This window comes from Clupea harengus, chromosome 1 (genome assembly GCF_900700415.2).
Source record: "Clupea harengus chromosome 1, Ch_v2.0.2, whole genome shotgun sequence".
NCBI lineage: Eukaryota > Metazoa > Chordata > Actinopteri > Clupeiformes > Clupeidae > Clupea > Clupea harengus.
The window spans coordinates 18,578,670-18,650,466 of NC_045152.1; the positions used below are offsets into that span (position 1 = coordinate 18,578,670).

General features: G+C 41.9%; 4 protein-coding genes across 6 annotated transcripts; 2 read left to right on the forward strand and 2 right to left on the reverse strand.

Annotated features, from left to right (window-relative positions):
* The first annotated feature begins 1,950 nt into the window (after positions 1-1,950).
* LOC105891909 (ferritin, middle subunit) lies at positions 1,951-3,396 on the forward strand. Its single transcript, XM_012818113.3, has 4 exons — positions 1,951-2,256; positions 2,524-2,670; positions 2,781-2,906; positions 3,069-3,396. Exons 1-4 carry the CDS (start codon positions 2,152-2,154, stop codon positions 3,222-3,224), a joined length of 534 nt encoding a protein of 177 aa, XP_012673567.1. The 5' UTR covers positions 1,951-2,151; the 3' UTR covers positions 3,225-3,396.
* Positions 3,397-5,832: 2,436 nt separating this feature from the next.
* syt5a (synaptotagmin Va) lies at positions 5,833-16,506 on the forward strand. Of its 2 annotated transcripts, XM_031569748.2 has the most exons (10): positions 5,833-5,945; positions 8,170-8,328; positions 10,723-10,737; positions 11,073-11,251; positions 11,347-11,433; positions 11,770-11,937; positions 12,154-12,321; positions 14,838-14,955; positions 15,234-15,367; positions 15,507-16,506. In XM_031569748.2, exons 2-10 carry the CDS (start codon positions 8,178-8,180, stop codon positions 15,714-15,716), a joined length of 1,230 nt encoding a protein of 409 aa, XP_031425608.1. In that variant the 5' UTR covers positions 5,833-5,945; positions 8,170-8,177; the 3' UTR covers positions 15,717-16,506. The 2 variants fall into 2 exon arrangements, with proteins under 2 accessions (XP_031425608.1, XP_031425616.1); XM_031569756.2 differs by lacking the exon at positions 10,723-10,737 and having other exon boundaries at positions 5,834-5,945.
* A 5,015-nt stretch (positions 16,507-21,521) lies between these two features.
* Positions 21,522-31,136, reverse strand: tnnt1 (troponin T type 1 (skeletal, slow)). Of its 2 annotated transcripts, XM_031569770.2 has the most exons (15): positions 31,082-31,136; positions 28,776-28,809; positions 28,658-28,671; positions 28,106-28,162; positions 27,922-27,951; positions 25,912-25,932; positions 25,518-25,539; positions 25,364-25,424; positions 25,016-25,132; positions 23,354-23,431; positions 22,973-23,086; positions 22,676-22,785; positions 22,414-22,504; positions 21,852-21,892; positions 21,522-21,718 (listed from the first exon to the last, which is right to left on the reverse strand). In XM_031569770.2, the coding sequence occupies exons 2-15, from the start codon at positions 28,799-28,801 to the stop codon at positions 21,670-21,672; spliced, it is 831 nt and encodes a 276-aa protein (XP_031425630.1). In that variant the 5' UTR covers positions 28,802-28,809; positions 31,082-31,136; the 3' UTR covers positions 21,522-21,669. The 2 variants fall into 2 exon arrangements, with proteins under 2 accessions (XP_031425630.1, XP_012673417.2); XM_012817963.3 differs by lacking the exon at positions 31,082-31,136 and having other exon boundaries at positions 28,776-28,816.
* A 9,151-nt stretch (positions 31,137-40,287) lies between these two features.
* Positions 40,288-53,517, reverse strand: pih1d1 (PIH1 domain containing 1). Its single transcript, XM_031569785.2, has 11 exons — positions 53,179-53,517; positions 52,958-53,043; positions 52,248-52,308; positions 48,915-49,103; positions 48,367-48,428; positions 47,484-47,565; positions 43,300-43,396; positions 43,019-43,051; positions 42,835-42,913; positions 41,198-41,341; positions 40,288-40,379 (listed from the first exon to the last, which is right to left on the reverse strand). Exons 2-11 carry the CDS (start codon positions 53,036-53,038, stop codon positions 40,347-40,349), a joined length of 861 nt encoding a protein of 286 aa, XP_031425645.1. The 5' UTR covers positions 53,039-53,043; positions 53,179-53,517; the 3' UTR covers positions 40,288-40,346.
* Between the last annotated feature and the right edge of the window lie 18,280 nt (positions 53,518-71,797).

Below are 71,797 nucleotides of genomic sequence, written 5' to 3' on the forward strand. Positions count from 1 at the left end.
GACGTAAATCTCAACTACTTCACACATTTTATTTAATGTTTGGAGTGTCCTGAACATATTCCACCCCCCTTTCATTGAGACACAATCTTTAGTTTCATCAGCAAAGAGTGATACATGTCACATGGCAATATCCTGCCATTGAAGATAATGCATTTTCGCCTGTGTGATCTGTGTGTCAAGTGTTTTTTCACAGTGAATGACCAGAATAATGACTGCTAAACATATTTTACCCTTTCTTTACAGTGTTCTGAACATGTTCAACCAACTTTATTGAAGACATAATCCTTTTATCAGCAGATTGTTGTGTGTTTTACTGTTTCTTACTACAATATTTACAATGATGCCTGTTTAGTCAGTGTTCCCTATATTTAAACAAGAAAATCATACTTTTGTAACATCAGTGAATCGTTTTTAACCCATTTTGATGTTACTATGAAAGTAATATTAATTGTCAATTTTCAGCTACATCCTAGTCATTATCAAAGTATCCTGTAAGCTTAAAATTAACTCACTATATCTTACCTTGTTTTAAAGCAAGTTAATATAATGCACAGTTAACAAAATACCATTATAAAGTCTGATCTAGCGAGTAGACAGATTAGGACTTTATAATGACAAATAGGCTACTATAACTTTCAAACACGCTTTTAACTATTTTCCCGATCATTAGGACAAATGGAACAATAAAACTCGTTGCATATAAAAGGTTTTTATATTACCCAGTCGATTAACAGGGTTGTTTGTTGTAAAAACCTTTCATTTGATACAACAAACTCATTTTACTTCCTCGTTTCGTTTTACTTCCTGGGGTTATTGTGGGTTATCGTTGCTAGCAGAACGGAACTGTCTTTTCCCCCCTGCTCAGATAAGGAAATGACATGGGAGCGGCACAGTGCTTAGTCACAATGACGCAGCAATTTCAGACCACTTTGAGTCAGCACTGTCATGAACTGCTAACACTATTCAAAAAAGCTGAAATAGCATTGAGTTGTATCCGGCAGACAAAATGCAAAGTCACTATTCTTAAACAATTATCCCTGGCTCCCGATGACAAACAGGAACTGGTACGAAAGAAAAACGTCCAGTCTTCATACTGCTGAGCACAAAGGCTATCATAGCAGTGCTGAATGATCATAATATTAGTGTATAATGGGGTCAAAGTGCTAACTAGATGCCACGTTATCTTTTTGGAACAAGTTCATGTGCGTGTACTGCTTCCTACTGACCTATGTGCTCATATCGTATGCCAATATTTGGGACTTAAACACAAGAAACCGGTTATGTCTCTACGAATTGTGGTTAGAGCATGTATATTGTGAGCAAAGCTTCAAGACAATGCTTAGAAAAAAATAGACAGTCCCTCACTGGCAACAGATTTGTAATCGCGATTTTTTTGTTCAGTACATGCATACTGTATGTATCAACACTAAGTGGGAAAAGGGAGGCTTTTACTTAAATACCTAGTACCTAAGAACACATTTTGACCTTAGTTAACTCCCTCCTGTCATAATGCTGTCATACGGGGTCTTGCAATAGAACAGAGAATTGAAGCTCACTGTTAAGTGCCAGCAAATTTGAAAATGATACGAAAAATGCAATCATATTACTGGAGTTTATTGCACATGCCTGACTTCAATATGTAGTAAGCAACCTTTTCATTACTATATGTTGGAAGAAAAGAAAAACGGATACGTATTTGAAACTATGAGGGAAAGCTACACCTATACATAAATAGGCTACATCTCATAAAAACGTAATCACATAAATTATATCTGTTACTGGTCTTTTTATGATGCCAGATTTTGCAGATTCATCATGTCATGTGAGCAATCCATTACAGTTGGACTTTCTACGACTTCTGCCCATCTCTTGCTTCACTGGTATGGCTGTTCTTGATTGGCTCACTCTGTTGCCGTCGTTTCCAGTGACGCAGCTTATTTGGAACAATAAATAAGCAGGACTGCCACTGCCATTTTATCTTTGTGGAGAAGACGCTAGAGGAGGTTCTTGCTTCAACAGTGCTTGAACGGAACTTCTTTCCTTCGTCTGAGACTTCGTTACATTCCTTGTTTTGCTTAGGATTTGAGTCATACTTTAAATTATATTTTTCTATTTCATTTTGATAATAAAACCCGGAAAATTATCGCCGAAATGGAGACTTCTCAGATTCGCCAGAACTATCACCGTGACTGCGAGGCAGCCATCAACCGCATGATCAATATGGAGCTGTTTGCCTCATACACCTACACCTCGATGGTAAGTTTTCGCGAAAGATGTAACGTTCTGTTTATTTATGAAAATTACTCCATTGAAGGATTCATATATTCAGCAAAATGTTTCATGTTGGCCTAAAACATACGGTGTGACGTTGCCCAATGGTTGCGTCGTAAACAAAGCCGTGTGGTAACTTAATTCACTAATTAGGAAAGAATGCAGGACTGATTAGTTGCATTGTTCAGATACCAAAATCTCCCTACACTTAACCTGTGATGGTAACTATGTGTGTTCCCTGTGAACGTTCAGGCGTATTATTTTGACCGTGACGACGTCGCCCTTCCTGGATTTTCTCACTTCTTCAAAGAGAACAGCGATGAGGAACGGGAGCATGCGGATAAATTGATGGCCTTCCAGAACAAAAGGGGCGGGCGCATCTTCCTCCAGGATGTGAAGGTCAGGGTTGTTTTCATAAAACTTGGTGTAATGTTATTTGTTATCTCTTGCGGTTTTCTGTTAATGATAGTCCAGTGTTTGACCTCATGTTTACTCTTTGACCACTCTAGAAGCCAGAGCGAGATGAGTGGGGTAGTGGGCTGGAGGCCATGGTGTGCGCTCTGCAGTTGGAGAAGAACGTCAACCAGGCCCTGCTGGACCTACACAAGATCGCCAATGAGAAAGTGGATCCTCATGTAAGTAACAGTACTTCCACGCTGAAGCTTCAGATCTCATTGACTATTGAAACAAACTGCATGTGATCAGAATGTAATTCATTGGATATGATTCGTCCTTACACATGAAACATGGCAGGACTTGCCCATACTCACTGGATTCATTTTCTGTCCATTCATTAGCTCTGTGACTTCCTGGAGTCCCATTACCTGACTGAGCAGGTGGATGCCATCAAGAAGCTGGGCGACATCGTCACCAACCTCACAAAGATGGATGCCGCCAACAATAAGATGGCAGAGTATTTGTTTGACAAGCATACTCTGGGAAGCAAAAGCTAAATTAAGGGCTCAGCCTATGTTCTCAGTCTCTGCTTGGCTACTCCATTAATTTGCCATTTCCTTAATTTGTCTTATGGCAGCCACTCCAAATGCTGTCGCAAAGGTTAAGGCTGTTTTTCAGACTGATTTTAAACCGCAGTTGTCAATCTGATGAATAAACATTTTGAGCAGATTCTGTGTGGCAGTTTTGTTTATAATTGGTTGTGTTTTTGTCCTTGGGTTAGTGGTTAGACCATAGTGAACTTACTCCCTGATCACCCTTCACCTTGGGATTCTCTTGCTTGTTTTCTGTGTGGATCTGTTGGGGTTGTCACTGGAAGCATTTCAAAATTAAACCTAAAAAAAATTTAGTCCATAAATGGCACGCTTGCTTTCAGTGTAAAATGACTAACATTTAGTTACTAAGACCTTACAACATACAATTGTGGGTCATCAAAATATGTTAAGTCATGAACATTACAGTACAATAACTAGGCACAAAGAAAGGTTAGATACATGTGTCAAGATGGCTGAGAATTGAGTGAACCTTGAAAGAGTCCTTAAATGTATGAGGATGTAGTTGATGCACCACAACAGCCTGAAGGAAGTGAACTGGGTTGTTTGCAGAACACTGAATTATGGCACATTTCAATCTGGTCAGGTTCTGTTGAGTGGATATGAGGTGTGCACTGTAGAGCAAAATTGACCCCAGAAGGGGGATGCAACTTTATGACTTAAGGAGACTTTCACAAAAATATCCAATCCAGGGGTGTATTTGTCAGGCTGTTGAACTCAAATATCAAAAAACCTTTTTGCCAGGATCGAGGACTGGACCTAAAAAATGGAAAACTGTCTAAAAATGGACTTTGGACAAGGGGAGGAGTGACTTGTAATTAAATAACAGGTTGGGATTACATTTAGTGGCCCTATTACTAAACTTATGACATGTGGAATGGGTCAAAGCCCCACAGTGATTCATTAATCCACTGCAATCCTTGACGACGGGTATTTGATACAGGAGGGGCTGTCTTTGCTGACTAATTCATGAAGTTTCATTTCTTGAGTTGCATTAGGCTAACCAAGGCTCATTTATCTCTGAATGTGGGACGCTGTACATTTCTGCTGTCCTGTCCCCAAAAGACAGCCTAGTCTTCAGAATAACATGTCTTTTGAGATTACAGGCAACATGGTTACTAGGTCAACTGGGCCAGGACATTCAGTCACATTGACCACTTCTGCAAAAAAGAAAAACATGTTCTTATTCAGCAGTTTCACAGGATGAATGTGAAGCTCGCTGGAATGTTTCCGCTGCTACTGATGTCACAGCACAGGATATTCTGCCCTTATGATGGCACCGGTGTGACTAGGGGGGACTGGTCTAGTGCCTGTTAAACAATGGAATGCCATACAAAGTTGAAAGTACCTTGTCATGTTAACATTTCAATCATCAAAAAACCTCATAAAAAATTATTGAGTTTACAAGCCAAAACTTTTAAGGACAGGAGTGGAATCTCTCCTTATCTCTAACAGAAACTAACCTCAAGCCCCCCCAAAAAGGAAAGGAAGCGTTAACAAAACACATGGCACCCAGCCTCCTTCAGATGGCTTCCAAATGTACTAAATAAATTACTTCAATTAATATCAATAAAGTTAAGGATATGACAAAATAAGCACAACCACCAGAAACCTAAGTCAGACACACACTGGTGGGAGATTTAGTGAAACAGAGCAACAAGGACAGGCTCCTTCACAACAATACACAGCCTTTAAACACCAGCTGTCTGGAGAAGGAGAAAGGATTTCACTTCCTCCTCTGCTCCCATCAGAGGCAGGAAGGACTGCCCAACTAGCACACCTGCTCCCCTGCCCAGTGATAAGGGCAGGGGGAGGAGGTAGGGTAACTGAGATAGAAACACAACACAACCATATGTTCCAATCATATCACAAACAATGCTTAGTGCATACATAGATGAAATTACTATCACTGACAAGTAACAAAACTGGTTAAACAAATACATCTTTCCACATAACACATACCATGAGAGAAAAGGCTAGGGTGGGGTGCACTGTTACTGTCCTGTTCAGCAGCACAGGTCATACAGTGTGTCCACGTTTAAAAAGGCGCCAAAATTCCATTATTGGAGGGCTTGACACTGATGAACCATTTCCGATGCTGCCCATATACAGAACGCATAAAACAATCCGATTAGTCGATTGAGATTGGGATAGGTCTACAAGCCGTATGAAATCCTATATGGGAAATTATGGCGCGTGAATTACATTGGGATGTAGGCCTACAACAAAATCAGATTAGCGATAGAAAGTATAAAACCACTTTAAAATGAAAAGATTAGGTCCGGTGAAAAGATTAAGGGGCATATGGTTTGAACGTCAGCGGTTATCTCATAGCCTATATGCTTTCCATACCCAAAACTTAGTTTAAAAAAAAAAAAGTGAATTCTGGATAGAATGACGATAGAACCGATCATATAAACTACGCCTGCAACAGGAGGGAGAATTAATCCAAGCGATGCTTTGGACATTCAAATGCGATTTGCGCTCCAGAGGAAGAGAGGGTGGAGATAAAGATGGCACATTGGGATAGCGGAGATTAAGGGAGAAAGAGAGAGGGTGGGGGCAAGCGAGCGAGGAGGGAGGGAGAGGGATGGTGCGCAACAGTCATACCCTAAAGGTGTCAGGAGAGCATCCATAAAAGTGAAGAGAGAGAGACGTTTTTTTCGGGTAAGTCTTGTTTGACAGATATGGAATTGAAAGACAAAAAATAAATAGTAGTTTGATTTTGTCAATTATGTAGACCTATTAAAAGAATAGTGTAGTCTTAACTGTTATGGTGAAATCGGTGTATAATGAAATAATACCGCATGGATAATCTACCCGATCACAAAAAAGCTTTTTAAATTGCAGCGGCATGTTTTCATCATGTTTGGATGAGGTGGTTTGTTAATTTAAATTATTATGCAGTTTGACACAATGCAGGGATGTAGGCTAGTGTACGACGACGTTAAAAGATCAAGAAGTATAAATGTTGAAGTCATAATCAAAACGGCATTTCGCACATGAATTTCAATGTGAATTTGATATGCAGGCTTACAGTAGCCCACTTTCAACTTTTTATTTATAGTTTTGAGGGAACATGTTTCGTGCCTTAGAGTCATGGCAGTTGAGTAATCCTAGGATTCTGTGGTTTTCATCTGTTGAGTAGAAAAAAGCGTGATGAGGACAAAATCAATCCGTCCTGCTGTCACTGCGTAGCCCAGCTTAAGCTGCACATGTGAGACCGGCGTTTATTCGTGTCCAAGCCAAGCATACAATTGCATCATTCTTAATGTTACCCGTACTTAAATGTGTTAAGGGATACTTTCTGTTTTTAGTTTTAGTCTACACTCGTTGCAAATCAGTGGACAGTTGTTTAGGATTGCAGCTTTTAGCTGGTAGGCTATTTGTCCGCTGAGGGCAAGCTGTTGACCTTCTATATGCTCGAGGAAGAAAAGATAAGCCCCTCTCAGAAGTCCACAGGCATCAGCTGTCAACAGTCACGCCAGTAAAACTCATTAGTCTCATCATTTGATGCTGTATCATCCAAAAGCATGAGGAAAGAAGAGGGGATATCTATAGTGCTCTGGTGTCTCCATGGTGCATCAGACTGACCTCTTACCTTTATTTATCAATTTATTAATTGTTATTTATCATTATTTAGCTGTGGCAGTTAATGTCCACAGCAACTTAAGTTTTTAGCTGTCTGTTGCTGCCTCTACTGTCTCGTTGTTTTTGTGACAATGACAAATCAAGTACTTTGAACTTTGAACTTTAAACACAAGTGTTCAAGGCGGTGAAGTGACTAAAAGTTGATCAAAAGTAGTCCAATAGCTTGCCACACCCTTTCTCAGTTTTATGTGTTTTTTTTTTTTTATTAAGTAAAAGAGGTTAATACAAAAAGTAATTGGAAAGCTATAGAACTCCTGCCACAATATAGTGGCTTCAACAACACAATTTTTTGGTTCTGTTGTTTGTTGTTGTGAAGCAAAAACCAAGCCAATTTCAGTTTGCGGAAAGTAGGTTCAAGTCCACCATCTTGGCCAAACGTCCGGATAATGCAGATGGCCAAACATGGGTGGCCAGGGTGAACCACCACTCACAGCCCAGCCTTCTCTTCTGTAACCTTGACTGCTGACAGTCCAAGCCTATTAACCTGCACGTAATCTCTCACGTCTGTGGCTTGGTTCATGCACTCACACGCCCTGAACCTGGCACAACTACCACCGCCCCCCATCCCCCACCAGGGGGCATCCTCATGGCTGAGGGCTTAGTGGGAAAATAGAAGGAGTAGGGGCTGCTGACAGATACTTAAGACATGGATTACCTTTACCAATTAATCTCATTACATGCCTCTGGGGAGTACAGCACTGGCCTGCCTGTGTGTGTGTGTGTGTGTGTGTGTGTGTGTGTGTGTGTGTGTCTTTAAATGTCTTTAAGCTGTAGGACTGTTTCCAAAAATATATGTATGTGCGTGGTGTGTCATTGTGTGTGAATTCAACATGCAATGCAAATTGGCCTGTACCTTATAAATGTATGACATGGGAAGTTAAATGTGAATATGAGTGTGAAAGAGTGGACTGGTGTGTGTGTGTGTGTTTAGAAGCTATTTTGGTGAAAGATTAGTGAGATCTCTTCACATGTCATCATTGTCATACAAGGACGAAAGGAGGGAAAGTAAACTAGGAGAGAACTGTTGGCAGAGGATCAAAGAACAAAGAGGTTTACGGAGCCATTTGCCATTTACGGAGCCATTTGTTGAAACCTCAAAACCTCCGATCAGTTTGCCCCTGTGTGCGGCCATCAGATCATATTTTCCAAAGCAGAAATGTAACCTTAATTTGAATAAGTGACGACACATAACGAAGACAAGCTCTGGATGTGAATTCTTCTTCTGGTGTGTCCCCTCCAGCTGCCACGATGCGATTGGTCAGCCTGCAGCAGCGGCTGCGGCGTGCGGCGGAGCCAGAGGAGAAGGCTCCGCCCCCTCCGCCCCCACCGCCGGCCGTCCACAACCACAACTTCATGAACATGAAGAACAAGTTCTTCAATGAACTGGACCACCTCCCCAGTGAGTACACGCCTCTCTGTCACACACACACACACACACACCTCCCCAGAGTGAGTACACGCCTCTCTGTCACACACACACACACACACACACACACACACACACACACACACACACACACACACACACACACACACACACCTCCCCAGAGTGAGTACACGCCTCTCTGTCACACACACACACACACACACACACACACACACACACACACACACACACACACACACACACACACACACACACACACACACACACACACACACACCTCCCCAGAGTGAGTACACCCCTCTCTGTCACACACACACACACACACACACACACACACACACACACACACACACACACACACACACACACACACACACACACACACACACACACACACACACCTCTCCAGTGAGTACACGCCTCTCTGTCACACACACACACGAGTACACCCCTCTCTGTCACACACACACACACACACACACACACACCTCCCCAGTGAGTACACCCCTCTCTGTCACACACACACACACACCTCCCCAGTGAGTACACCCCTCTCTGTCACACTGACACACACACACCTCCCCAGTAAGTACACCCCTCTCTGTCACACACACACACACACCTCCCTAGTGAGTACACGCCTCTCTGTCACACTGTCACACACACACACACACACCTCCCTAGTGAGTACACCCCTCTCTGTCACACACACACACACACACACCTCCCTAGTGAGTACACGCCTCTCTGTCACACACACACACGCACACACGCACACACACACACACACACACACACACACACACACACACACACACCTCCTCAGTGAGTACACGCCTATCTGTCACACACACACACACACACACCTCCCCAGTGAGTACACCCCTCTCTGTCACACACACACACACACACACACACACACCTCCCCAGTGAGTACACGCCTCTCTGTCACACACACACGAGTACACCCCTCTCTGTCACACACACACACACACACACACACACACACACACACACACACACACACCTCCCCAGTGAGTACACGCCTCTCTGTCACACACACACGAGTACACCCCTCTCTGTCACACACACACACACACACACACACACACACACCTCCCCAGAGTGAGTACACCCCTCTCTGTCACACACACACACCTCCCCAGTGAGTACACCCCTCTCTGTCACACACACACGCCTCCCCAGTGAGTACACCCCTCTCTGTCACACACACACACACACACCTCCCCAGTGAGTACACCCCTTTCTGTCACACACACACACACACACACACACACACACACACACACACACACCTCCCCAGAGTGAGTACACGCCTCTCTGTCACACACACACACCTCCCCAGTGAGTACACTCCTCTCTGTCACACACACACACACACCTCCCCAGAGTGAGTACACTCCTCTCTGTCACACACACACACACCTCCCCAGAGTGAGTACACCCCTCTCTGTCACACACACACACACACACCTCCCCAGAGTGAGTACACGCCTCTCTGTCACACACACACACCTCCCCAGTGAGTACACCCCTCTCTGTCACACACACACACCTCCCCAGAGTGAGTACACTCCTCTCTGTCACACACACACACACACACACGCCTCCCCAGTGAGTACACCCCTCTCTGTCACACACACACACCTCCCCAGAGTGAGTACACTCCTCTCTGTCACACACACACACCTCCCCAGAGTGAGTACACTCCTCTCTGTCACACACACACACACACACACACCTCCCTAGTGAGTACATGCCTCTCTGTCACACACACACACACACACACACACACACACCTCCCCAGAGTGAGTACACCCCTCTCTGTCACACACACACACACCTCCCCAGAGTGAGTACACCCATCAAACACCCTTCAAACATTTTTCTTCAGCTACATGAACTCTCTCTGTCATACACACACACACACACACACACACACACACACACACACACACACACACACACACACACACACACACACACACACACACACACACACACACACACACAGTAATAAGGCAGGACCAGCAACTACAAGACATGATAGTGTGACCCTCAGGCATACTCTAACAAATCCAACTCAACCCAAGAAAAGTAACTTCTCCATAAGCACACCACTCAGTGACCTGACAGTCACACACACACACACGGAGATTGGATACCTAATTAGATCCCTGCAGGATTATCAACCAACTGACAACCTCTCTACCAGTGCTCTCAGTCAGTCTGACCAGTTGTTTTTAGGTTGTGTCAGAGATATCCTTACAAGAATGACAATTTGTTTGTAAGCTATTTTGTTTATTTTCAGTTGTTAGTGTTCAATTTAACACTATGAAACATTTTTTCTGTCCCATTCCATCTCAACCTTCCATCTCATGACAGACCATAAGCTCAACAGTAAGTATATCAATCATTTCTGTCAACAAATCCACCCACTTATGCGTCCATCCACCCATACCTATCCACCCTCTCAGCTAGTGCTCAACACTCTAGTCATTTCCAGCAGTAGACTGTTGTTTAGTGTAGGCTCGAGCTGAAGGAAGCTTCTGGCTAGTAACTGTTCATAAACTACTGAATTCTCTGGAAATGTGTTTGATGATTTGTCTCTGTCCCAACCCACTCTCTCTCTCTCTCTCTCTCTCTCTCTATTTCCCTCTCTCTCTCTCTCTCTCTCTTTATCTCTCTCTCTCTCTTTATCTCTCTCTCTCTATCTATCTCTCTCTCTTTCTCAGTGCCTATGTGGGCCATCGGGGCAATAGTGGTGGTGGTTCTGGCCCTGGTGGGCTGCTTTGCCTTCTGCATCTATAAGAAGTGCTTGGGAGGGAAGAAGAAAGGGAAGAAAGTCCGCGAGAGAAAGGGTGGCGGTGGTCGCAGAAGGAGAAAGAAGGATGGTGAAGGCGAGGGGGGTGAGGTAAGGGGGGTCAAGAAAAAAGAAAACGACATGGAACCTAGGAACGAGAGAGAAAGGGAGTTCTGATAATAATATATGAAAAATCTGTTCTTCAGGAGGAGAAGAAGGAGGGAGAGGATAAGGAACAGGAGTTCTATGGCAAGCTTGAGTACACACTTGACTACAACTTCAATGACAATGAGGTATGGGAACCAGCGTGTTTAGATGTGTGCTTACATGTGTTTGTATAAGTCTCTGTGTGAAAACGAGTGGGTGTGGGTGCAGTGGCTCCATTTACATATACATATTTAGCAGACGCTTTTATCCAAAGCGACTTACAATGCGACTTACAATGTATACACATTTTACATTTACACTGATGGCACACTGCACATCAGGAGCAATTAGAGGTTTAGTGTCTTGCTCAAGGACACTTCGACAGGGAATCGAACTATCAACCTTCTGATTACTAAACGACTTCTCTACCTCCTGTACCAATGTCTCCATGACACTGACTTCTGTCTGTTCTCTGTGGGTAGCTCGTTGTGGGGATCCTGCAAGCTCAGGACCTGCCTGCCATGGACATGGGCGGTACCTCAGACCCTTACATCAAAGTGTACATGCTCCCTGACAAGAAGAAGAAGTTTGAGACCAAAGTCCAGCGCAAGAACCTGTCCCCCGTCTTCAACGAGACCTTCAAATTCAAGGTGTGTGTCATTTCCTCGTACTCCCTCCTCAGCTCTCCCCTTCCCTTCTTCACCTCCCCAGTCTCTCTTATCTGTGTGTGTTTCCTCCTCTGCTCATCACTCTCCATTTCACCCCTTCCTGGTTTAGCATTTTTTTCAATCTCTACTTCACCTCGTCTGTTGCTCAGAGAATGTTATTTGTCAGAGATCTTTAAACTCATGCTCTGCTTCCAACAGATCCTCTTTAATGACCTGGCTGGCCAGTCCCTGGTGCTGCAGGCCTTTGACTTTGACCGCTTTGGCAAACATGATGTGATTGGACAGATCACCATCGCCATGAACAGCATTGACCTGGCTCAGCCCATTCACGAGTGGAAGGATTTGGTTGGAGGAGAGAAAGAGGAGGTAGGCTTTGCACCTCACCTTTATACAGTGGTGTATAAAGCACCCATACTTGAGTAAAAGTAAAGATACCTTCCTGGAAAATGACTCAAGTAAAAGTAAAAGTAACCTTTTAGAATACTACTTGAGTAAAAGTCTTAAAGTATCTGATCTTTACTGTACTTAAGTATCAAAAGTAATTTTCTGATATTAAATGTACTTAAGTATTGAAAGTAAAAGTACAAGTAAATGCTGTTAATAAAAAAGCAAAGGGTCCGAATTTTGAGAATTATGAAGTTTATTCCGACTAGAATGAGCATACTTATAAACTGGGCCTTATTTGAACACAATTTAACACAATAGGCAATACTAAAGCAGCACCGAAAGTAACAACCCAGTCATTACTTGAAACTGAAAAATGTTTTGTTCATCTTCAAAAAAAAACGTCCCAAAAAGCCATTATGAATTTTTAAAATTTGAATCTTTGTAACATTTTGTGAATGGGCTCCTGAGTATCCCAAGGTATGCATTAGGCACAACCTGAGAGCAATAACCTGTCGATCTGATACAAAGCCATAGCATTACATCAGGATCATCAGTTTTTCAAACAAGTTATCTGTACAGTGACTGTGAAATACTTTCAGCAACATGCACACACATCCCTTGAACAATAATGTACTAGCCGCTATCTTGCTCCACACTGCTACGTTACTGTAGTGTAGATTGACACCATCCTAGCTAACTAGCTAGATACTTCGCCAGAATGGAATAAAGAATAAGAATAAATAATCTTTGTAGGTTATTAGCTAGCTTGAAATATTATATACAGATCTTACCCAGCGGTGAAAGAACATGACTAGTCTACAAGGTTGTGCTGGTGGCATTTAATGAAGAGGTTGTGGGGTTTCTAATTTTTTGATTGAGACCTGTGTGCTTTTGCTTCGATTATTGTTGTGTCCCCTTCGTTGCTGATCTTAATGTTTTGGATATATCCTTCCACTGCATATTGCAGTCCATTTTGCCTTGATCTGGAGCAGTGGCGATTTTAGCCTGAAATTTCTGGTGGGGCAATTTTGTATGACTTCATGTCACCGTCAAAAAACTAGAGGTAGCTGATTATTATAAGCAGTAGACCAGTAGGATATGTTATGGGCTGCATTTTGAGTGCCGGCAGGGAGCAGAAATCCTATTTCAAATAAATGTCACATGTTGCCTATAATACAGCATTAAAGTAAAATGATTGCAACAAAGTAAAAATATTAGACAGACACATAGCTCAAATAACTTGACAGATTTATTAAGCTTGTGGCACACGTGTGGCATACAATATGAAGCGAAAGGCACACCTTAAACAAATAACAGCAACAAAACATGCTGCTAAATGAACAAAACTTTGTAAAAAGACGATGTCCTTGCAGATTGCATTGATACATCCATAAGCTCCAAAAAAAAAAGGTTTGACTCACCAATGCAGATCACTTAAATAGGAAGTTGGCGCGGTGGTTCTTTGCTTGAGTAAACCTCTCGATGACTTTGCTGTTAAAATCCACTAGTCCATGAACAAACGGGTTTTCAATGGTAAGCATGGAGAGTGCGTTCAGTCTCTGCTGTCCCATCGTGTTTCTTGTGAATGTCTTAATCCTTTTGTGTGGCGCCAAACGTTTCATTTCTAATTTATCTTCCAACGACAATGTACTAAATTGCACCCTCAACAACTAGTCTACATTATTCATTGTAGGCTGAATTAAAACACTTCCCAAATACTCGAAAACTACCGATAGCTAACTAGCAGTAACGTTACTGGCATTGATCTGTCTGATTTTGATCTGACTGTATGTTTTTTTTCTCTTAGTCACGGGGTACAGGTCTCGCGGTTTTCGCATTATTCCAGTCTAGTTGCCAGGCAGATTTCGTGGGGCACATCTGAAAGTGCCCCACCGCTCAATGTTAACTTTGGCCTGTGTGGTTCACCATATGTCTATGTGGTTCACGCTCATTGGTGGTTCCATGGTAACGGTCAATAACGCATTAACGTGCGCTAGGACCACTGATTCGCCAAACCTGCTTGCAGTTCTACCACAGTGACGTTGGTTTCGTCACTCTCATGATTTTTTTTTCTTCTAAAGATGATTTGATTTTGTAACGAGTAACGAAGGTTTCAGGGGAAATGTATCGGAGTAAAAGTATCCGTTTTCTTTGCAAAATGTAGCGAAGTAAAAGTAAAAGTAAACAGAAATATAAGTAGTAAAGTAAAGTACAGATATCCAAAAAAACGACTTAAGTACAGTAACGAAGTATTTCTACTTCGTTACTATACAACACTGCCTTTATATATATATATATACACAATGGAAATGTTTATATATATATATATATATATATATATATATATATATATATATATACATATACACACACACACACACACACACACACACACACACGCATACATTCATATACTATTTATTTCAGATTTACACGTGTGTGACTACAGTTTATTTGAATCAATTAATAAATCATCTTCTGGTTATTTGTAACAGGAAGAGAAGCTGGGTGACATCTGTATCTCACTGCGTTATGTGCCTACATCTGGTAAACTGACTATCTGTGTGATGGAAGCCAAGAACCTGAAGAAGATGGACGTCGGTGGCTTGTCAGGTACCCCAATCCTCTCGCACACCAACCTTCAGCGGTCTCACATGTCGCATGATGGGCTCTGATGGTCTTCATTCCCTCACTGGAAATCACTGAGATATACATTCTGACAGTTGGAATCCTGACAACCGATGACACTAATTAGTCATGGTCACATTGTGGGTTACAAGTTGTTTAGAATGGCCACTCATGTCAGTTTAGTGTTACTACTATAAATACATGCACTTGTTTTGTGTATTTTATAGCCTCATCCTTTTTTTCTCTCTATTTTTTTTTCTTAGATCCATTTGTCAAACTGGTGCTGCAACACAATGGCAAGCGTGTGAAGAAGAAGAAGACGACCGTGAAACAGAACACCTTAAACCCGTACTTCAATGAGAGTTTCAGCTTTGAGATCCCTTTTGCTCAGATCCAGGTACTGTCCTAATGTAATAGATTAACACTGGCGGTGTTGTTTTGGGTGCAGTAGCTGTAGATCTCCTCTCTCTCTATTTCTCTCTAATGATGACAGAAGGCCACGTGACTCTCTCACTTCTATCTCTTCAATCCCACAGAAACTTCAGGTGCTCATCACTGTGTACGACTACGACAAGCTGGGCAGCAACGATGCCATCGGGAAGGCCTGGATCGGCTTCGGCGCCACCGGTGTGGGCCTCCGCCATTGGTCAGACATGCTGGCCAATCCCAGACGCCCGGTGGCTCAGTGGCACACTCTGCAGCAGGAGGAGGAAGTGGACGCCGCCCTCAAGCTTCCCATCCGCTAAACACTAATCCCAAACACAGCCTCCAACATCACAATCAACCCTGACCGTCAATGGCACTTCTAATTCTAACCTCGCCCCTATCTGCTAGGCTAAAGCACATGTGGTGAGAATGCAAATGCGCACGCCCAAAACACCACTCCTGACCTTGAACCTAACTCTTAAAAAGCACACTGATAAGAAACAACAACATAATCGACAAAACACACCAGCACTTAGTCCTGTGCTTCCCAAAATGACCTCCTTCTTTTGCACACATCACACACCAGCTCATAATGTTTGTGTACTGTACCCACTCTAGTCAGCTGTCTAACCTAGCCGCACAGACACCTGTACTCACACCCAGATCTTTATCCTTTAAGCACAGCTTCAGCATATGGAGAGGAGTGTCTCATTACTGTAGCCTATGGTTTGTCTTGCATCTGGAAATGTCTCTGTGTCTTTCCTCGTCTCCCTTTGTATAAAGCGTGTGCCCTGCACAAGAACTATCCCCTCTGAAATACAGAGATGTAGCATTAGATATGTTTTCACTGAGTATGAATATTTCTTTTAATATCTCTTTTGAATCATTTGTCTTGTTTGAATATATTGTTTGTGTATGTGCGGGTGTGTTTGTATGTGTATTTGTTTTATGTGTGTATGTATGTGTGTATGTATGTATGTATGATTTTGTGTGTATGTTTGTATTTGTGTGTCTATCACTGTCTGAGAGATGTCTGGTTTGCCTACCATCCCTGAATGTACTGTTGCAACTGTAAATATTCTAGTGGAATAAACAATTCCATATGTAAAATGGGTTTCATGTCACAAGATTTTAAAACTGTCTGCACAAAAGAAAGACTGTGAGGCCATAATTAAGAAGTGAACACACCAGCCTTAAAAAGACAATGAGTTATGAGTTGGTTGTGATTTTCTTTCTCTTTATCATCAGTGTTACAAGCACTAAACTGTTTTACTCCATAAATAATAACAACTAAGCATAACAACATCAAGTAAACATAAAAGTATGTAACACACAAAAAGTATATCAAAAAGAGGAGCGTACTGTAACTCTTCTTGTAAGAAGAGTAAGCCCTACTTTGTCATGGTTGATGCCGGGCGATTGTGAGGTTACATGGGTGACACTGATGCTGAGAGTTAATCTGTCTCTCACAGACCCAGACACAGTTCTGCCCTCTGCCAAACATGTGAGTAGGGAATTAGTGTGGGGAGAGGGGGATGGCAGATGCAGATGGAGAGAGAGAAACACACACGGTGATGAGGGGTGGATGGGCATGTAGCCAGAGAGGAAGAGAAGAGGAGAGGGGGAATAAAAGAACCACAGACAGAGAGAAAGGGGGGGAGGGATGAGGTGAAAACAGGTTGTGGGTGCATGGGACAGATATATGATGTAAGTGTGTGAGGCTTACCTAGTGTGCAAGTGTGTGACAGGGGAAGGAGACAAAGTGGGAGACGTAATAACAAATGACAGGGAGGAGGGGCCTAGTCTGCCTTCTTATGCAACTAACCCGGTGCTATCTGTGCATGATGACACTACAACATTTAGACAAAGCTGCATCTCTTAGGTTTCACCGGCACTCCTCTGCCCAGAGTCCCCATCCTGGTGTGGGGGAAAACATTGCATCTGCACCCAACTGCTGGCTACCAGGCTGATTCAGATGGTCTTGTGTAGGATGGAGAGACTGGTAGCATGAGGTTCTAGCTCTAGTACAATTTATACAGCCATGCTTCTGCACTTCATCCGCACGAGGGCGCTAACAACACGCCAATTACTGGCTTACCGATGTTTACTGTCCATTCTGGGTCCTTGCTGCCTTACAAAAGCATATTAAGTGTTGCATGTACTTTACAGCTGTTTAAACCCAAGATCACGCAGCTGCGAGCGCCATGATCTCCTCAATTCTGCACATGAGGCTGTTGCTCCCGTCACGGAGACGTCAGTTGGGACAGATAAGTCATTTTCCAGGACCCTGATGTGTCAGAGCTTCTCGCAATGCAGCTGCGAGCTTATTGTCACTGTGGTAATTGAACATGAGTTCATTATTAACTACTTACTAACCGAGAGTGTTACTAACCGAACGGTCGAGGTTAGTAAGTTGTTTATTATATGGCATTTTTCGCTCCTTTCATTTTGTAAATGAAAAGAAATGGTAATTGTTAATAGAAAACATGTCGTTTTGTTCAGCTCTCAAGTCTTCTCACGACACAATGTGTTTCAGGTGTTGCGTAGCAAACAATTACTTGCTAACTTCAAGTTACAATGATCAATAGAAAACGGACAACACGGCTCAGCTAAAATGGCTTTAATTTACAGTAAAGTAACAACACAAGTGATTCAAACTATAGTTTCTTAGACATCCCAACCTGCAACCTGTCCTTTCAGGGAGGTATCCCGAGCTCCCCCCCCCCCAAAAAAAACTATTTACATGCAGGCCTACATATAGCCTTCATGTAGGCCTAGGCCTATTTGCCTGCGCTCCCTAACAAGTTGTGGTCCCTAAAAGATATAAAAGCATAATATCATTCTATAGGCTATAGCCCTATGCAATTATTTGTTAATTATGTTTAAATATGTAGATTACTTTTACTATTTATATGCTGCTTATACTATTTATGTTAACTGTTTTTATTTTTATTCCACTGCAACTTTAAACAGGTCTAAGGAGTTTGTTGTTTTCATGTAGCCCTGGCAACTAGCTGGCCTGAATAATATGCACATGAAATGAAACTTGTTGAACTCACCTCAACATGTGTTTTAAAGTTATTTAACCTGCCATGGGCAATGCTGAAATCACTGTTACAGATTGTACAGCGAGCAAGACTGTCTTGGTGATTTACTTTTCTAAGACAGGGGTACACCTTTGTATAGTCTGTTGTAAAATGTGTCTTATACTTCGTTTTTTAGGGTACTCTCCCTCTGCCTTGGTGCTCCTGTTCCTAGATACACTGAACTGGTTCAGGAGAAGACATAAAAGCCCGCCCACACTGAAAATTGATTGGTTGACTTACCGAAACAGGCCAATCAGGATGCTTCATGAGGCACACACTCACACTGCCACACACACGCACAGGGCCTGTTCGAATTGGCTTAAAATGCTCCCTTCCTTCCTTCCTTCCTATCAAGAGAGCAAGTACTGTTCGAATTGTCTTAAACCCTCTCTTCCTCTCTAGTAAGATACCTTGAAATACGTCACATAACGGTCATTTTTTAAGAGAGCATCTGAGCTGCCTTGCTGTCTTATGGCGGCAGGTATTACCCATAACTCTCTGCGCCATTCCCTAACCGGAGACAAATTTTAAAAAAGATGGCGGATGAAATCGTCGAAGTTCCACAAAAGTATTCACCGATGTACGTTTCTTTGCTTTTTTTGGTAATTTTTTTAAAAAGTTACCAAGAAATAAACAGTGTACTATGTACTTATGTCATGATTGATTAACAAAAATAGTCTGTTTCGTTAGCGATGTATCCGTTAGCCAGGTCGCTAACAGTAGCTGCTAGCTAGCAAATAAGCACACACAGGATGATGACACAGCGTCATGTTGCCGTACATCCTATCTTAATAGACTGTTCGAAATCAACGGTTTTTGAGATACCTTCCCCCGAAAGGACCTCTCTCGTCAGACACCTGTCCAACTAGAGATCAAGGATTAGACAGCTATCTAAGAATCCGAACACAGCCACAGTCTCTAGGTCCCTCTCCCTCTCTGTCGTGCGCGCGCTACACAGATGCTTACGCGGTTTGGAGCACGTCTGTCTTGCGTGCACGGTCTTGCTCGCTCGCCTTTAGATTCCGGGAGATTTTAAGTAATTTGCGGGCATCAGGGAGTCGCTATCAATATGCGGGAGACTCCCGGAACTTCCGGGAGACTTGGGATGTCTGGTTTCTAGTCTTCATCATCACGTTCAATAACAAATTTTCGCTACTTCTGAATTTCCTCATGGCTGTTGATCTATCAATATCGCTCATTTTGAAGATGGCGTCTGATCCATAGACATATATACATGTCTGATCCCTATCAGACCGGCGAGGAGGGCAATACACGGCTGGCATGACTACCCATTAGCCAATCAGAACGCTCAAACTGTCGTTGGGCATATAATAAAACAAATGTATTTCCTTGTGTGACCACTAGAGAGAGCTACCTGAGTGGAGAGTGTGTTGCTAGCTGGTACAGGAGGTAGCTACGTGTTAACATCATTACAGCTACCGACCTGATGAGAACAACACGTTGTCCTGTGTCTTTCTTTTAAAAAGCACACTTTATCTCCACTCCTCAGCCTGTAACAGCTTAACACTTCCAAAACCGTTGCTATGTTTTTTTTCTAAAACCAGCAAGTCTCACACTGAACCCGATGTTTTTTTTTCTGATCAAAGAATCAAGATTGTGAAGGAATACAAATATCTTGGTATCTTGATTAATAATCAACTTGCTTTTAAAAAACATGTTAAAAAAATATGCAAAAATTTTAAATTCACCTTGGCCAACTTTAGGTATCTTAGAAATCACATGTCCACCGAGGCTGCTAAAATGTACATGTTCTTGCTGATTTTATCTCACATTAACTACTGCTTACCCACCTGGTCTACTCCACTACCCTTAAACCAGTCATGTCTCTTTACAAACAGGCTCTCAAAATACTTGACAAAAAACCTAAATCACACCATCACTCTTCAGTCCTCCATAAGAACAGACTTTAAGGTGGGACAACCTGATCACATTTAAGAACTGCTGTTTAATGTTCAAAATCCGGTTTAACCATGGAACCATCTCCCACAGAACATTAGAGAATCAACCTCATTCAACTGCTTTAAAAGAAATCTCAAAACATGGTTGATAAATAACCAAAAATGTGATCGTTAGTGGGTAAGCAGTAGAATTATTTTTGTTTACCACTTGTTTGTATACCTTTTGTTCTTTCCTTTCTACCCATGGTTAAGGACTAAGTGGAGCTTGTGTATTGGGATTTTATTATTATTTTTTTATTTTATTTTTGATATATTGTCAATGTTATGTTTGATATATATACGTTGATCAAATAAATAAATTGATTGATTGATTGATTGATTGATTGATTGTAGGAGTGCAACATCACCATCTGCAAGGGAGGTCACTCCACTTTAGGGTGATCATATGCAAACAGAAGAAATGTGGGACAATGTGGTCCTCCTTACGAACACGGAGGTGTAACCTAAAACTTTGATATAATGTCTATCTAATTGAAAAAGAAACATTTGGTATTGTGCCTTGCGGCTCGTAAACACCTACATATACCCTGTAGTTGATTCTACAGGAAATAAAAGACACAGACATATTTTGCTATATGATGAGCACAGTGCTGTTTGTCATCCCAAAGGCAAACTAATTCTGAAACGTAACATGTCTTCACTGATAGCCATACATCGTGCCATTAGAGGCCCAACCCCGCCGTAAAAAGGCAATGCGCACTAAGCTCCTTTACAAATGCATGTTGGTTAATAATAAAAAAAACATTTTAAACCGATTTCATAAGGCTCTGACAATTCTTCGAAAAGAACGCAAACAATAAGTTGCTGCTGTAAGTTGCAACGCTTAGGTAACAGAACAGTGTTCAAAGCACCACTGTTTCCGTTTAAATAAACGTTTTGATACGTTTTGTTAGCGCCTTGAGTGTTGCTTTTGACGTAGCGATGTTAAAAAGAGTAGAAACCATGCGGTACACGGCATAAATGTGGCATATGACCAATGCAAATGTGGGACAATATCTGATGCGGGACAAAGGGTAAAAAATTGTCAGTTAGTCACACCACTCAACTGATACTGAAACAGTTTATGAATCATGTATTTAATCTTTTCAAAACATTGTTTTGATAACACAGAGATGGAGCTAATGGTGGGAGAGAGGGAGAGGAAAGGAGAAGGAAGACATATGCAGCTCTCCCCATTTGACCCTGTCCTCCACTATGGCAAAAAGACTTCATTTCCAGCGACCACCAACTTTGCCTTTATTGCCAAGACCCTTTTTGCTATGAGAGAGGGAAAGAGAGAAGGACACAAAGTTAAAGATTGTTGATGTGGAAAGGATCTGAAAAACACAGAGCTGGCAGCAGGTTAATAATAATACAATAAAAAAAAATCTCTCCATAAATTCAAACTTACAACTTCTGAGCATGAGAAATTCTGTTGAGGAGGACAATAATCTGGAGAGAGGAATAAATAAGATAAATTACAGAGAGAAATTGGCCTTTAAAATGGCCTTAAAATGGCTTGGCTGTCGCTCTACACCTTTGCACCTCTGCTTGTTTTCTGTTTTCCTAATGTTTGCTAGCTAATGTTAAACATCCAGGTGCCGTTAGGAAGAAACATTTGAACACCATAGAAAGTCTCTGAAGAAAGCCATCTAGTTCATTAGAAGTAATATTGTACTACTCTATGTATCTGTGCACTGATAGTACCCCTCCCTCCTGACAGGCAAGTTGACGGGATTGGTTCCTTAGGTTTGTGACATCTGAAAACTAAGGTGTCTTATTCTATGTTTTTGAGTCACTGGTACACTGCAGGTCCATGTGGAAATACTCAGCCATGGCGTTGACTGTTTATTTCACTCATGACTCCAAAAAACACCATATGGACAAGTGCAGGTTCAAAATGTGAGCCTTCATGACATCATTGCGTAACTGCATCCTACATCTAGGCTCTGCATCCCTGAGAGGAGCCACACCTCATATTTCTGTTTCTTCATCTCATCCATATAGTCAAACTTATCAGACTCCAGCTCGTAGATGCAATTCCACATCTCCTGTGCACGCTGCCTGCAAAGGCAAAGAGGAGTGGGAAAGAAAAAATGTTTGTCTCATACGTCTGGAAATGGACAGACATTAAGTGTGTTTATCTCATACGTCTGGAAATGGACAGACATTAAGTGTGAGTGTTTGTGTGTGTGTGTGTGTGTGTGTGTGTGTGTGTGTGTGTGTGTGACTTACTTCAGGGCATCTTCCCTCATATTGTCAGTCACCAGAGGTTTGCGCCTCTCACATAGAGTCTTTCTTTTAATCTCTCTTCCTGTCAGTCGTTTCCCCCTTCTCTGCTCCGCCTGGACTCACACGCACGCACGCACGCACGCACGCACACACGCACACACGCACACACACGCACACACACACGCACACACACACACATACAAACACAGCAAAAGAGGAGCAAAACAATATCCATCCTTAAATACAATTTGTCTCCAGATTTGTCTAGATTGAAAAGCTGATTTTCCATGTTTATCTTACCTTTGCAAGAAAGCCACCAAAATTAGCCCCCATGTTAGACAGAACTTTCTTCTTTTTTGCATCATCGTCAGCCTTCTTCCTGGCCTCGTCATCCTCCTTTCTCTGGCGTTCCTCCTGAGAAGGAGGAGGAAAGAGACAATTCACCGATGAAAAAGACACACAAGTGTCAGGGACTTTCTCTTTGTTCAGACTCCTTCACTGAATCTCTGGAATTGTGTAATCTGAATCACACAACTTCAAACTCTTATCTGTCCATCTAACTTTCTCCAGGAAACTCATATAAGCAATACGTGTTGTGCACAATAAAAACAATAAAAACAATAAGAGTTGTGTGGGTGGCAGACATTGACTCAGACTCATTTCAGCACACTGTCCTCTCACCGCAATCCTGGTTTGACGGTCCCTCTCCTTCTCGGCTCTCACACGTTGCAGTTCAGCCCGCTCACAACGCCGCCGTTCCTGCATATGAACACCAGAGGGTTTTTTTTCCTTTTGAGCGCACACACAGAACGGACAGCTAGATTTTTTGGGGGCTATAAATTTGAGTTCAACTTTTGACACAGAGAAGTCACGCTGCACTGGGCATTCACTTCGAGGTCTATTTGGGAGCTTTAGAGAAGGTCGTTGTGTACAGCGACCACGACCCTCTTAGGTTTCTTTTCCGCATGAGAAACGCTAACCAGCGGCTCATGCGGTGGAGTTTGATCTTGCAGCCCTTTAACATTGAGATCAAACATGTGCGGGGAACCGACAACGTCTTAGCAGACGCTCTGTCACGGGTACCGTAGTCTCTATTCTTCGTGTCTACGGTTTGAAAGAACCGTATGTCATGGTTTTGTTTTGTTGTTTTGTGTATGTTTGTGCGAATGATTGGATGTTTGATTTAGGTGTGCTTGGTCATTGTCTGTTGTCATTGTTACAGCATAGCTGTACAGATCTATGTTTTGAAATAGTGCTGCACGCATCCGTGGTTGTGGATGTCGTGCCTGGCGATGGATAATAATATCTGAGTTATGGAGACTATAGTCACCATTTTGGGGTGGAGGTGTTACAGTCCTCTTTAACCTCCGGGTGGCGTAGTTCTGTTTACTTTGTGCCTGCTCTTTTCTTTTGAATAATAGGTTTCAGGTGCAACCTGGGTTCGGGGGCGGAGTCGTCCCTTTATAAAGCGTGTCCTGCCGTGGATGAAGCGCTGGCTAATACCGAGTGATCTCACGTCCTGCTCCTAACGCCAAGACGGATGTCTGCTGTTGTGAACCTGTGGCACTAGTCTTTTTGTTAAATAAATAAACCCCCCTAGACACGAGCCCCTTTGACTCTTTTGTCTTCAATGTTGCAGTCAGCGAGGCTGGCCGTAACAATTCACTCAGACATTTGACTCTCTTACACTTGTTTATTTTTGATGAAACAGCAAAAGAATCTGAATCTGGATTTGGAACAGGGAGAGTTCCAGAGAGAAAGATCTGCAGGGCACGGGTCCAGGAGGAACACTATTGAGAAGTCCCAGCTGAGGGCCTCACCTTTCCTCTGTGGCCCTCAACAAGTCTCTACGTCTATTCTCAGGCAGAAGACAGCACCATGGGAGACTAGTTTGTTCACTCATCAGTCACAACTTAATATCTCACTAATGGGACCTTCCACTGACTGATGGCACCTAACTGACTTCATGTCATGCTATTGGAACTTTACAAAAGGGACAACTACAATCCCTAGCTGCTTGAGTTTCAAACCAGCAACTTTGTAGTCCAACTACCCAGTCAGTCATCCTGTTATATTTTCATTGAATTGCTTCTCCAGTATCCAAAGTCAGTGTTAAGTCAGAAAGGAGGACCTGTTAGACTGTTGAAGGTGGCATGACAGTTGAGTTGTACTTCACTGTAAACAGGGGAGTGGTGGCACTGATTATCACTATCTCCCACACAGAAACAGTCTCCCTCACAAGCTGTCTGTGGGGCAAGTGGTCAGTTCCATTTGATTTGAATCTGCAAATTGATTCATGTGATATTTGTTGACTAGAACTAGATAAACATCTGGAAAACTCACAATCCGATCTTTCAGTCCAATGAGCTCTTCCTCCTCCTTCTTCCGCTGTTCAAAGTGGACATCAATCAGAGTCTGCAGCTCCAACAGGTCTTTCTCCATTCTTTTTCTATGGATATCCTGAGGGTAATCAAAAACACAACAGGAGTGACGAGGAGAAAGGAAGACAGGGGGGGGACGAATGCCCATGGGAACCCGGTTCGAGTCCGACTCGCGGTCATTTCCCGATCCCTCTACCGACCTCTCTCCAGCTCGCTTCCTGTCTCTCTCTACTGTCCTATCTGATAAAAGGCATAAAAAGCCCAAAAATAAATCTTAAAAAAAAGAAAGAAATAATCAACTGGAACTCACATCAAAGTCCACTCGATCCCCCTCAGGAATCTTTGGAGGCGCCAGCTGAGGGACCACGGGCCTGCAAATGAACACAATGTGTTAGAGACCGCAAGAAAACACAACACATGTGTGCACACTTATGAGAAGGAAATGGGGCAGACAGGCAACCTACTTGGGTCTGGGCCTCTCTTCCTCTGAAATGATACAAAGAGGGAGAGAAGAAAACAGCAGTGAGAGGAAGATTCATTGCACTGCATAATTATTTGGCTTTCAGTGAAAATGGAGTATTTATTTAAATGTATTTATTTAAATACTCTGCTGTAGAGTCCTCTCTTGCTCAACGTTACATATATTCTAAGTGTTGCGTCACACACAGATGTTGCTAGTTTGTAGGAAAGCTTTTGGCATCTGTCCTACACATGAATGCAGTTGTGATTGCAGTTGCAACATCAAGTTTCAGAGAGGAGTATTCAAAAAGGGGGAGAGAGAGACATGATCACACTTAGGGGTGGCACGAGGGTTAAAGGTCAGAGTGTAAGTGAGAATCTGGAGTCCTGTTGTCTCACCTTCCTCCTGAGTCTCCTGATCTACCAAGCCCATGAGAGTGGAGCATGAGTACAGATGGAGAGAAAAGAGAACATGTTCATGGAAAGCCAAAGAGCATACACTTCTCTGAGTATGAGCTATCTCCACTGTTCATGTCTGCACACACATGAGAATATCTGAAAATACTGCATGTATACAGATACTGCATGTACACTTCAAACCATGCATACAGCAAAACAGTTAAAAATGAGTTTGACACAACTCATTAATATCAGTAACTTGATATCAGATATTACTGTTTTGGTATTCCTCTTAAAGGTACAGTGTGTAGTTTCTAGTGGTGAGAATGCTGAATTGCAACCATCTGAATTCCCTTCCCTGGACAAGGGGGTACGTGTACCCATGGTGGAAGTAAAATACCATAAAGACACGAAAAACCCTATCTCGAGCCAGTGTTTTGGTTAGTTCTTTCCCGGCTACTGTAGAAAATGGGAGCGCAACATGGTGGACTGCATGGAAAAGGGCCCGCACCCTATGTCGATACGAAGGGCTCACTTGGAGGTAAGGAAAACTCAACGATTCGTAGTTGGGTTCCCCTTTTCCATTCCCTGTGATTTACTTTTAATAGTAAAAGGGAATTAGCCAAAAATGTGCAAAAACATTACCGATATGATCAAGTATGTTTTCTGTCAGGACCCATACTACTCGTGGTCATCTCTTAACTCTATATTCAGCAGTGATGGGCGGCAAAACCTCATGTTGAAGTGGGGGAAGGGGGATCGGCTCGATTGAAAAACTGAATGACCAACACAAATCCTCGTTGGCGACTTCGTTCAGTTTGTTCCCGTAACGGTTTATACACACATAAATAAATCGCACACTTAACTACGCTGCACAACTGTAATTGTTTGCACACATATCATTTAAAGCCACATTAGAGCGAGAATTGGTATTTTTTGCTACTGAGCTCCCCCTAAAGTTGCAGAGTGTAGCTCACTTTCACACCACTGTCATCAATACAAATCGCGTTTCGAGACCCCCTATTGAACCGTAGTACATGTGCATTTGTTGGCAAGCTGAAGGATATGGAACCGGTAAAGACAACGGCAGAAGCTAAAAAAGCATGTAGACTGACAAGGTAGAGTAATATCACAAGCTTTTACACAAATATGACTTGGAGATTAACGCTAACATAACCAAAAGAACCATGATGTACATACAGAGAATACTGCGCTAGCTTCTTCTTATAACTAGCAGATGGGTCTAGTTGTTGTTGCGTGTGGTGGTGCTGTCATGCCAAATAGTGGCCGGTGCCAAATAGTGTCCGGGTGACGTCATATTGGCTTTCGAACGACTCTTGAGTGACAGTTGCTATACCAACGCTAGCATTGCGTAACCCGGACACTTTTTGGAAGTCACAGACTCGCACTGCATTAAAAACCTCAATAACGCGATTTACCCCAGAGCATCTCACATTATACTTCGCTAGACCAGCTTGCCTATATTTTACCTGCAATAAACCAAGCAAAACAACCATGTGCTTGATGTTTGACTGTGTTGAAAGTTGTTGACAACGGAGCACAACGGAGGAATTGTTAATCGCTAACGAGATGCTAAGGGCTAAACCTAGCGAAACCTGTTGAAATTGGCTGACTGACACTATAACAAACTAGTGAGTCAACAACTTTCCTAACACAGTCAAATGAAAAACTACACACTGTGCCTTCAATGGTTATCGTGCACATCCAATAAAAAGCATTCCTAGACTAGTGCAGGCATGTCTATGTTTGTGTATGTAGACTACTATGTAGTCGATCATGCCAGCGGCATAATTCTTTGTTTAACAGTCTCCTTACCTGAATACATGCCCGCCTAACCTAATTATCCCTTGGCTAAACAGGTGTTGGACTTCTGATCCAACTCCTCTGGTATTTACTGAATGGGATTGTTTTGCCCAGCACACAAGCACAGCACTGAACAGTTGGATGTGTTGTTTCAGAAGAGACAGAGAACATTGCCCACACAAATACCTTGATATTCTGAGTACTCTTGCTGTTCACCTTGCCGGCATATCAATCACATCAGACAGTTCAGGCAGGAACAGGATGCAATATTCCATTTACATAGAAATAGTAGAAATAGTCTGGTTATATTTTAACACAGCTGTGACTGAAATGGAGTTATTTCATTACTTACTGTTAGGACTGGTCTTACCTCCATCTTCTTCCTGCTCCTCTGCATCCTCTTCTGGTTCTGGTTCCTCTGCCTCTTCTGGTGTGTGTGTGTGTGTGTGTGTGTGTGTGTGTGAGAGAGTGAAAGAAAGAAAAATCACTTTTCAATCACATACCACTTCAGTATATACAGTATATATATTCAATATACACAGCAAATATATATATAGGGATAGATATCTACTGTATATAGATATACATAGATAGATAGATATAGATAGATAGATAGATAGATAGATAGATAGATAGATAGGGACAGAGAGAGAGAGAAATATAGGTGGGGGAGAAAGCAGTGGAGAAACCATTTGTTGCCCCTGAAAGCACAGTGATGAGCTCAGTGAGTAATAATAACCAGGTGACAAATCTCAACTGTGCCCCAAGGGAGACAACAACAGTGTAAGCTATTATCCAATCAGCTTCCTCGTGGCATGGGGCCAATTACAGATCTCAGGGACCTATCAGAGCCACACTCAAGGGCAAGAGAGCCAATCACTAGCCCCACTCCCTTATCAGAGTCTGAGCATAGATGACACACCCTCTGCCTGCTCCCTAGGATGGAGAGAACACAGAAAAGAGAAGTAAGTGTTAAGTACTCGAGCAGTGTTAACTTCCAACTAATTACTCTTCAGTCTTTCAGATGATTTGATACTCACTCATATTCTTCTTCTACATCAGACATGGCTGGGTCTGAGCAAGAGAGAGAGAGAGAAGAAATAGAGATGACCCTCTTGGTGTACTTTTATTCTTAAACACACACACACACATGCACACACACCGGGAAAACTGTCAGCAAACATGATTTTGAGCCTCATTTGTGATTCATCTTTTTGAATGTATTGGATATTTGTTTGACAAGGGCATTTCAAGAGTTTCAGAAGTAACCCTATGGGGGCTTAAGTTCACAGTGGGGGTGATGGGCATGTTATTGATGGACGCCAGTCGGACATAAATTGTCCTCTTGTTCTGCCGCATGCCTGCTATTGTCCGGCAAGATGGAGGGAGTGTGAACAGGTGAGTATGCAGAGCCTGGAGAGACAGAGTGAGATACAGTGTCTGTCACTCTCCTTCCCTTTCACACCTTAGACTGCACTCGTCTTCCTCCCGTTCTTCCTCCCCTAACCCTGTTGTGCAAACCCTATAGGTACTACTTTATCTCTTCTTCATTTATCTGTTACTTTATTTCTGTGACGAGGAGTTTTGTATCTGTGACGAGGTGTTCACTTTGACAACTAGAAAACCAAACACATTGTCAATCTCACAATGGGTAAGCAAACAAACAAAAAATAAAACAGTGTCGCTCACAAACTTGTACCAACCCCCCCCACCCCACCCCACCTCTCTCTCTCCACCTTCACCCCACACATTCTCTCACTCCATCCCTGTCGTCAGCTACAATTGATAGTCCACATATGTGGGTGACGTGGAGAATTCATCATGCATATAGCTGTCATTACATTCAGACTCCTCTCCCCCTACACCCACTACAAAGGGACCATCCACTGATCACTCAACTGCTCTGTCTGCAGCTCATCCATCACCTGCCTGCCACCACAGGCAGCTCTAAACACATGCTTGGGGATCGTGTCATCTTACAGACAGCAAGTGTGTTTCCCACAACTATGTATCCCTACAGAGAGAGAGAGGGAGAGAGAGAGAGCGAGAGAGAGAGAGGACAGCTCAGTGAACCTGGGGTTGAGGTGGCTAGATGCCTGGGAGGACGCCCTATACAGGTGCTCTGTTCATCAGGTGGCCTGATCTGATGCTGGTAGATAGTCTCAGTACACAGGTCAAGTAACAAGCAGCTCCACTTTGTCACTCCCCGTTAGGACATTAGACTAAAGCAGTCTGGGGTCAAAATCAATGTTTCAGGAGTTCAGGACATCGGTTTTGTAGATGCGTCCAACTAGCTTCACCTCACCCTTGATGAGTGGTAGGATGCTTTGGTTGTTATTGGTTAATGGGGTAGGAGGAGACGGTATTGATGGGTATTGTTGGAGATACCTGTGGCTGCAGGTACGAGGCCTGTATGGGAGTGGGGTGAACAGAAGGCAGTGCTTTGGAGATAATGGGGCCCACATGAACGTCGAGCACAACGAGGGATTTAAGGAAGAGTAAGGTTACCGTGGGCGATCACGAGGAGCATTTAGCTGCTGGAATTCTGAGGAGGTAATTTTAGTCAAGGACGCAGGGGGGAGATTATGGGAGTCACAGAGACTCATTATCGCTGTGAGAGTGGATTGTATTAATAGTTCCGGGTTGAGTCGCTGAGGATCAGACCGCGGCAGGACGGGGCGTGGCGATAGGTTGGGAGGCGTGCAGGGTGACAGGGGGCTGAAAGATCCAACTTTATCTTACAGCAAGGACAATAGCACTGTCTGTTAATCTCTCTGAGAACTCACTGCCCCAACACACACACACACACACACACACACACACACACACACACACACACACACACACACACACACACACACACACACACACACACACACACACACACACCTGTTCTTACTCTCAATCCTTTTACCCCAGGGATAGCTGTCCTTACCTCACATGACTAGAATGAAACACACAAAGAACTACATCTACAAGAACAAAGGCACAGGGTAACAATGCATCGATCAACGTATTACCAAAAAACACACACACATTTCAAACAACTTGAGGAATCATAGCTCAGGACAGATCATTTCATTACATCAGAGCTACACTGACATCACTCTAACTTTTACAACATGGACTGGGTGAATGTTATGGTGAAGTGAAGTGAGAAGGACTTTCCCATTGTAAAGTAATGATTCTTCAGGAGGATGTGGTCTAACTACATTAGCAATGACTTCTGAAAGACAATGACCAATCCGTGTAGCCCACAGTCAGTCTTGAGCCCGCTGCTCTGCGCTGGTCTCCCCTCTCTTTGGCATTGATGAGCATGTACAGTGCATCAGGAGTCGTCTCTTACCTTGGCTGAGGTGCAATCAAGGATGGAGAAGAAAGTCACACACCCACAGGGGACTTCCTGAAAATGGCTATTGTTTAGAGACAATGGGGTTTTATAGAGGGAGGGTAGGTCGGCATTTGTGTGTGTCTGTGGGGGTGTGTGTGGGTGTGTGTGTGTGTGTGGTGTGGGGGGGGGGGGTGCTGGGAGAGACAGCAGCCGCTGGTGGATTAGCAGTGAACTCCAGGACAGAAAGATGACCCCACACAGGATTAGGAGACTCAGGCGCTGACCTCACTCCACAATCAGCGCCATAAAAAAAGAGGGAGAGTGAATCTGAGGGAGGAGGACAAAAGGGTGCGCTGGAAACAAGGGATGGCTGGACGGAAATAGCTTGCACACTTTTTTTATTACTCAGCTTCCATGAATACACCTTTCTTAATTTTTATTTTCCACCCACTGAAAGTACAGAGCTTAATGTCTAGGATTTCAGACTGCCTTTGAACTAATGTGCAGGTCTGTTTATAAGGAAATAAGTGGGGAGGTCATACTTTTCTTCAACAGTTTAATATGTAACATGTTGTGTGTGTGTGTTTTAAGGGTCAAATGACATCAAATCTGACCTACTGAAAAGATTGGTCTGATTTCGTCGCAACAGTGGAAATGAAATGGATACATTCTGGACATTCTGTTTTGTTTTCATCCAGCATCTTGCTTCACCCCTTCCCTATGGTGAAACTTGACATCCTATTATGCAGTCAGGCACATCAGACAGCTTATGTTGAGAGGTTAACAGTTCTACAGGCATACCACAGTCTACAGGCATAAACCATTACAGTAATTTCACACATGCGATTAGGAAAGTGTTTTGATGGCCAGGTCTGTGTTTTCACACCAATTTGATTCCCATACATCTTATGCTCTACTATTACTTTTATTATCAATATTAGTACTGTATACATGACAGATTGTAATCTCGCTCTTCAATAGTATGCTCTATTATAACAGCAGGACCACAAATGATAATGTCTGCCATCTGTGCCATAATCCACCGTGGTGTTTATTATAAATGTAAATATCCATGATCAAAGATCCCACTTGGAGTGAGGCATTAAAGACCCTGACTGCCTCAGAGCAGATGGTTGGCAGAGAACATTCTGGAGGCACCTGGGCTAAAAATAGACCTAGACACTCTCTCTGCCTCAACCATTTCACCCCGTTCACTTCAGCATTGAATTCAAAACGGAGTTAAAACCTGGTTTCTGGCCTTGTTAGTAGTTTACAGTTGTCAATCAAAAATCTGGTTTGAGAGGAAGACATGGAACAGTGCTAATGTGTCAGATAAAACAAATTAAGATGGAGACGTCACCACTTTTAAAGTTCTATTGCTAAATAAATGCACATAACCAGATGCACATAAATTATCAGAGAATGATTACAGGAGAATTCACTTTTAAAGGAACAAGTCGAATAGCAGATGAGGGGGGCATGAGATATCGTTGTTTTTCGGATGATATTCTTTTGTTTATAAGAAATCCCTTGTCATCTAAACCCAGCGGTTATGCAATGTCTGAGTCACTATGGGGAAGTTTCAGGACATGAGGTCAATCGGAAGCAATGATGATTACAATGATGATTACAGGAAGCTGGCCTACACAATTGGACAGACTTGTGAGATTTAGATGGTCAAAGGGGGGCTTTAGGTACTTGGGTGTGATTTTGACTCCTATTTCTTCGAAATTATACAGAGTAAACTATGACAAACTTATTTCTCAGATCAAAGATGACTTGGAAAGGTGGGAGATGCTTCCCCTTTCCTTGGTTGGGAGGGTAGAAACCATTAGGATGAATGTTCTGCCAAGGCTGTTATTTCTCTTTTGTTCTCTTCCTATTGCGGTCCCGGTATCTACTTTTAAGCTCTTAGATAGGCTGGTTTCCTGATTCATATGGCAGAACAAGAGGCCAAGAGTAAAGCCCGAATTATAGATCTGCGTCGGTGTCCGTCCGGACACATAGCCACGCCTTGGCAACACCCTTCCCCGTGGTGGAACGCCCATCCGAGCCCATCCGAGCCCTTCGGAGAGCTGGACGGACACCGACGTGCACCTCTCGATTTTTGTAACTTTTTCGGATACGAACGGATAGCGACGGATACCCCCTTGGCTGTGATTGGTCCGCTAACGAAATCATTTCCTAAGGACATCATTTCCGGAATCTCACATTTCCTATTTCATTCCCTATCTGTTCCTATTCTGTTATAGAGTATGGATCAGCCGAATATTTCTGTCCGAGCCCGGCCTGCGTCCGACAGAGTAGTGCCCGAGCCAGACAGCCATTCAAATATATTGTCGGAATCCAACCAGACATAGTCAATGTCTCAACTGTTCATACTAATGACACATTTACGTATGTTTTTTATGAATAGCCTGTAGACCGTCTCACAAGCTTCTTCTAGTTGATTATGAACAAACATAACAGAAGAGGTCTGAAGATATTTCTGAAACACTTATAAGGACGCTCAAATGACCGCGAATTCATAGGAGAGAATACTATCCCATTCTCACAGGAGACATCACAGCAATCGGAGCATATTTGTCAAACGCGATAAAAGATAGCCCTGCTCTGAAATATTCCCATTCCATACTGAATATTCTGTTTAGATCAAAGGTTTGTTTTTCGACACCGTGATATTTCAGATGATGGAACAGTTGAAATGAATGCTCATATACAAAAGCTAACCTTAACGTGAAGTGGAGTTAACTTGCAGCCAACACCATTGCATTACAAACCCTAACACACACACATAATGAGAAAGTAGGCTTATTACACCTGGCGATTATCTCGCCTTTTATCTACCATCTTTGAATAATGTAACTTATAAACACGTCGTTTTAAAGCGCTGTGGTCGTCCTGAAAAGATGTGTCAATAAATGAATTTAATCCATAGAATCCACGTTGACTTCACTACTTATTAAGATATTGTAACAAATCACGGAAGTGTGGAATATTTGTTATGGCTTTTAATTAAACACTAAACACAATACAATGTCAAAATGGCACGGGCTTTATGCCCTGCTACAAGTTATCACGAACAGACTGTGCTACCGTCACACACCTGTATAAACTCCGTCCCAACACAGAACAACGACATGCAATTAGAACAGTAAGGAACATTGTTAAAGAACATCGTTGGGCGCTGCATCATAGACATGTATACATCACATCGAGAAAAGTATGTGCCCGCCGCACGGCATTATGGGGCGACTATGCCAAGTTAAATATGGAATGTTCAATCAAATCAAATCAAATCAAATCAAACTTTATTTGTACGGCGCATTTCATACAAGGAAGTAACACAATGCGCCTCACAGTAGGAAAGAAAGGGGGGGGGGGGGGTTACACTTGTATAAAACACACAGATTTTCAAGAGATAAATGAATAAAATAAAATAAACGTACTAACCGCACTGGCACCGTAAAGGACTACTCAGCACGGTCATCGTCAAACTAAGCTGCTGGGGGGGGGGGGGGGGGGTTACAAACACTTGTAAAGAGACACAGATAAGTAAATAAGTAAATAAATGTTACATTAATGTTAAATAAATACATTTTACAAGTTACAAAACACTTATAAAAAGACACAGATTTTGCCAGAGATAAATGAACAGGAAATTACGTACTAACCGCACTGGCACCATAAAGGACTGCTCAGCACAGTTATCGTCAAACTAAGAGACAGCTGCTGGGGGGGGGGGTACAAATGCTTGAAAAGAGACAGAAATAAGTAAATAAATAAATGTTCCATAAATGTTAAATACATTTTACAGTGAGTGATAAGCGAGATCAAAGAGGTATGTCTTAAGTGCATGTTTAAAGGTTTCAACCGTTTCGGCCATTCTTAGGTATTCTGGCAGAGTGTTCCAAAGGTTGGGGGCATAGAAACTAAAAGCTGCTTCCCCATGTCTCTTTGTCCTGGCTTTTGGAACTGTTAGAAGTTCAGTGCCGGAGGACCTCAGGGATCTACTGGGTGTGTACCTTGAGAGCATGTCTGTTATATATTCAGGTGCATGACTATGGAGTGATTTATAGACTAGTAGGAGAACCTTGAAATCTATTCTAAAACTAACAGGTAGCCAGTGCAGTGATTTTAATACTGGTGTGATGTGCGCTCTCCGTCTTGTTTTAGTGAGGACTCGCGCTGCTGCATTCTGTATTGTTTGTAGTTGACTAATGGCTTTTTTTGGTAGACCAGACAAAAGCGAGTTACAGTAGTCTAGCCTGCTCGTGATAAACGCGTGCATCAGTCTTTCGGTGTCAGCCTGAGCGAGAAACGGTTGCACCTTAGCAATGTTTCTTAAGTGATAAAAAGATGTTTTAATTATATTTTTGATATGGGTTTCAAAATTGAGATCTGAGTCAAGTATGACGCCTAGGTTTCTGGCTTGGTGCTTGGTGTTAAGTGCTAGTGTTTTTAAGTGTGCAGTTAGTTTCTCTCTCTCGTTTTTTTCACCAATGACTAATACCTCTGTTTTATCTTGGTTTAGCTGGAGAAAGTTTTGTGACATCCATACATTTATATCAGAAATGCAATTTACCAAACAATCAATAGAGCTGTAGTTGTTGGGTGTTACAGAAATATAGAGCTGGGTGTCATCTGCATAGCTATGATAGTCGATGTTGTGCCTCCTAATTACACTACCAAGGGGTAGCATGTATAGACTGAAAAGTAAGGGCCCTAAAATGGATCCTTGAGGGACCCCACAGGTCATACAAATGTTTTTTGAGCTGTGGTCTCCGAGGGCGACAAAGTATTCCCGGCCAGTTAGATAGGTCCTAAACCAGTTTAGGACCGGACCAGTGAGGCCAACCCAATTTTCAAGTCTATCAATAAGGATATTGTGATCAACAGTATCAAAGGCTGCGCTCAGATCCAGAAGGGCCAAGACAGATAGTTTTTTGGAGTCAGCATTAATCCTGAGATCATTTACAACCTTGACTAATGCCGTTTCTGTGCTATGATTGGAGCGAAAACCAGATTGGAAGGTGTCAAATGCACAGTTAGCATCTAGGAAATTATTTAACTGTTTAAAGACAATTTTTTCCAGGATTTTGCTTAGAAAGGGAAGGTTAGAGATGGGTCTAAAATTGTTTAGAACTGAAGAGTCTAAATTGCTTTTCTTCAGGAGGGGTCTCACCAGGGCAGTTTTAAGTTCTGATGGGAAAATACCTGTAAGCAGGGAACAGTTTATAATGGCTAGAATGTCCTTAGACACAGAGTCAAAGATGGTCTTAAAAAATTTGGTGGGAAGGGGATCAAGAGGGCATGTAGACGGCTTCAGTTGTGACACTATTTTGCTCAGCATTTCTATATCAGCCAGTGCAAAAAAGCTCATACTGTTACAGCATGGTGGAAGGGGATCAGAAAACAAGACATTTGGAATTTCTTGAGCAATATTTTTCCTAATGTTCGTTATCTTATCTCTGAAGAATGCTGCAAATTCCTCACATTTGGAGGTGGAAAAGAGACTATCATCTACTTTAGGTGCAGGATTTATAAGGCTGTCTATTGTTGAAAAGAGGACCCTGGAATTGTTAGAATTTGTAGATATCAAATTAGAGAAATGATCCTTCCTAGCATTTCTTATTGCTTTATTAAAGACTGAAAGTTTATCCTTAAAGATATCAAGGTGGACCTGTAGCTTGGTCTTTCTCCATGTACGCTCAGACCTTCTGCAGGATCTCTTAAGTTTAATAATTTCCTCATTTCTCCATGGAGCTTTTTGAGCTTTTTGTTTCAATGCCTTATCGCGCTAACTTGTCCCAGCCCTACCCCAGCCCGACAGCAAGTAAAATATTTAGTCCGAACCCCAATTAGTCAATGTCTCAACTGTTCATACTACTGACACATTTACATACGTTTCTTAAGAATAGCCTGCCTTTATTAAACTCGAGCATCAACAGATGAATGATAAATGCACTGGCTCACACAAACAAGCCCCGTTAAACGCACAAGCGCGCACAAAAGGGATATAAGCATATTGAAATGAATTATTCACATTGCAAGAACGGAATGAAATGGCCTACACATTACACACGCTATGCATCTGATATGCCTAAATAAAACTCACGTTATATGCTACACCAGAAGAGGCGCGAATAAAACAAGTCTTACCATTGAAGATTATCTTTTTTCTTGAAAAATGTAAGTACACGGACACATTCCTTATAAAAGTATCTACATAGTCCAACCATCGATGTTTAATCCATGTTGTGGAGAAAGAGGATGGCATCAATCATATTTCATTAAAGCTTCACACTTCTTACATTGGACATATCAAACAGCCTCATTAGAATCCGCATAGAATATGATGCCATCCGACAGAAATATCTCCATAGGCCTACAGTAAATTTCCCCTCGAGTGTCGTTTTAAACTCTCCAGATGACAGTTTCTTTTTTTTTTAAACTTTAAGTGCACAAAGTTCGTTATAAAACGATCTACATAGTCCAACAATCGAGGTCTAATCCATTTACATTTAGTCATTTAGCCGACGCTTTTGTACAGGGGAGAAGCATGTGAAGCAAACACGTTTACTTGACTACTTATTAAGATATTTAAATATGGAATGTTCAATGCCTTGACTACTAAGCAGAAATATCTCCATACAGTAGATTCCCCCTCGTTTTGTATTGTTTTAAACTCTCCAGATGACAGTTTATTTTTTAACTTATTCCCTGATACCAGTTTGCCTCCTGTAATCGCGTTGTCACAGCTAGGACATAAAAAAAATCCCCGCACACAAGAAGGCTATTATCCTAAATGTGATTTATTTTAGTCTCAAAAACGAACTTCTCCATCACGTGAGGCAGACACGTTGACTTGACTACTTATTAAGATATTTAAATATGGAATGTTCAATGCCTTATCACGCTTATGTTTGAAAGCCATTGTTTTCAGCTTGCAGGTGCTTTTGCCTCTGGCCCAGTTTGTCGGTTTTGACGTTCATCTCTCTCCCCCAACCATCCAGGTTTAATAAATCCGCGTTGACTACTAAGCAGAAATATCTCCATACAGTAGATTCCCCCTCGTTTTGTATTCTTTTAAACTCTCCAGATGACAGTTTATTTTTAACTTCTTCCCTGATACCAGTTTGCCTCCTGTAATCACATTGTCACAGATATTTATTTGCCCAGTCAGCTTGTTGGTCTTGACGTTCAGATGTTGCGCCTAAACTATCATATCGTCTCGTCACATGATCAACTAGAGACTTGACATTGGACAACAGCATACATATTACCCAGCAATCATCATTACAAATCTGAATATGACAAAAAATACCAAAGAAAATGAGATAGTATTCATTTCATTGAATCGTTTTTAATAGTTTCTATAGTGTATGTAAGATAAGCATATCATTTTGTTATAGATTGCTACTATTTTTCACACAAATAATACCTACCATGATGGAGATAAGTTTGCCTTTTCAAGTGAATATATAGCGTTAGACAGACTATTCATTGTAATCTAGTGTGTCTCAAAGACCCATGTGACTACACCTGTTGCTCTTGATGACGTGACGGCTGGGAGGAGGGAGATAAACAAATGACGAATTCTCTCACTCAAAGAGGTCGTGTAGTAGCTCGTCTGTGACCAAAAAACCGCTGCGCCACCCACTGTTCTGGCGGTGAATTGTTTTCAACACCCACAGCCGTCGAAGAAGTATAAATCAAAAACAGTACGTCCGAATCCGTCCGAATCTGTTTCCCCGCCCATCCGTAAAACGGACGGACACCGACGCAGATCTATAATTCGGGCTAGACTCAAAATTCTTTGCTTACATAAAAAGAAGGGAGGCTTATCTTTGCCTCATTTCAGAAGTTATTACTGGGCAGCACAACTTAGAGTATTGGTCTCCTGGATGAAATTGGATATGGATACAAAATGGGTACATATAGAGCAAAGCTCAGTAAACACGTCACTCTCAGCCCTCCCCTTTCTGACGACAAATGCATGGCGCAAACTCAGGATACAAAATGAATGGGTTAAGTATACATTAAAGGTTTGGAAGAAAATAAGACAGGTATTAAACTTACCCTTATCTACGTATATCTAGGGCAACACAAATAGCTGCATGCTAAATTAGACAGTGGTTTTAGTAGATGGGCGGAGAAGGGTTTGACCACAATAAGTCAATTATTTGAAGGAACGACTCTCAGGGCTTTCGCACAACTTCAAGCAAAGTATAGTATTGAAGCTAATGATCTATTCCGATATTTCCAACTTCGGCACTATTTGACCACACACAAGGAATGGGACAAAATTAAGGAAACACCAGGCAATTTTGAACAGTACTGGGTTGAGATAGCTGAGAATCAAATTCAAACAAAACATATAATATCCTGTTTAAACAGTAGAATTCATATGGATACATCTATCGATACATTGGATATAAAAGGTAAATGGGAATTGGAGGCTAACACCATTATTGCAGATGATGAATGGGAAAGCTCCTTGGTGTCCAAGCACAAATGTTTAAGTTGTCCAACCTGGAGAGAATTTAGTTGGAAGTTAAGAATGAGATATTTTAAAACACCTATAGTAATAGCTTAGAATGACAAGAAGTATTCCCCTCTCTGCTGGAGAGGTTGTGGTCTAATAGGGAACTTCTCACATTTTCTGGGATTGCCCTAAATTGCTGAAGTTCTGGGAGGAGGCGAAGAGGGAGATCTGTGTGATCTTGAACTTGGACAAGTCGATTGACCCACAACAGCTGATTTTGGGAACTACACCTTCAAGGGGGCTAGAGAAAAACGAATTGTATATAATCAGAGTTATGATGTTAATAGCCCACAAAATTATCACAGTAAACTGGCTCAGGCCCCACCCACCTACCATGGACCAGTGGGCCCAGAGGCTCCAGGCTGTGAATTGTAGGGAAAATGTAACTGCAAGCCTACGACTCCGGATGGACATTTACTTAGTAAAATGGACACCTGTTATAATGTATCTGTTAAAATGAACATTCTGTTGACATTTAACTGGACAAGCTGGATTGAATATGAAAATATGTGAATCCATTAGGGATAACCCTTCACCCCTTCTGCCATTTGTGTTTTATTTTTATTTGGTCTACACTTGTAATATTGTATGACATGCTGTGTGAGACTCACTGTCAAGGAACTTGTTTATAAGTTATAATAAAAGTTCAAAAAGGAACAAGTCAAAGACAGAACATGGTACAAAAACTGATCACTTTATTGAGATACATAAATAAACTCTTGAGGCTCCCCTTCAGGCCATCACTGGCATAGTCACCGTTAAGATCTAGTTGGGGAGAAACACAGATGAGTGCTGCTGTCTGGCTCACTCAGACACATTCAGAGACACGTGAAGACTGAGCCAAAACACAACCCATCATAGGAAGCATAGCTGTCCTATTTGACTAGTAATATCTGGGAAGCCTGTCAGGAAGCAAAGAGCTGCACAGGGTTTAATTAACTACTTGTAGTAATGGACATTTTTAACAGCATTTCTAACAGGTCAAAGAAAAGGGCAAGTTGAGCTAGAGGGGAGACACGCACCCATGGCACAAAATGAAGGATGCCATTACTACCACTGACCATTCCCGAAAAGGGACGCTAAGGACAATAAGTTGTTCTGCTTTCACACTTTCGTTTAGACACGTGTGGAAGGGAGCAAAGTTTTCCCACCACCAGAGGGAGATATAGTGCCATGGCTCTACTGTCCACTGTGTGAGGGGTGGATCAACTGTTCACTGTGTGAGGGTTGGATCTACTGTCCACTGTGTGAGGGGTGGATCAACTGTTCACTGTGTGAGGGGTGGATCTACTGTCCACTGTGTGAGGGGTGGATCAACTGTTCACTGTGTGAGGGGTGGATCAACTGTTCACTGTGTGAGGGGTGGCTCAACTGTTCACTGTGTGAGGGGTGGATCAACTGTTCACTGTGTGAGGGGTGGATCTACTGTCCACTGTGTGAGGGGTGGCTCTACTGTTCACTGTGTGAGGGGTGGATCAACTGTTCACTGTGTGAGGGGTGGCTCTACTGTTCACTGTGTGAGGGGTGGCTGCTGTTGTACTGAGCCACGCTGCTACAGCGGAGATGAGGCTGAGGGACATTACCTGTGTGCTGCTGTTGTACTGAGCCACGCTGCTTTCCTGGTTAATGAGGTGTGGGAAGAAACAGTCAAGGTGAAAGAGTGAGGGTCGAGCCGACAACACCAGCCTGTCCTCCCCGAGGTCCAGCACGAGGGATCGCGCTGATGTCTGCCGAGGAAGAGGAACAGAAGACCAGTGAAGGGTGGAATGGAGGATGAGAGGGGAGAGTAGAACAAAGTGAAAACAGTGAAACAATTTCAGAAATGGATATAAATGATGGTTATCAGGATGATACATGTTGTTAGGAATGTTTCTATAAAAAACACGTTTATTACACCTCAAAGTATGATCCAGAGCCACGTAGAGAGGATGCTGCTAGGTAAAGGTCAAGTATTTAGCAGGCTCTTTTATCCAAGTGACTTACAGACAACCTGCAGCAATCGGGAATCAGACTCAGGTCAAGCGCTCGGTGCAGGGGCCCTGCTTTTAAACCACAGGGCATTGTTCTAAGTTGGTTGGGAATGGCATCGGTTCTCAGCCTAGTCTTGCCAGTTTGCCACAAAATGTACCTGCAGTGACTTGAATTGACTTCCCACGCACGGAGACAATCTGAATTCTGAACTCTGTTTCTGAATTGACTTATTCATTAATTGCAGTAAATAAGGGAACCCATCTTTAGACACGCCAATTTGTCCCATGATGATGCTGCTATCCTGTTGGAGCTATGTGCTGAATTGGGATCTGTGCTGCCAGGAGTCACGCATTGGCCCATTCCCATGCCCAAGTGCCAGGAGTCACGCATTGGCCCATTCCCATGCCCAAGTGCCAGGAGTCACGCATTGGCCGATTCCCATGCCCAAGTGCCAGGAGTATAACGTTCCCATTTGTGGTTGACCAGATTTACATTAAAGCGCAATCCTTGTGTGCAGTTATTTTGATGTATTGTTGTATATAACTGCCCATGGAAACACTGTGGGCTGCTAAGTGCTGGGAAATTAAATGCTTTGGACGTGAGGCCCCTAAGGGATCCACCCACATGAAAACAGATGTTGCAAGAGCAGATGCATAGCAGTTGCACATGCCAGCAACAAAATAGAACCCTGTTCCCACAGAGTTCACATTCATTTCAAAAGTGAAAGAACCGGACTGAACAAATAAATAAATAGAGATTTAACCAAATATGGGTTGTGCTGGGTGGTCCAGACCGATATTCTGTTTAGTTGTCATGGCTGCAAAAAAGCACTTCCTGTGTAGTCACTGGATGCAATTTGAACATGCAAGTGTGCAAAGGGAACAAAATGTCATCCTGATATTAATCAATGTCAATGTCAAACTAGTCAATGTCTTCTGCTGTGTCTGTGTAGTAAAACTCTTCTAAAAGCTCCACTGCAGCTTTTCTGAGCACATTGCTCCAATGCAATTTCCCTAAACCCCACATCAAACTAGCTTACCCTTACTGACCTACTCTTAAACATGAACCCCATCCTAAGATATCCGTCTTGGCAAATATTTCTCAGACCTTCTGAACCCTCTGCAGGTCTCTCCAAGGCTCTGTTTAATGCTCCTGACCTGGCCCCCTCTCAGTCACAGCTGGAAAGGTGATGCAGCTTGGACGTGAACATCTGAATGCTCCTGCTGACGGTCAAACAGAGAGAACTCACCACCCCAGGCAGATGGACCTCTGCAATGAGGTAGTGAGGGTCCCCAGTAGCAGGCTCCACTTGCAGACACAGGTCAGGGCTTCACCAGCCACGATGAAGAGCAGAGGGCAGAGGGCAGAGGGAGAGTTAGCTGACAGAATAACTACTTTATTATACAGTCAATTGGGCAAAATGGGCAACAAACCTTTTGAGGGATGCAGGAGCTGAACTTGTCTGTCTGTTCAAATAGAATTAAAAATAAAAATATAAATGCAACAGAATTACTGAATGAACTAGATATCAAATGTGCTATGAAGCATAAGTATTGCAAAAAAGTAATATGAAGTAATATAACTTCACACACACAGTAATATGCAGTGTGTGTGTGAAGTAATATGACACAAAATAATGGCAGTATGTTGACACAGAAGGAAGAGAGATATCAAGATACTTAAAAGAGGACTGAAAAAGAAGGAAAAAACATACTTTGAGTCCAACTCCTGTATAATTGGTTTGCTTTTTGTACGAATGTTTTGCTCCATTATGGATCCCAGGACTTTCCTGTTCTTGAGAATTTTCCAGTCTGTAAAAAATAAAGGTAGATCATGTATAGATAAAATTGGGGCTCCACAGCTAGAATCTGTTCTTGTGCAATTTAATCAGGAACTTACGTAAACAGTCATACCTCTCTTCCAAGAATATTCGGGTTTTTCATATACTTTCAAAGTAGTTGCAACTCGTATGAATTCCTCCCCCAGAAGACTGTATCACATTCACACCACGTTCATTAACACACAAATGGCAGCAACAACCAACCTGTCTGGACAGTCACACCGTTAATATCTAGGTAGGTGGTGTGCTTTGGAGTTGTTTCTGCTGCTCCCATGGTAACTCTGCCCATGGGCCATATTCTAGCTAAAGCATTAAGACTGGTAGACTAAATAACCTGTCCAGCAGAAAACAGCTAACTTCAGTGTCACTCTGAAAACTTTTTCCCAAATCAGCGATAACGGTAAAAACTATACGATTTTGCATATTTTTGGTACCGGTACTTCATTAAAAAAGCACGCAAATCAGAGCGCACTCACTGTTCCGCTCCCTGTCAGCCTGCCTGCACGCATTGACTGCAAGGGTCTGCCCAGCTCTCACACATGCAAATACTTCGGGTACGATGCAGACACCGAAGGAAAACCCTATCGACACACACAGACCCTTCAAATCCACTCGGGCAAAGGGAGGGAACACGTCGAATATGGCTAAGCACCTATCAGACAGACACCCCGAACCCCATCAAAGAACGACAGGTTAGCAAATGTGATTATAAACATGAACACCCCCAAGCTCACCCATATACAGCCTAACACGAGTAGCCTTAGCCTAGTTTAGCTAGGGTGACCAGACGTGCTCTTTTACCCGGACACATTTAGGTCTCGAAAAGAGGACATGTCCGGGTAAAAGAGGACGTCTGCTTTGTCTTGTGTTGCACTTGCTTGATGCCTGTGTTAGGAAAGTTGTTGACTTGCTAGTTTCAGGGTTCATACACATTTTGACCAATGGATTTCCATGACTTTTCCATGACTTTTCAATGACTTTAAACCAAATTTCCATGACCAAACATTTTGTGAAATCTCGGTGTATACATGAAAAAGTGATACAATGTAGTATTTAAATGAGAATTCCAAAGAATACAGTATACAAAAATATGCAGTTTAAGCTCTGTGTCAAACTTAGTGCATTTTGTTAGCATTTGAATATGCTTCCATAGGCCATTGAATGCTGGGCAAAATTAATTTTGAGAAAATGAGGCAGAACAGCATCACAAATATTTGATATGTTAAGAACAAATATCTAATCTTTCCAAAACAGTTAGTTTCATGTTGGTAGATGCTGTCATTTTTTGCACAAAATGGGTTTTCATCAATTCAAGCTTTAATATCTTCCAGACCATTCATCACATAGGGACAGTTTTGTATACAGAGCATACATAGGAAGGTCTGTGTATAATATCAAGTCTCTAGCTTTAACATTGAGCTTTCCACAGGCCTTCAAAGATGCTGCCACAGAGTGTAGAGTAAAACTTTCGCGCAAATTCAAGCACCCCTAATACTATGATATACCCAAGCCACACCCTTGGAAGTCCATATTCTTCAAGTAATGGTATTGTAATGGTGTAATTTTGTAATTTTAGCACTAGAAAGTTTGAAGGAGCTAGCTTAAATACTTTTTAAATGGCTCTTCAGAAAACGCTGCTAAAAAGCGTCTGTAAATGCACATAACTTAGTTGCTAAAAAAACAAACAATTTTGTGACAAATCTATTGGGAGTAGAGAGCTAATATTTGGGGCTATACCTATTAAGAAGTGTATGAACATCCTTGAATTTTTTCAGCCAAATCTGAGATGGTCGAGTGGGGAGATTTTTATTTTTATTTGGACGTTTGGCATGGAATGACCAATCTGGCTATCGGCGAACATTCGTCAAAGAGCAGGCTGGCATTTTCGGATGATTCAAAAGAATAATGCGAATTGGCCACCTTCAGTGCCCACATTACCTCCGCAGTTAGGACTTCATTTTTCGTTACAGAATCGGTTATCGACGCCTGCTTGGTAGCTGACAAGAGAGACGTGCTGCTTGGCGTAGCAGTTGCCCTCGCTGTGGTGATAGGGGTTGCTGTAGCTTCGCTAGTAGCAGCGCTCTGTTTGCTTCCTTTGGCATGGCTCGTGTATGGTTAATGCCGCCTCTCCCGTGTTTGAAATGTTGAATGTTTTGCCACCACACAACCTACATTTTGCTCGTCCCGGGTTTTCGTCTGTTTTAAGCCATGACATGTACTTTTCCATTTGTAGCGAAGCAGGGTTAAATCTAGACTTCCCTGGCATTATCCCGTCCGCTTCCCTGAGTTACTGTTGCTATGGCCATCGAACTTTTCAGTTAGTATGAGAGCGTATGTCTGCTTATATTTTGAGCGTATTTCCTTTAAACGCATATTAATTATTTAAAACTCAGCGTAAATAGCCTTGAAAATATGAATATAACAAATTTCCATGACTTTTCCAAAACTTTTGGGATTTAATTTTTTTCAAGCACTTTTCCAGGCCTGGAAATTACCATTTTAAAATTCCATGACTTTTCCAGGTTTTTCATGACCGTACGAACCCTGTAGTTTGTCATAAACAAAGTAAGCAAATTTAACAGTTTTTGCTAAATGTAGCCGTTAGCAAGACATCTCGTTAGCGATGTTAGCAAGCTTGTTATAACACGCTTGGACATTGATGCTAGTATTACGTGCTCTCGCGTCGGCTTCTTTGTAATGTTATTGTGATCACAAAATACATTTCAGTTAACTTATAGAGTTAGTGTTTCTGTTAGTGTGTAAATAGTTTGTAAAGTGTGTAAATAGTTCAGTTGTAATAAGTGCATAAACAATTGCAATAGTTGCAAGTTGCAAGATGTGTGAATATTCATAATTCAAAATTCTACCAGACAGACAGGCTGTCTCAATGTTCGCCATAGTGTAATGGCATGTGTGCATTGGTGCAAAGGTATGTGGTGGCATGTTTTTCATTGTTGTTTTTCAAAAAAGGGGAGAAATTGCCCTTTAATTATGTGTCCATCTTTAATGTACCCAACCCACATAGCTTTAGGTTTTTCTCCACCTCAAACACACATCTGTAAAATTATGTAATTTATACTTATGGAAATAACTATGTAGTCATATAGTCAGATACGGACAATAGGTCTACATAGCCGTGTATAATCAATGCTATGATGTCACCATGTAATTTTCATTAATATCTTGCTGTTGGCTAATACTAATATGAATGCCATTTGTTAAGTGTTCAAAAAGCTGGGCAGGAACAAGCTGGTAAAAAAAGGAACCTTACAGATGTTTTGTTTATTACTATCATAGATAAATATACCAGTATCGTATCGTTTTTGTGGTATCGTATCGTATTTGTGGTATCGTATCGTAAGTATGATATTTTGGCAGGTATAGTATCGAAGTCATAATTTTGGTATCGTGACAACCCTAGTGTCTAGCTGTGTGGACACTGTTTGCCGTGTTTTGTGCCTTGTTTTGTGCATGCACTTAGTTTCGTGCTTAGTCTCTGGGCCTAGCTTGTGCCTAAGAGGGTGCCGGTATCGGGCCTAAATGGGCCAAGCAGGTGCCTAGGAGCCCAGGGACTTGAGTTACTGTGAGTACCGTTTGTATTTTGATTTGTTCGCTTATTTCGTGTATGTTTAGGGGTTAGTAGAGAGAGTCCCCTTGTATGTAAATAAATAAATGTCTATTTTTATAAGAGCCACCATCTCCTGCACCATGTTTTTCCCCACATCACCACCAAGTCCAGTTGCCACATCCCGGTCCCTCACAGCGCCACTTGAATGTAAAAACTCCAAAGCCTGTGTGTTGTCAATTCTGGGCTACTGTAGAAACATGACGGTGCTACATGGTGGCCTCCGTGAATGACAACCTGTTCCCATGTAGATATGAAGAGCTCATTCTAAGTACACGATTCATAGTTGCAGGTGATTACACATTAATAAAAACATAATTATGAATGCTATATTCCATTTCTGCTGATAAAGACCCCTGAATCCTACACACTGCACCGTTAATTGCTTCTTTGAAATGTTTGTTTGTTTGTTTGTTATGGTCTGTGTACACACCTCTGCTCAACTTAACGTTGTACTTGTTCTCCAGTCCCTCCAGGGAGACGGCCAGAAGGAACTGCTGGAACAGCTCATCGTTCTAGGGCAAAAAAAACCACTATAAAAACTCAAAAATAACAACAAAACACATAACCTTCAGGTTGGAGAGGAATACATTGAAGGTGGAAGGAAGGAAAATGGTAATTAGAATGCTCATCTGTAAAATGTCATTAATGTTTTATTCTTTGCAAATATTTGTAAGGATAGTCACACTCTACTTCCAAAATCAAGGCAATTTTGGGTGCGAGTGAAAAAGACTGTTAACTTAAAGTAGAAAAACCACACTCTCAAGGTTGTTGCATTACCGCCTCAATCATTCTGTTTGTATTTTTGTTTAGCCTACTTGACTTGTCAATTTATTTAGTACAGTCTGAAGTACTGTGCCTGCCTTGTGTGCGAACATGTTGTGAATCTGTGCACCCTTAGGTGCAGCTCACCTGTTGATGTCATGTGATTCACTTTTAACCCTTGACCCTTAACCCCTTTATGATAAAAAGCATCCATTCTGGTGTTCACGTTACACACTGACGATGGCTTAGGCCGAAACGCGTCTGTGAATAAACTGGTCAAAATAAATAAGCAATGAGACAAGCTTGAGAGTGCGGTTTTTTCTACTTTAAGTTATTATTTGCAAAGACTTTGCTAAATGTGTTTTTAGGAATTTTAAAGCCCGCTTTACTAAAGATTTTTGAAACTTTTAAATAAATCTACAGACAGTCTGCTATGGCATTATGCTGCTCCTACAGACAGTCTGCTATGGCATTAGGCTGCTGAAACTGCACACAAACAATGAACTTTCATAAAGAAAGAGAAGGGAAAAAGAGCAGCCACACAAGCCCACCTGACACTTCTGAAAGAACTCATCGTTGACCACCACATCATAGACAGTGCAGGCCTGCTTGTCTGAGACACAGAAGGGGACACAGAAGGGGGTTTACAAAACAAAAGCTGTGAGCAAAAAACAGCGAGCTCAAAACTCAGTGGAAACAATTTTCCATGACACGTTTGTCAAATTCATCTCTCATCTTGGCTTGGTTTGCACAGTTTAAGTTAAGCATATAGCACTTTGCTCGTTTCACTTCCAATACCAACTTCTTTGGTAATTTCCCATGCAATTATTTTAAGCTTTAGTGTCCTACTGATAACAAGTCACTGTATGTCAAGAAACAAGCTGAAGAAGTGACTGAAAACATTGGCTATTTACTCCTTGCATTACCATGAGTTTCCTCTGATCAAATCACCCTCTAAGATGAACACATGAATGCATGAAATAGGTTTAAAGTCACATTAACAGCAGATACATATTTTTACCACACTAAGCAAAAGCGGAAATGCCATCCACCAATGAAAAAACAAACAAACAAAAACGAAAAAACATTGGTTACTCACTGTTGTCCAGCTCTGTGTGAGGCTCGCCGAGGCTCATGGGAACTCTGTACCCTGAAGGGTCATCTGACTCCAGCAGCTCTACGAGTGCTTCTTGGGAAAGTGGGGGAGGGAGCGGCACTTGCGGAGAGTTGCATATGTTCAGGAAGACTTTCTCCTGATCTGGTAGAGTAAAGGTCTTGGCACAGAGTCCTTAGAGAGGGGAAATGCAACAAAAGTAAGCCTGTAAAGCTGTCATTAAATAATTTAGCTGACCAGAGTCGCATTTACAATTGCATAGAAAGCCGTCTTTTCTTTTGCCGTTCTGTCAGAATAGGAGTCGATGTGCTGTCCACTTTTGACTAGGTAACAATGTCAGCAATCTTCTGGCTCAAGTTGGAATAGAAGCCAGAAGATTTCCCGTCTTCAAGTAAGGTTAGGGGGAGAGGGTGGGGACTTATCCCCCTTCATACACTACGTTTATACCAGAGTAAGCTATTGATGTCCCATTATTTCTCTCAGGTTTGTTTAATGGGTATATGGAGTCATTTACCATCATGATCAAGTTGATTTTGAGAAATGTAACATTCTTTCAGGCTGTGTGTTATGGTAACCCGAGGGGACAGTGCTGTGCAGTGAGTAAACCTCACTCTATCCCTTTACCCGTTTATCAAATGAATGTTTACTAACCACATTTTCTCTCTTAATGCTGACTTTCCATTACTTTACTTACCCTTATAATAGTAACCTTACAAGCACACTGTATACCCACTAAGCTGTTCTACAATACTTGAAAGCTCTCCCCACCTTATCCTCCATCAATTTGGTATGCAACATGTATACACCATGTTATGTTTGTATGTATTGTGTACATTTACCACATGAATGCTAGCATGCACATCCTGATACGTGTACAATTTATTCTCCACCCAATGCCTTAGTCTGTCGAACAGCATGCTGTGATCAATCGTGACAAAGGCTGTGCTAGGGTCCAGAAGCACAACGACTGAGCATATGCCTTCATCAGCTGCCCTTAAAAGGTCGTTGATAACCTTAAGCAGTTAACCAGATTGAAACTTTTCAAAAATGTTATTTTCCAGTGCAGAGAAATTGCTTGGAAACTATTTTTCCTACAATTTTTGATATAAAATGTAACTTGGAAATCAGTTAGTTTGGGGGGAGAGCCTGTTTTTTTTTTAGCAGTGGACTTAAAATAATCAGGGAAACAATTTGAAAGGAACCGTTGAAAACAGAAAGTAAACCGGGCCTGACTGATACCATTACTTTTAGTAAAAACGCAGTCGGTATTGCATCAAGAGGGATGGAAGATAGTCACAAGTGACACTGTTTCTAAAAGTTCAGAACAGGGATAAACCTGGTTCAATTTAGGAACAGTGTTAATAACAGGTGGTTCACAGTTAAAAATTATATGTTATATGTAAATTATAATTTATGGATTGGCAGGGTTCATACACATTTTGACCAATGGATTTCCATGACTTTTCCATGACTTTAAACCAAATTTCCATGACCAAACATTTTGTGAAATCTCGGTGTATACATGAAAAAGTGATAAAATGTTGTATTTAAACTAACAATGAGAATTCCAAAGCATACTGTTTACAAAATATGCAGTTTAAGCTCTGTGTCATAAACTTAGTGCATTTTGTTAGCATTTGAATATGCTTCCATAGGTCATTGAATGCTGGGCGTGTACAAAAATCCCAAATCTTCAAAAATTAATTTTGAGAAAATGAGGCAGAACACCATCACAAATTTTGTATACTGTATGTTAAGAACAAATATCTAATCTTTCCAAAACAGTTAGTTTCATGTTGGTAGATGCTGTCATTTTTTTTGCTATAGCATGCCAAAAATTGCACAAAATGGGTTTTCATCCATTTACAAGCTTTAATATCTTCCAAACCATTTATCACATAGGGACAGTTTTTTTTATACAGAGCATACATAGGAAGGTCTTTGTATAATATCAAGTCTCTAGCTTTAACATTGAGCTTTCCACAGGCCTTCAAAGATGCTGCCACAGAACGTAGAGTAAAATGTTCGTGCAAATTCAAGCACCCCAAATACTATGATATACCCAAGCCACCCATATTATTCAAGTAATGATAGCTGATTTTAAGCCTAGTAAGTTTGAAGGAGCTAGCTTAAATACTTTTGTAGTTATAGCAATTTGAAAATGGCTCTTCAGAAAACGCTGCTAAAAAAGCGTCAGAAAATGCACATAACTTAGTTGCTAAAACATTTTTTGGGGGGAATTGGGAATAGAGAGCTAATATTTGGGACTATACCTATTAAGAAGTGTATGAACATCCTTTAATTTTTTCAGCCAAATCTGAGATGGTCGAGTGGGGAGATTTTCTTACATTTTGACGTTTGGCATGGAATGACGTGTTGCAATCTGGCTATCGGAGAACATTCGTCGAAAGAGCAGTCTGGCATCTTCGGATGATTTAAAAGAATAATGCAAATTGGCCACATTCAGTGCCCACATTACCTCCGCAGTTAGGACTTAATTTTTCGTTACAGCATCGGTTATTGACGCCTGCTTAGTAACCGAAGAGAGAGACGTGCTGCTCGGCGTAGCAGTTGCCCTCGCTGTGGTGAGAAAGCTGGTGATAGGGGTTGCTGTAGCTTCGCTAGCGGCAGCACTCTGATGGTTGCTTCCTTTGGCATGGCTCGTTAATGCTGCCGCCTCTCTCATGTTTGAAATGTTGAATGTTTTGCCACCACACAACCTACATTTTGCTCGTCCCGGGTCTTCGTCTGTAACCCATGACATGTACTTTTCCATTTGTAGCCAAGCATGGTTAAATCTACACTTCCCTGGCATTATCCCGTCCACTTCCCTGAGTTACTGTTGCTATGGCCACCAAACTTTTCAGTTAGTATGAGAGCGTATGCCTGCTTATATTTTGAGCGTATTTCTTAAAAGCATATATTATTTAAAACTCAGCGTAAATAACCTTGAAAATATGAATATAACAAATTTCCATGACTTTTCCAAAACTTTTGGAATTTCATTTTTTTCAAGCACTTTTCCAGGCCTGGAAATAACCATTTTAAAATTCCATGACTTTTCCAGGTTTTTCATGACCGTACGAACCCTGGATTGGTCACATCCAGTAATTCCACACAGATGAAATAAAAAAGTCAAATTCTCAACAGTTCACATAAACATAAATAAACATCAGCAAAAGTCATCATCATCTGCTCCAACTGTGTGTTTGTGTGCGTGGGACACCACTGATTTTCTCCCTCCAATTTTATGCAAGAAAGAGTCATCATTGACCACAATGGGTGTGTGTAGGTAGAATTTACAAATGACATACTAACCAGGCTGAGGACGGATGGTCTTGGAATCTGAAGCTCCACTGCCCTGCATTTTTCCCATTGTCTGTAAAGTAAAAGAACTATGATGACACATCAACCTCGAAGTCGCCCCTTGCATGGCACCTTTTTGACATCGGTGTTGTGAAACATTTAAGTTAATGTCAAGTTTGCCTGGGGTTTGTCTTTTTTATTTTATTTTGTTTTTAAGGGAGCTCGTGTCATAGGTAGGTTAAGGTTGGTCGGCTATGTCTACCTAAATATTAAGATTACATACGTGACAAAAGAGAAAACAATTTGCTGCACGATTAATGTTGGGTTTTCTTTTTGAAATTACGTAGAAGGCTAGATAGATTGTTTCTCTTTTTCCCCTTCTGATCTGGGTTCACGCGTCTTTTAACTTTTGAGTGCCCTGTGCAGCGCTTGATTCCTGCTCTTCCACACTGTTTTGCTATTTTTAGAGGGGCTAAGCTTTAAATATTCGAGGCTATAGACTCGGACCTAACAACAACTGACTTAATGTAGCATACTGCAAGTTCATTGAGACCAGGAGAATTGAAGGGCATTAAATTAAAGCTCTCCTTCACGAACACCTTCGTAAAAATGGTTGCCGACTTAGCAGGTGGCACATGTGAACTGAACTCTTTTTAACCTCTGGCTCTCTCTACAGCAACCTCTACAAACAATACTTCTGAACAGTCGGGGAGGAACATTACCTGCATTAACAGCTGCTGATACAGCTCTTCTTCCTGCTTCTGAGATAACTCAGAACTGAGGAGTGAGGAGTCTATTTCCATGACTACTGTAAAATGGACAGAACAAATGTTAGCTTGTTGGATAACCAACTAACGGTTTTACACATTTACCATTCTCTACTGACTAGACCAACAATAATGTTGAGTAGGCTACTGTTACAAAAGTTTTTGAAATAACTTACGTAGCGTTGCTATCAATAATGAGGTAGTCCAGATGTTGGTTAACAAGCTGAAGTGAACGCTTTGCTTGTGTTATGATGCTGTTAACCTCCCCCTTGCAGAATCTAACATGTGCCTAGATCTAATCTTCACGCAGCTTGTTGTTTTGCTTACAAATCGGTACATATGCCATCTAGCTAGCTACTACAAACGGCATGGATATTTTTCATAGAGCTTTTGATACTTGTCGTTGGAGTATTATAGAATGTCTATAGACTATTTTAAATGCAGCGTTCCGTGAGCAACTTCAAGTGACTCAATTTCCGCCTACATTTAGACGAAAGCATATCAAAATAGAAGCAAACCTGAAGTCTTTCCTTCCCTTATTCATTAACTTGTCAAAATAAAAGTCCCCGTATACAACGTACAACCAGTATGAAATAAGTTTACTGTACTAAAATGAACATATGTCATCATCAGAGATTAAGGAAACATGCTTAAATACTGGCTTCTCCAACAAAAATGGGAGCTAAAATATTCTCCTTTCAAATTTTTTGTTTGTGTTTTGGCCTGTACCGCCCTTTGCTCATCTCTACAGTACCATTTTGACACCCTGGGTTGCAAGAAGAGATGGCGAACACAGCATGCTGCAGCCTGTCGCTACACGATGGTAGTCCTTTGGGGGATCGTAGTCCCTCACATTGCGCATGCTCAGACACAAACGGTTTACGGCATAAGGCTCAACATCAACATATCTGGCTTGTCTTAACGCATAATGTAGGTTTATTTAACGTAATATTTAATAATGTTGTAAACGGTTTAAACGTCAACATATGGGGCTTGTCTTAACGCATAATATGGGTATATTTAATGTTATATATAATTATGTTGTAAACGGCTAACAGCATAAGGCTCTACGTCAACATATGAAACGAAACTGGGGAGAGACTTTTTGATCCTCCACCTCATCTGTTTTGTCCACTGTGACATCTTCTTTGTTTTTAAATAAATGGTCATGTTTTCAAAAAACTGGCTTTCGTCGCTTTTCTCCATGATTGAAAACGGATCTGTCGTTGTGACGCATGCGCGCGCGGCTTCGCAGTCGACAGTGTCGCAAAATGACGCATGCGCAATGTGAGGGACTACGATCCCCCAAAGGACTACCATCGTGTAGCGACACAGCCATGGAAGTAAGCAAATAATTTGGACCAACAGAGATAATGTTTGATTCCACCCAACTAAAAAAGCTTTGGTATCCTTTTAAAAAGCTGCATGACCAAAAACAGTAAAATTCGGGTAAATATTGCATTTGAAAGATGGAGACAGCTTAGAGCCCCGAAGGATTTTAAGACGGATGCCGAGTGTGCTAATTTTCTCCTGAATGGCATTGAGCTAAAGTCAAAACTAATTCTTATTTTCTTTCTGGGGACCCCCTGGCACCCCATCAAGGAAAAGGATCCCTAGGCTATGGGTCTCTGTACCCCACTTTGAGAGTTTGTTGACGTATTCTTAGGTTTGTTTTTGGTTATTTAAAATATGTAAATGTATACATACATTCTGTATATGCTGTGCATCATCTATTCAGAGAATATTATATAAAAGAAAATGAATGTTAATAAACCTGTTTGTACTACTGTCCAAAGACAGAGGAAACTTTTAGATGATGTGAAACAGAGCCTGCGCCGAATGCATAGGGAGTATGGATTTTTGTTCCCTGCAAAATTGCGAATTCTACACGACAAAACCTGGCACCACTTCACTTCCCCAGCCCAATTCATCCGAAAGATTAAGAAGGGGAACAACAGCGATTGTGATGCATAGTAGGGATCATCATCTGAAAAGCAGCGAATATCAGAGAACTTTGGCTGAATGGTGAGGTAGACTATTCACCGTTGAATTCTGAGAGACCGCTATGGTAAGATTATTGATGGCACAGGGTACAGACTTTGACTAGGCTACTGTTCATTCAGATAGGCTAACTAGCTAGATACTTTAATTATATCAAGGTCACAAACGAACATTGTATTTTCCATCCGTATTGACATGCAATTCGTCGGAGTACGCCCAACTTATTTTTGTATTGTTTATTATCTTTTCAAAGAGCTGGTTGCTATACTGCTCCTCAAGAGGATCAGGGCTCAGTCTAATTGGGATCCGGTCGACGGGAGGGAGGGGAGATGTGCGTGTTCAGCTGCACAGGGTGTAGGCTAGGCCTACTGTTGTTGTCTCATTTGGGAGAGGCCCTTGTTATTATTTGTTCCGTTTGTTTGTTTGTTTGTTTTGAAGGCACACTATTCATTTTATCACAAGGCATGGTTAAAAAGGTGATTGTAGGTAAGTTTGCTGACTTCATCATGAGCGGTGACACTAAAATAAATATTATTTCATGGAATGTTAGGGGTTAGATAGTGAAATTAAAACAAGTAATGTCGAGATTAAAGCAGCTAAAAACACAGATAGCTTTTATTCAAGAAACCCATTTGCTTTCCAGTGAATACATTCCCTTGAAAAGGAGGTGGCCAGGTCAGGTCATATCTGCCTCATTCTCCTCTCATGCAAGAGGGGTAGCAATACTTGTTCACTCATCTGTTCCATTACAGGTTTACAATACCATACAAGACACAGCAGGCAGATCTGTTATCGTCCAGGGCTCTTTACTAAATCAAGATATTAATTTAGTATGTCTATTAGGTCCTAACGATGATGATACACAGTTTTATAATAACCTGTTCCTAACTTTATCAACATTACATGGTAACATTTGTATGGCAGGAGACTTTAACTGTACTCTTAATCCAACACTGGATAAGTTATCAGGTGTGGACACCTCACATACGCAAAGTAGGAAAGTAATACAATACTTTATGCGCAAGTTAAATCTTTGTGATATCTGGAGACATAAGAACCTGTCCAGACGGGGATATTCATGTCACTCTGCTACACATAATTCTTACTCCCGCATAGAATATTTCCTCATTTCTAAGTCTATGATACCTAATGTGAATGACTCATTGTATAAAAGTATCGTCATTTCAGATCATACTTTACTACTAGTTAATTACACTGTCAACGCAGCCAATAAGGGTCCAACTATATGGCGATTAAGCCCACGATGGTTACATTTGTTGGAACCAATATTGAATACTTCAAAGTGAATACTTCTCAAACCTCAGCGTCTACAAGATGGGAGGCATTTAAGGCCTACATACGAGGGCAAATGATCAGCTATACAAGCAGCATATCTAATAAACAGCACCTAAAATTGATGGAGTTAGAAAAAGATATCAAAGAACTTGAGACAGAAATGAACCTTAATGATACAAATGAGACTAGACAGAGACTGGCCATTCTTAGAGCACAGTATAATGAATTATCCAAAAATAAAGCATTATATAGCGTAGTAAAACTGAAACAGACATTCTACGATCAAGGAGAAAGGGCAGGGAAACTTTTGGCCTGGCATTTAAAGTCAATATAGAATGAAAGATCAATTTTAGAAATTGAGTCAGAGAAAGGGACAACAATTACTAACCCATAATAAATTAATAGCACTTTCCAGAAATTGTATTTTAAATTGTACACGTCAGAAAGTCCAGCCACATCTCACACACTCCACAGCTTCCTAGGTCAGATAGAAATACCGGTCCTTGGTGAGAGCGCAAAACAGGAACTCAACTCCCCAATTGTAATATCTGAGTTGTCAGAGGCCATACACAGTATAAAAGGAGGGAAAGCTCCCGACAGTATTCCTATTGAAATCTACAAAAAATTCGAGGACATGCTACTGATTCCTTTACTGAATATGTGTGAAGAATCACTTGAAAATGAGGATGAACGCACTTATAACCTTAATATTAAAGCCAGGTAAGCCCTCCAAAAAGTGTGAATCGTACCGCCCCATTTCCTTCAATAATGATGTGAAAATAATAGCAAAAGTGCTTGCCAGAAGGTTAGTGTAGCAGCAATTTCTAATTTACTACCACTGGTGGCTGAGATGGATTTAGTTCTGACGCGTGTAGAAAAGATGAGAAGTAGAGGTGAGTCCAGTTGGTCCCTTTGACCGTTTATTGTAGAATGGTGGATAACAAGTTGTTGGAAATAAAATAAAAGATATTACACTAAAGAGTCTTTTGTAAAGCACATGGTTCCTTTGCAAACGTCCTGGCACACGTTCAAAAAACTGTTGCCTTCCTCAGCCACGCCCAGATGCTCTGGCTGCTGGATTTTAAGGCCTTTCCCCCTTGGGCTCCACCTTCAGCCTCTCAGGTAAAGTTCAGGTGTCCTCTAGATGGGGGTAAAAACACCTACGGCCATAGTGTCACTCATTCATTCTCACACACACACTTGCACATACTAATAAAGTGAGATAACATAAGAATCAACATAAAGGTTAATTTGGCTCCTACAGTTAGAGAAACACTTGCCAGCTATTGTGGCCCAAGATCAAAATGGATTTATCAAAGGAAGACAGGGCTCTCGCAATATTCGTAGACTGATGAACATTATATATGCCAAGAAAGAAATACCTGATTTGGCTGTGATAGGACTTGATGCGGAAAAGGCCTTTGAAAGGGTCGAGCCATTGATGGCGATGGAGGCTGTGGCTGAAGGATGTGCCAGCATGGTGGCCTGCGCCAGGGCTGCCTTGGTGTCAGCAAAAGCCTTGTCCCTGTCCTCAGTCCAGTCCACAGCGTGCGTGGGCTTACCTTTCAAGGCCTCGTGCAAGGGCTGCATGAGTTGAGCGGCTCGAGGGATGAAACGGTGGTAAAAGTTCACCATGCCGAGGAACTCCTGCAGGGCTTTCACGGTGAGCGGCCGTGGAAACTGCGTGACCGCCTCCACCTTTGATGGGAGAGGGACTGCACCGTCCTTGGTGACTCTGTGTCCCAGGAAGTCAATGGTGGAGAGACCAAACTGGCACTTGGCAGGGTTCACAATCAGGCCATGTTGGTTGAGCCGCTCGAAAAGTGTTCGGAGGTGCGACAGGTGCTGAGATTTCGACGTGCTCGCTACCAGAATGTCGTCCAGATACACAAAAAGAAAAGGCAGGTCACGTAAAACAGAGTCCATGAGGCGCTGAAAAGATTGGGCTGAGTTTTTAAGGCCGAACGGCATCCTTAAGAACTCAAAAAGACCAAATGGCGTGATCACTGCTGTTTTCGGAATGTCCAGTGAGTGCATGGGCACCTGATGATAGCCCCGGACGAGGTCTACCTTAGAAAAAATCACCATACCGGCCAGGTGTGCTGAAAAATCCTGTATGTTCGGGACTGGTGTCGGTCAGGTGTCGTTGCCTCATTAAGCTTAACATCCACCAACAGTCCATGCGCACACAAAAAATCAGCGCCAAGGAGGGGAACGGCGACTTTTGCCGTGACAAAATCCCAGCCAAAACGATGCCCTCCAAAACACAACTCAATGTACCTTATTCCATACGTGCGGATGGGGGTCCCATTAGCAGCTTCCATCGGGGGGCCATGGCTGTCGGTCACCATGTCCAAACGGGATGCAGGCAGGACGCTCCTCTGTGCACCCGTGTCGCACAGGAAACGTTGTCTGGAGATGCTGTCACGGATAAAGAGCAGCCTGCCTACGCAGCCGACACTCATGGCCACTAATGAGCGCCGGCCCTGGCGTTTCCCAACCCGCCGAAACTGCATGGCGAGCGGCATTTAAGAGCCTTCGGTCCAAACTTCTCGTGATAGAAGCACAAGCCTGAAGAAGACTGCTGGGGGCCTGAAGACTGCTGCCGACCTGAAGACTGCTGCCGACGAGAAGAGGTTGCTGCGACAAGTGTAGAATCCTCCATTGTCACAGGAGCGACGTGTGTGGGAAGAAGCGCGGCCATGACACAATGCCCTTGACTTGCCAGGAAAAATGTATCAGCCTCTTCAGCCAGTTTTCGACAGTCAGTGATTGTGGTGTTGGCCAATGCAGCTCTGACTTGGGAAGGCAGCTGACGCAGGAAAAGTTGAATGAAAAGAAAATCGGGTTTGTGCTCACCCAGTAAATCCAGCATACGGTCCATGAGCTCAGACGGTTTGCTATCACCCAGTCCTTGGAGGGAGAAAAGCCTGCTAGCTCTCTCAGCGTCGGACAGTTCAAAAGTCTTTAACAGGTGGGCTTTGAGCGCTGCATATTTCTCCGTAGCTGGAGGATGTTTAAGGAGACTCACCACTCTGGTTGCTGTTGAGTTACCGAGGGCTGACACAACGTAGTAGTACCGTGTTGTATCAGCGGTTATCTCCCGCAACGCGAACTGCGCTTCAGTCTGGGCAAACCGCTGACGATTCCCAGAATTCGGGGAGTTTGAGGGTAACAGCGTTCGCGGTCATGGTCGAGTCGTGTTTGTGAATACGTCCAGCAAACAAACCTCGGGGTCACCAGTGTGGAAGTTGCATTTAAACGCAAAAGGCAATTCCTCAAGTTGAGTACATAAGTGTGTGTCTCATTTATTTTGACATACCAACAGGAATGAATGACAAGATGGCGCTGCCCTGTCCCCTAACACACATGGGGCTCGACGTCATCACAACAACAAAATATTTAAAGGGACCGCGATCCCGGAACAGTCATACTTATACACGTAACTCATTACTTAAATTACTTGAAACAACAGTGTGTAGAACCACACTAAGAACAAGGGTGAATTATGAAATCATGTTCACTACAGTATATTCATTACTGTACTACTAGATCCAACTGTGAAGGTGAAGTCGGCTAAATTGAGATGTCGTATCGTCTTAATTTGTGTAACAATGTTATCGATAGCACTAAATAGGAATATGCCTACACACTGGTGTTGCCCCTTTAGGGATACAGAAAATACAAAACAGCTGAATTGGCCACTTTTGGACGGGTGAAGGCTACTGCTCTAGTCTAGTAGCTCTACAGAAGCTAGTTACTTTTTGACAGTTAGAGCCATAGACATATATACATAGACGCCCCGTTGGCCCTTGGCTCGCGTGTCAACTCGCCGCCATCTTGGGGAGGTGATGACTGGCCAGTAAACACACGCAAGTGAACGGGGGAGCTCCTGCTTTTCTGGATAAAAAGCACTATAGCGTTTACATTTCTCAACCGATTTCATTGATTCGTTTATATATTGAATGGTTTATGATCTACGAGGAATACAAAAAAAGTTTTTTCTCCATGTTACTTAGAATCTTGATAGTAAGGCTATAAATCGCCACAGGCATATGTACATACATCATATATGATAATCGCTGCTAGACGCTCACTGTTCTTGTGCTCCCACAGCTCATTCACTTTGAAATACTGAAACGAAATCTAAATGATCGAAATAGTGCTTCTTTAACTACTAATATTGAATTTGACCATCATTGAGAAAAACGGAACAGAATCTGCAAATAGCCTAGCATAGCATACTCAAACTACTGACAGAGAAGGCAAATGTAAACAACCATCAAACACCTGCTTTCTATATTTTTATAGCAGTGAAATACACACATTCAAATATACACATTTTTGTACATATACACAATTTGATATAAGCATGACCAAGACCATGCATAGTTTTCTTTGCCCTCCGTCATCGTCTATCGTACCCCCTGGATTAGCCATAGCACCCCCAAGAAAATAATGGTTTATTTATTATTGTTATTTTATTTAATTCTGCGTTCTTAATTTAATGTGTTGTGTGATAATAATATTTCAATCACAAAAGAAAATAATAACAGATTGAAATGAACAGATTGTTCACGTAGCACGACACAGACACGTCGCATGCGTGAACTTTGACGTTTCCTGACAATTGAAGGAGAAAGAGAGCTAGTGCACTGTCAAAGCCAAAGTCAAGCGGTAGTATCAACAAATTCACAATAATGGATCGGTTTTTGATACCCAAAATTCCACGAGTAGAATAATCTTGTGACGTTGAAGAAGAAGAAGAAATGCAAGGAGTATCGGAATCTGATTTAGAAGAAGAGGAACGTCGTGGTCAAAGAGATCAACCCTACACCTCTACTGAGGGTGCTAGCCATGCTACACCTGGTCTGCCCGGATTTTGGTTTTGCTTATGGCTTTTCCAGCATAGTTTTGTTTGCATTTTTGCCTGTTCTTTAAGAGTTTTATTGTACAATGATACAATGATCTAGCTCTGATTATTGTGTTTGAGTGCCTACTGTTTTGTTTCATTCACTTTTAAAAGGGGCCTGCATCTTTACACCGTTTAAGATTTAAGGTGGAACGGTCTTGTTAGATGTGTAACATTAATTAATGCGGTCTCTTTTTGGGATTTTTCTGGATCCGCCTTAAACAATCAGAGATTCTAGCCTAGGACGAGCAGTCTGTCAGTGCTAGCCAGGTATACATAAGCTTCTATGTTTTTATGGATTGTCACCTGAAATAATATATACTTTTTGAAAGCATTTCTGACTCTTTGACTGTTTTAGTTCATTCTATCTGCTATTCTAATTTGCCCTCTTTAGTTTAGAATGTATTGAACTATTTATGTTTAGTTTAATTTCTCAGACATGGTAGTGGTGACCTGGTGGTCATCTGGTGCCAACTTTAACCCCCACTGAAGTAAGTGAAGTATTTGGGATTGCGGAATTTTGTCAGTGACCGTCGCAGAGGAACACGGCTATGTGCGCGTCTGTCGGAAGCAGCCTAATCATAATAATAATACGATCGATTTGTATGGCGCTTTTCATGGACCACAAAGACGCTTCAGAGAGCAAACATGTAAACAGATATGACGATATGGTGGGGAGGTGCTGTAGTAGAGAACCATGTGACACATATGCTATCACCCTAATTTCATAGCACCCTCGGTAAAACGCAGAGCACCCCCATAGCACCTGCAGAAAAAAATCTCTGCCGCCGCCACTGGTTAATTGCTTGAACTCATTAGTTCTCGATGGCAAGAGTTTAACAATCTATGCTTTATTTTCATTATTATATCAACATTGTAATGCATTTTGGTATTGCCATGCGACCGATTTTATTTTGATTGTGTTAATGTTGATACAACAGTTGATTGATGTTGATTAAGCAGAATATAGAAATCTGTTATTGCAAATTGCGTTATTTACAACATTTAAGTAGGCTATAAGAGTCAATAAGATAACACTTATGTTAACATTACATTATAATTCTCACTAGGTAAAATTGCTCTGTTGTCTAACTGTAGCTAATTGTTGCAGGTGTTGATTCCGGACGAACTGGTGGAGGACGAAGTGGAGGAATAGGAGGAGGATGAGGAGGAGGAGAATTAATTCAGGCTTTAAAAAGCCATTTTAATAAAGTGTTTGTTTATAGAATAGATAGAAGATAGAAAAGCCTTTATTGTCATTGTATTTATACAACGAAATTTTGAGTGCTTCTCCTGTTGGTGTGACGAGGGACAACATATAACACAACAACAACATATAACATAACAATACTACAACTATCCAAAAACAGTAGGAACAGCCCCCCAAAAAATATATATATACATTAAGAGTAGAACAAAGTGCGGTGGCATAGACTAAATTACTTCAATAAATACATCAATTAATACAGCTTTGTTTATGCACATGTGTAAGGTGACTGAGATGGTATTTGACTTGTAGTCAATAAAGTGCTTAGTGTTTAGTGCATGTCGGTATTTAGAGTTCTGATGGCTGTCGGGAAAAAACTGTTCTTAAAGGGCCCATCGTATGCCCATTTTACCACAAGTTGATATGGTTCCTTGGGGTCTTAATGAAATGTCTGTAACATATTTTGGTCAAAATACCACAAGGATCATTATTAATGGCATCCTTTTTACCCTGCCAAACACAGCCATTCTGTCAGCGAGCTGTTTTGAGCGCTTATGCTAATGAGCCAGCTAACCCCTCCCCCCGCCCTCCTCCCTCCTCCTCTACGGTTTTGGGCTAATCATTCTAACCTTTTAGTTTTTAGCTACTCATTCTTACCAAGTTTAGTTTTGTAAAATATGGCGACTGGATACGAGATTGTTCAGACCCTGAATAAGAAGAGGTTCCCAAACAAGTTCGAGAATTTAGGGTACAACAGGACGTTTCTGAATGGTAAGTACACTTTGTCACTTCACTTGTTTTTACTTTGGCTAAGGTCATACGGTCTAGTCGGTGACGAGAACATCGCAATGCTAGATAATAGTGTGTGCATGTACGAGTATGTCACAAATACAGTGTGTTTATGTAAGTTACTGTTTGTGAAAAGTGTTTATGTAAATGCAAGTAACGGGAACGCCATTATGCCTGCTACACGAGTAAAGCTCCAGCTGGAAAGTAAAATGTTATCTGACAACAGTAATGGACCAAGCAGGTTGTAGTGGCTAAAGTTCCCTTCTTGTTATCAGGAATTCATTTTCAACATATTCATTCACTTAACCACTCTAGACGGAAAGAACGAGTCTCTACGCGTGTTTAGTGCGTTTAACAACGGTAGAAAACAGTGAAATGAATGGCAGTTCTTATACATTCCATCAATGTCGAGCAGACTACGTCGTAGCTCACTACCACGCGCACTCCAAAGCAACTCTTATGTCCCATGCATATCTGGTTATTCTAAGCATTGCATGTACACTAAACATATATTAAACTGAAATGCAAAACTATAAAATACAATTATGCAATCATTATAATGAGCAATCACTAAATATGAATCTAAACAAATATCTTTATCTGAGTCTAAATTACAATGTGGAAAATGGCACTAACACAGATGTAGAACATAACGTAACGTGTTTACCTCCGTTTATTAGCGTTCAAACATTGTTTTCTCATTATATCGTTGTATTTGTCAACTTGTGTCTGTAATTGTAACACAACATTCAAATACACTTCACCTGCAATGTTGTCACTTTTTAAAACCCTTTATCTATACAGGCGTAATTGTGCCAAGTGTAAGCAAATGCCTACAGAGCCTGAGAATGGATGCTGCAGGGAGATGCCACAGGTAAAATTATTTGTGAATGACATGGTAATTATGCAGTCATCTTGTTTTATATTCCATGATACTTACACTTTCAATATTCAAGGTAACAAGAAGACTACTGCAGCTTCCAAACCAACCAACGTGCATCATCCGGGACTTTTAGCTGTGTGATTGAATGTGTTCTCACTAAAGAATGCATTCAACATCTATAGAGCAGACTATGGGCCTTATGTCTAAGGGGAATATAGCAGTAAGTTGTTTTGTTTTTTATGCATATGAGTCATCAGTGATTTCTGCAATACAAATATAACTGGGGAAGAAAATACAATAAATTCATCTTCCCTCTGTCTTACTTTGCTTACTGCTCATCTTGCATGTGTCAACTGTTGACATGTTACATACCAAAACTGTTTCTATAGACTTGCTTCAAAGAATGCCACAGAGCTTTTTAAACATAGTTATTAAATGTACTGGCTAGTACATGGGTAATAAATACAAAAAAGACCAATTATAATAAAAACATTGATTACAAAATCACAATTTGTGCCATCAGTAGCCATACTGTTAACAAAGGAAGACTCAATAGATGTGTGTCACCATTTATTCTCTAAATACAATGTAAACTTTGCTCAGACGTTACAGGTATTTGGTGTACAGAAGCTTTGTTAGCAGGTCTTGGGGCTTTCTGGGACGGAGAATCTGGGTGGTCCTGCTCTTCTGCTCCAGATGGTGCTTTGGAGGATCTGTCTGACAGGCCACATGATGTAGCCTAGGACACTGTTCAGATGTTCTTCCTTAACCACAAGAGCAGCAATGTTATTCATGTTTTTTCCTGAATGTAATAAAAGGAAAATACTCCATACTGTAAATAAAATGTCATCTCACTGACCATTATCCTTGCACTGCAATGCATGAAACATGAACTAAAAGCCAATACATCTCTAGCATTTGAAGAAATGTTGTATTCCATTACACCTAATATCAGTTTCACAACACAGAAAAGTAGGTACAATAACATTGGCATACTACCAACCCGGCATTTTTCTCATAAATCATTATGAAATAATCATACAGTGAACAGTATTTTTAACTTGTGCTGTACTATACACAAAACCCTCAAATGCCCCACATTGACAAACTGTTTTGGTAACTGCAGGTGAGTCTAAGCTGCTTATCAAGTCGTTTATGAATGATGCCTTTTTGGTGCGAGAATTCTCTAACCTTAACAACGGGAATCATACATTTTAGCGAAACATTATTATCCGTTGGTTTTCAACTATTATTAGCTATGATACTGCCTTGAGCGCTAATAGCTAGTGAGCTGTTTACGGCCACAACCCACACAAAGTTCTAAATGCCCGTGATATGTTGTGCTGTTGGACGTGACAACAGACGCCAAAGAAACCTAGATGTACAATTGATACAATCGTGAATAATTGCTGTGTCTTCTCTCTGCAGCTAAACTCTCCTGAGCAAGCTAGAGTGCTAATAGCTAGCGAGCTGTATAGCTCTTTTCTATGGGCTTTAGCTACAACTCGTTAGCCCATATTGACACTCTTGCTTGCTCAGGAGATAAGACACAGCACTTATTCACGATTGTATCAATTAACCACCACTAAAATAACACGGTTCATAAATCGCTGTTTGAATTAGTCCCCCTACAACATGCTAACGTCGTTAACCACCACACTGAATGGGCAAGTAACAGAATTATTTTTAAAAATACTTACATTTCCCTCGCCTGAAGTTCATTCAGGGACATTGCCTTCAAATATGAATTAAATCCATTTCGCTCGTGTCTTCTGAGGCTGGAACGTGATGTAGAGATCTGTGCGGCCCACCACAGCGCATCTTGAGTACTTCGTTTGCTTCATGCTGCTAGCTAGCTAGCTATTCAAAGCTTTGCAATAATGGCTTGCGCTTTGGCAAATATGTAATGAGTGTGTGTGTGTGTGGGGGGGGGGGGCTGGGGATGAGGTGGGGGGTGGGCCAAGGCCATGAAGGGAACCTCCCAATGTGTTGTGACAGGCCACCACACGGGAATCTCATTCGCAGACTCAATCATGACGTTTCTGACCATAACAAAGATCCAGGAACCATAACAAAGATCGCCAATGGTTTTTTCCCAGCGTTTTTGGGTTGGTAGACACGCCAGATACCCAAATGAACGTGTAGAAGCACTAAAAAAGTGGAATTTTCATAATATGGCCCCTTTAAGACGCGTGGTCCTTGCTCTAAAGGATCTGTACCGTCTACCTGAGGGCAGGAGAGTAAACAGGTGGTGGCCTGGGTGAGAGGAGTCTTTTAAGATGTTATTGGCCCTGCTAAGGTACCGGGAGCGGGCAATGGATTCCAGGGAGGGCAGTGAGCAGCCAGTGATTTTTTGTGCTGTGTTGATGACCCTTTGGAGGGCTCTCTTGTCTGCTGCGGTGCAACCGGAGTACCACGCCGAGATGCAGTAGGTTAGTACACTTTCGATAGTGGTGCGGTAGAAGGCCACCATCAGTTTACACTCCAGGTTGTTTTTCCTGAGTACTCTCAGGAAGTGTAGTCGCTGCTGTGCCTTTTTTACTGTCTCTGAGGTGTTGACAGACCATGAGAGGTCATCTGATAAATTGGCTCCTAGGAATTTGAAGGTGTGGACCTTCTCCACACAGTCCCCGTTGATGTAGAGTGGGGCCGGAACTGCACTTTGCCTTCTGTAGTCCAGAATTAATTCTTTCGTTTTTGTGGTGTTCAGTGACAGATTGTTGTCTGAGCACCACACTGTCAGTTTCTGTACTTCATCCCTGTACGCTGATTCGTCATCTTCTGATATGAGCCCGGTCACGGTGGTGTCGTCAGCAAATGTAATGATGGTGTTGGTGGGATGGGTTGGAGTACAGTCATGCGTGTACAAGGAGTACAGTAGTGGGCTCAGCACACAGCCTTGTGGAGAGCCAGTGCTTAGAGTGATGGTGGAGGAAAGGTGGGGACTGAGTTTTACAGTTTGTGGGCGGTTTGAGAGGAAGTCCTTTATCCAGGTGCAGATGGAGGGGGAGAGGCCTAGTGCAGTTAGTTTGCTGACTAGTATGTCAGGGATGATAGTGTTAAAAGCTGAGCTGTAGTCAATGAAGAGCATTCTTATATAGGTTCCACGGAGTTCCAGGTGGCTCAGTGCGGTGTGGAGGGCTACGTCGATGGCATCTTCCGTGGACCTGTTTGCTCTGTAAGCAAACTGATGCGAGTCAAATGTGGGGGGAAGGGTTGATTTGATGTGCCGTGAAACCAGTTTCTCAAAGCACTTCATGATTACAGGTGTAAGTGCAATTGGTCTATAGTCATACTATATAGTTATACTTTAAATCGTGTTTTTTCTTCTATAAGCATATACATAATAAGTTACAATACACAATACTTAGCAGCCTGTTATACTTTAAGTAGATGTATTAAATAAAGAAGTTAAATTACATTGTTGAGTTTAAGTGAACACATTCAGTTTAGTTTTTCACTATAGGCTACACTTTACTAGGTAATATGCATTATATACTATAAAAGCGCAGATTACCGCTGCTAGGAAGTGGGTGTGGGAAAGTGGGTGTTCGTAGCAAAGAGATGGGAGGAGATGCGTAAAGTGCGCCTAATTATGTGTTAGTAACGAAACAAGAGGTGTTTTAGCATGACATATCAGCTGCTAAAGGCCCCGTCACACCATGACGTTCTGGTCAACGTTCTATGATGTTAGAGGAAACGTTGGTAATCGTCCATGGTCGCTGGAATTGCGCCAGAAGAGCTTTGTGTGAAAGCTGGTGAACGCTGTAATCGTCGGTAATCGTCGGTGATCGGAGGAGAACGCTGGTCCAAAAGAAAAGTTTTGAACATGCACAAAAGTTCTCATGGAGATCAGCATTCTTCAACGTTTCATTTAAACGCTGGAGAACTTTTCGTGGAACGTTTTATTAACTTTGCACGCGTTTGGCTATCATAGTCAGTCGTTGGGTAGGGTAGACTGAGTACAGTTAATGCACCCGAAATAACTTATGTGCGCAGCAATCCTGAGACGTGATTTTTAGTTTGGGCATGCCTACTAACGTCCTCTTTGATCCAGGGAAATTTGAGCACCTAACCCATCTCTCGTAGGAAGATATCGGCGAAAGTTTTTTCACCAAGGGAAGATCTTGATTTTATCATGTCCCTTCTACAATTAATATGTTATTAACCATACGTGATCAACAAACGCAACTTACATCATTGCAAACGTTATTCTGTGCACTATACATCTACATATTCAATGCTATCATGTCATGCAAGGTCATTGCATAATCTAGCGAAAAGCGGAGTGGAGGGTATATACTTGCTTGAGCCCAGCATGAAGTAGATGTACTGAACTTGAACATAGCTGAGCACTGTTATAGCTGGTGCTGTTCCATGGCAGATGGATATGATATGAAGACTCTTGTGACAGGGACAATGTGTGTGGATGTGTTGATGTTTTCTAATAATAAACATTGAGAAACACAAATTCAGTGTCAAATTTAAATCATTTATTTTAATAACATAAAACCCCAGGAATAACGCCCGTTATTTCGTAAATCACAGTAATAATAACAGTAAATCTTCGTCCGAAGACATTGCTAGTGAAAGAGGCTTTGTATTTTTCTTACTTTCAGCAGCATTTATCATCTTCTTACTTGCAGCAGCGCAAGTAGCAGAAGCCCCCCTCACACCTTTTCGTGGTCTGTTCAGATCAACTGAATCCACTATGATTTTCCAGCGTTTTATACCCGTTTGACCATAAAACCCACACTCCAGAAAAACGCTTTTCTGTCATTATTCACACGTAAATTACACTCTTAACACGTTCTTCTAAGGTCGTTTGTCGCGCTAGAGTGACACGTCAGCACACGTTTGTCGCGGACCAGTGACACGTCACTTGGTCAGTGTTTGCCGCTACACGATGGTAGTCCTTTGGGGGATCGTAGTCCCTCACATTGCGCATGCGTCATTTTGCGACACTGTCGACAGCGAAGCCGCGCGCGCATGCGTCACAACGACAGATCCGTTTTCAATCATGGAGAAAAGCGATGAAAGCCAGTTTTTTGAAAACATGACCATTTATTTAAAAACAAAGAAGATGTTGTCACAGTGGACAAAACAGATGAGGTGGAGGATCAAAAAGTCTCTCCCCAGTTTCGTTTCATATGTTGACGTAGAGCCTTATGCTGTTAGCCGTTTACAACATAATTATATATAACATTAAATATACCCACATTATGCGTTAAGACAAGCCCCGTATGTTGACGTTTAAACCGTTTACAACATTATTAAATATTACGTTAAATAAACCTACATTATGCGTTAAGACAAGCCAGATATGTTGATGTTGAGCCTTATGCCGTAAACCATTTGTGTCTGAGCATGCGCAATGTGAGGGACTACGATCCCCCAAAGGACTACCATCGTGTAGCGACAGTTACTAGTGATGGCAGCCTGACACTGAAGCGCCGGAACGTGCTTCATACCTTAAACTACACCAACCATAAAACCACTGCTTCGAAGGTTGCTTTGGTACGGAATTTGGTGCGTGCACACTAGATTGTCATTGTTTAAAAGATGCGTGCCACTGTCTAGCTGGGCTAATTTAGTTGCAGCCTTGGCACATCACCAGGAGAGGTCACTGTTACTGAAGCTTCAAGTACTGAACCGATTTTTGAAACAATGTGCCTAATGGTTCAATGCTTCACCAAAGCTTCATTTGCCCATCACTAGGTGTTACACACATAGATATATAGATAAATGCTGCTGAAAGTAAGAAGAATACAAAGCCTCTTTCACTAGCAATGTCTTCGGACGAAGATTTACAGTTTTCAAATGTATCTGCCTAGGGCAGCGTTTTTGAAAAGCATGGTTTTCAGTGTTGGAATACGCCGTTTTAAAGTAAGGGGTGTCGTGTATTCCTACCAGACTATTTAACGGGATGCTATGGAGCAGTTAACCTGGATATTAACTATCCTAGCTTAGAGACCCATCTTAACAATTTGCAGTTGCCTGTGTGTGATTAACTCATGTTAATATCTGTGAATATGAACTTTCTTGTGAACATAAACTCGTTAATATGAAGCTGCACAGGCACCCTGAGGGGTAACCATAGCAACCCAGAAACTCAATGTTCGCTGAAAAGTTTAATTTCCCCAAATCAGCTCACCAATAAAAGACAGTCTTGAATTCAAAGTGATCACAACTTTTAATGTGGACGGAAGGGCTAAACGGAGAAATATTTATGAGTTTCTATATTTACCTGGGTTAGTTTGCTGTAACCTCGTGAATCAAAAGCTCTAATTCTAATTTTAGCGCATCATCCACGGTGGAACACGCAGGCTCTTTCTTCCCTATTTTCGCGGAGCGCTAAATAACACTAATGGGCGGTGTTAGGCGCAGATGACGCGACGAGGGTTCTTGTTTGATAAATAGGATGCAAAATACCGTGCGTTATTTGCGGTTTGGCAAAGGCGCAGATTAAGCCGCAGTCGCAATGTTAGTAAATGAGGCCCATAAACTTTACGCCAGGTACTAACGACCCTGGTTTGAAGTTCTGGGCAGACAGAGGTATCGGAAAGACTTCAGATTTGCATGAGGATGATACTCATACTCGTTTAAGTTTTAATGAGAACAAGCAAAAGTTTAGCATAGCTTCAAAACTTTTTTTCAAGTATCTCCAGATAAGAAGCTTCATAACAAAGACACAGAACTCTGTAAATCGCCCCTCTAAATTCTTTAGAAAAGATAGCTTTAAACCATTATGCATCAGCTGGACTAATCTCAAAGTTTTATCAGACTATTATAGCTGCAGCGAAAGAATCCTCAGATGATGATGGTGTTCAGGTCTAAATGAAGAAATCACTGTAGAAGAGTGACATGACATATGTCTACAGTGTCAAGTCCAAACAATAAACTTAAGGTTCAAACTTCTCCAGTATAAATGGGTAAGGAGAACCTACATTACTCCAGAGTTACTGCATTGCATTTACCCCAATACACCGGATGCTTGTGTTAAATGTGGTATACATAAAGTTAGCTTGTTTCATTGCCTCTGGGAATGCACCTTCATTCAAGATTTCTGGAAAGAGATTATTACAATTGTATCTATTTGTATCAATGAACAACTTCCATTATGTCCAAAACTCTGTATTTTTGGGTATTTCCCTAGCCTGGATGCCAGACGAACTTAGCCACGCCCACAAAAATTTAGGTCGGGAAGTTCGGTCTGGTGTCGCTCCGTTGGGGAGAAACTATCTCCTCACAAAAATCTGTGAGGAGATAGATAGACCAATCAATTGTCAGGGCGGGCTTTATACGATGATGGACAGATGATCAACCCTAACGTAATCAACCACGTCACCAAAGAGCTTTTGGGGTGAATTCGTTTTCAACAAACATGGCTGCCGTTGGAGAGCTGAAATGTGGAAATTCGAGTCTGTTTTAGAAGACATTGACAGCACATTCATTTTGAAAGAGGAACAGATAAACGCGATCAAGGCATTTGTCGATCGAAAAGATGTTTTTGCCGTCCTTCCTACGGGATCCGGTAAAAGTTTAATGTATCAGCTGGCCCCATGGTCTACGTTATGGTCATACTACATTGCTCTGATTGGTTCTAGATATATCCAATTGAGCGAAGAGGCATTTTTTTTTCCTGGTTCGGTTGAAACACGCCCCATAATCACAGCCCAACGGAGCGGTATCAGACTCATATTCTGA

What these genes read in the sequence shown, in the direction of transcription:
- LOC105891909 (XM_012818113.3), top strand. Translation starts at nt 2,152, where the DNA reads ATGGAGACTTCTCAGATTCGCCAGAACTATCACCGTGACTGCGAGGCA. An exon ending in TCTTCCTCCAGGATGTGAAG is followed by an intron (nt 2,671 to 2,780) that starts GTCAGGGTTGTT and finishes TGACCACTCTAG; the next exon opens with AAGCCAGAGCGAGATGAGTG. An exon ending in ATGAGAAAGTGGATCCTCAT is followed by an intron (nt 2,907 to 3,068) that starts GTAAGTAACAGT and finishes TCCATTCATTAG; the next exon opens with CTCTGTGACTTCCTGGAGTC.
- tnnt1 (XM_031569770.2), bottom strand. Translation starts at nt 28,801, where the DNA reads ATGTCTGATGTAGAAGAAGAATATGA. An exon ending in GAAGAGAGGCCCAGACCCAA is followed by an intron (nt 25,425 to 25,517) that starts GTAGGTTGCCTG and finishes GTTCATTTGCAG; the next exon opens with GCCCGTGGTCCCTCAGCTGG. An exon ending in TTGGTGGCTTTCTTGCAAAG is followed by an intron (nt 22,786 to 22,972) that starts GTAAGATAAACA and finishes GTGTGAGTCCAG; the next exon opens with GCGGAGCAGAGAAGGGGGAA.
- pih1d1 (XM_031569785.2), bottom strand. Translation starts at nt 53,038, where the DNA reads ATGGAAATAGACTCCTCACTCCTCAGTTCTGAGTTATCTCAGAAGCAG. An exon ending in TCACACAGAGCTGGACAACA is followed by an intron (nt 48,429 to 48,914) that starts GTGAGTAACCAA and finishes TCTGTGTCTCAG; the next exon opens with ACAAGCAGGCCTGCACTGTC. An exon ending in ATACAGGAGTTGGACTCAAA is followed by an intron (nt 43,052 to 43,299) that starts GTATGTTTTTTC and finishes CTATTTGAACAG; the next exon opens with ACAGACAAGTTCAGCTCCTG.
- syt5a (XM_031569748.2), top strand. Translation starts at nt 8,178, where the DNA reads ATGCGATTGGTCAGCCTGCAGCAGCGGCTGCGGCGTGCGGCGGAGCCA. An exon ending in GTGAAGGCGAGGGGGGTGAG is followed by an intron (nt 11,252 to 11,346) that starts GTAAGGGGGGTC and finishes TCTGTTCTTCAG; the next exon opens with GAGGAGAAGAAGGAGGGAGA. An exon ending in TCCCTTTTGCTCAGATCCAG is followed by an intron (nt 15,368 to 15,506) that starts GTACTGTCCTAA and finishes TCAATCCCACAG; the next exon opens with AAACTTCAGGTGCTCATCAC.